At 34.9% G+C, this 60948-nt stretch overlaps 1 protein-coding gene and 1 long non-coding RNA gene across 4 annotated transcripts in view; both read left to right on the top strand.

Moving 5' to 3' along the window:
- Positions 1-7847: 7847 nt before the first annotated feature.
- On the top strand, positions 7848-51343 carry LOC140145652 (ras-related protein Rab-3-like). 3 transcript variants are annotated; one of them, XM_072167348.1, is made up of 5 exons: positions 7848-8003; positions 25001-25228; positions 37251-37369; positions 41363-41487; positions 50916-51341. In XM_072167348.1, exons 2-5 carry the CDS (start codon positions 25001-25003, stop codon positions 51230-51232), a joined length of 789 nt encoding a protein of 262 aa, XP_072023449.1. In that variant the 5' UTR covers positions 7848-8003; the 3' UTR covers positions 51233-51341. The 3 variants fall into 3 exon arrangements, with proteins under 3 accessions (XP_072023449.1, XP_072023455.1, XP_072023442.1); XM_072167354.1 differs by lacking the exon at positions 7848-8003 and adding an exon at positions 12592-12696 and having other exon boundaries at positions 50916-51342; XM_072167341.1 differs by lacking the exon at positions 7848-8003 and adding an exon at positions 12836-12929 and having other exon boundaries at positions 50916-51343.
- A 5585-nt stretch (positions 51344-56928) lies between these two features.
- LOC140145644 (uncharacterized) overlaps positions 56929-60948 on the top strand; it is a 9199-nt gene continuing 5179 nt past the window's right edge. Inside the window, exons 1-2 of the long non-coding RNA XR_011858110.1 lie at positions 56929-60010; positions 60044-60948. The exon at positions 60044-60948 is cut by the window's right edge and continues 5179 nt beyond it. This is a non-coding gene — a long non-coding RNA (uncharacterized lncRNA). The remainder of the gene's footprint in view (positions 60011-60043) is intronic.

Raw genomic sequence — 60948 nt, 5'->3', positions numbered from 1 at the left:
ATCAATTCCAACAAAATTCACCTAGTTGAAAAAAATTTTAACTGTCAATTATTGTTCAACGTTGCATGACAGTCATTAAATCTGGAAAATACCCTTTTTATTGTATAAAAAAATCAATTTAAACACAGAGACTTTCCTGTTGACATGGCAACCTATTGAACCTTAATTTTGTAAAATGAAATTGACAAATATTTTAGTTCTGACATCACAGGAGAAATATCCGTTTTTCACGGAAGAGACCAATCAATATTTTGCAGTTTAAAAAAATAAGGACTAAGTTATCTAATTGGTTCAAATGGCTTTGTGATGAAAAGTCTTGTCTTTAGTCAGATTCAGAAAGTTCTAGATGGGGGGGGGGGGGCATGTAGAGGCCTATTGATTCGTAGGTTGAAGGGGTGAAATCTGGAATTTAGGAACTTCTCCTTTGGGGAGGCTTACAAGGAGTGATTTGCCAAACCAGAACTGTATCGAAAACAGTATCCAAATCTAGTAGTAGTACAGTTAATAAATTTTTGCATTTTTGGATCAGAAAATGGCAACTGTGAAACTGAGTACTGAAAGCAATCCAATTTTGACAAAATTTGACATAAAATTAATATTTCCGTATTTTTACGCAGCTGATTGCGAAGGTCGGGGGTCTGTGAATTAATACGCAGTCACTATGCACACACATAAGGCACCCCGGGAAAAGATTCACTTTTTCCAAATGTGCCCCCCCCAATTCATGAATTAAAATCCTGTGATACCACATCACATGACCATGTCCATGGAGTATGGACCTGAATCTGAAAATAGTACATGAGTACATATGCACTGCAGACATGACAAAAAACCTCTTTTGCTCTTAAATTTAATGTAGCATTTGCTTCCAATATGCATAAAGTTTATGATAAACAACATTACCATGTAGAAAATATCATAATGGTACTGAAAATATGGTTAAAAATCATTTATTTCGAATTTTTACAATTAAATTTCAGACGGTCCCTGACTGTACAGCATCAGCAACAACAATAGCAGATTGACGCTTCCACTCCAGATCAAAACAACGATGCACTAACCATTTACAAGTCAAAATTTACACGATTCTTGTCCCATAAATTTGCCCAATTGCATATAATCAGATAGAGGATATATTACTTTACCATTATATAAACTGACAGTGACGAAAATGTCTTAAAAGGATAAACTTACCCACATTTTGGAGTCCTTCCACGGACCTCTCGTCCCCTCTTTTACATTCCTTGCGCTGTTGTGATTGATTGAACTGGGTTGCCAGTCTATAATCAAAAACAGTCTGTATCTTAAAACCGATATGAAAATCCCTCAAATCTTGGCGCTGTCACTAGTGTCAGCAGCAAGCTTGCGCTTGGTCAGCTCATCGCAGGATAAAGTTAAACCCTATTCAAATGTTAACTCCGGAAAAATAATTCGCCACCGGTGTTTGGCTCTTGTAGCTTCTTGTGTTTGTTTGTTTGTTTGTAGGGCATGTTCCTATTTTAGTATGATTTTAAAATGACATCGTTATGAAAAAAAACTTTTGCCTATTTCCCCATTAAGGCCTACAATTTGAGCAATTTTGTAAATCTATTTGGCAAGAAAAACCTAGATGGAACTTTGGACTAATTATCTTGGTGTAGATTATTCATCCAGTAGTGGAGGGGTCATTCGGAGCTGCGAAATCCAAAAAAAGGGGGGTGGTCTTTCCAGGCCAGGGAGCATACCCGTGTCATTTGTGTTATAAGTGCCACACCCGGGCCCACCCATCGATATAGGCCTATCGCTGTACTCCCAAACCGTGGCACATCCACAATCCACATGTACCGCAACCAGGGAGAGACCCCCGGGTAATAATGACTCATGTTGAAGAGGTTTTGCCTGTGAACATCATGGAACTCGTATGCTCAGGAATGCGCAGTATTTTCCCCGGGGTATTTTCGCACGAATCATCCACCTTAAACATGTTAAAATCTCAGGATTTCTCTTCCTCAGCTAGTCAAAGCTGGATTCCAGCGCGGCAGCGGCCAGGAGGACTATCTCTTTTTCTCATGTGACATGAAGATGAGTCATGTCTTTAAACATGGATTTTATGACCGCAAGTGTTTTTATTAAAATGTGTGGTTTTTTGGTGTTTTTTTTTAATGCTGCTGTGCTATGATCGGTGTCAGTGTATGATCGGGTCAAACTTCAAAATATTATATGATAATAAAATGAATTTATGAAATGAATGGGAAACTTGCATGCGTTCAATTAGTATGCTGTTTATTTATTGACATTATAGCAGACCTATACATTTGCAGGTAAAATGATGCGATGATGAGTAACCCGATTCCGGCTTCATCGCTCCCATATATTTCACCCGTCAATATTTTGACATCTGAAAACTATGCTAAAGCAGGTATGATACGTTTGTAATTAGGCCCGTAATACTGAATAACTTAATTTCCCTCATGTGAGGGAATTGAATTGAATTGAATTGAATTAAGTCTCTAGTGTTTTTAAGAGTAAAAAGAACCTAGAGGTGAACTAAACAAAGGTTAACAATTTGACAGGTGCTAATTTTGTTTGTTTTATTTCTTCTTTTGTCTGGGTTACTCATTCAGTGGATGTTTTAAGGTATCCTCTGTTCTTCCATGTTAAAGTTATTGCATCAGTTAGCACCTATCAAATTCAGAGATAACCTTGTCACTGATAAATTTGATAACCAGGCAGGCTTAGTTCTCCAGACTGACTCAGTGCTCCATGGCGGAGCTTCCTCTGACGAAATAAACAAGATGTATAAAGAAAGACCGAGAGAAAGAGATTACTCTCATCAGCTCTCCAAGTTCTTCCAGCTGCCATAGTGCAAAGACTTCATCGAGATATACTCATGTTAAATACCTATATCTGAGGAACGGGCTTTTATCAAAAGGGTCCTTTATTTGGCCATGGCCCAGGAGAACTCCGAAGGAACCATAGGGCCTAAACCTTTTTGGCCGGTTCTCTAAAGATTGCGGAACCTGTAATGGTTTCTTGACTTTTCAGTAACATTTTGAAGTTTCAAGTCATTAGTGTGAGGGTTTTCCCAGGATCTAGGATCTAGAGAACACTTCAGACATGTCAGAGCCCTTCTCTTTTTTCTAATAGGGCCTAGTGCATAACTCTATTTGCTTGACTACACTCCCTTTTAAGGGGACTTTTGTTTTGTTTTGGTCGCGAAAAGGATGCTGCGAGGGCGCTAGTCTAAAAAAGATTTAAGATTCAGGCGCAACAAGCATGACAAGGGAGTGTTCATTAATACTTTGGTGGGGGGGGAAACGTTCCTCGGATGTCAAAAAATTTTTATCCCCTAAAAAGGGTGGATTTTTATTGGATCCCTCTTTTATTATGGTCTAAAAATTTTTTTGATCCCCCTTCATCCTAAAAAAGAAACCAAAAATATAAGGGATCTGGAATGAGCGTTTCAACAGTATTTTTTTGTGGGACATGAGAGCACATCAGATATATCGAATTGCATTCTGAATACGAAGAATGTCTTTCTGATATCAAATAATTGTCATTTTTTGAAATTTACGATATAATACAAATTTTGTGACAAATTATTAAAATTTGATATTTTTCACATTTTTGATATAAAAGTCCTTGAAGTAAATTTGATAAATCTAATGATATATTCTTAAAGTGTATGTAGCTGGAAGGAAAAGCCGACGATCAATTGAAAATTTTGACTTTTCATATTGAAGATATGGATTTTTTTTATCAAAAGACCTAATTTTTTTTGGTGTTTTGGGAAAAAAAATTCATATCTTCAATACGAAAGGTGAAAATTTTCAATTGATCGTCGGCTTTTCATTCCACTTACATACACTTTAAGTATAAATCATCAGATTTGTAAAGTTAACTTCGAGTAATATCAATTTTTAATGATTTGCCATAAAATGTGTATTACATTGTGAATTTCAAAAAATCAAAATTATTTGATACAGGCCTACATTCTTCATATTCGGAATGCAATACGATATGTGCTCTAATGTCCCAAAATAAATACTGTCCAAACGTTCATAGATTTCTTTTGACATTTGGGTTGGAGAAAATTTCTTGAAGTCCATTGAATCCAGCACCTTTTGCCGACAAAATAAGTTTATGGTACAAATGTGCGTGAAGCGTGCAAAAAAATTAGCCATATTGAAGCTAAACTGGTGATAGTACGGTACAAAACTGGAATTAATTTTGTCACTTTTTTTTATTTTAAAATGACCAAATATGGGGTTAATTTTTGTTAGAAACCCATATATAGGCATTATCCCCCCGGGATCTACCCTTATGGTCATTAACTCTTAGCTAAAAAGTTGGAGTTATTACTCATTGGAGTCATAGTGTTACACCCAAATTGTAAAGTGCGCACATTTTGTTGATTTGTAGCTTGAGATTACAAAATTGAATACTTAGCATTCACGCCTTCTCGTACATTTTACCCTCAAATTTTTTTGATCCCCCCTTTTTAGGACCCAAAATTTTTTTGATCCCCATATTTTCCAACCCCCACCAAAGTATTTATGAACACTCCATAAGCATAAAACATGCATAAAACTCTCAGATTTGTATTAACTTGTGTGCAACTGATAGGTTTTCACAAAAGCTTTCACACCTGATCTTTTCAGTATTTCGGTGTACTCCCTCTGTTTGTTAGGGGCTGTAATTACGAACGGCCCGCCAAAAATCGCTCCCCCCCTCGGCCCGCCAAAATCTTTGCCCGTCCGTCCCTTTATGGGGTTATGCCAAATGTAGTTGGGATTCCAATTTGCAAACCTTAAAAATGGTCTCATCGAATATTGGCAGTGGCACCTTATTTCACTAAACCGTCAGCTGGCGCTCTTCCACCCACTACCACGGTGACATCTACATCTGAGTGTGCATCTGGGTTGCACCACCACGGCAAATTTTTTCAAAATGGTGTTAACTGGAAAAGTCCACACCCATGCACGCATAAGTCCACACTCCACACCCACGCATAAGGCCGGGCTGCACTCGCGCGCGTCAGATCTTTGGGACTGTCGGGATTCTAGAATTTCAGAATTTCGACAATTTCCGGATTCTGATGCAGCAGGTTCTAGTCTATTCCCAATCAGGAAAGTGTCGTACGGTATGAACTTTCCGGTTTTTAAAGGAGTATTTTGTGATCCTAGCATCCCTCTTTTTATCATAGGACATTTTTCAGCAGATATGCCCCCACTCCACGACCACGAAACAAACTAGCTTATTCCCAAAATTTCAGTTGATTCCGATTTTGCGTTTGCGAGTTATACATGATTATATTATCATGTATTACACTACTCCATAGACATGTTGTAATTTCGTTCAATTCAAATTTTATGATACTTTTGCTAAACGATTTAATCTGCAAGATATTTTTTTGTACAGCTGATGATGGACTTGACTCTTGTACAAATAGAATCAGAATCAGAATTTATTGACATTCACCATTATAACAGGTATGGTCAAAATACAAGACAACACTAAATACTACAACTAATACAATTTTTAAAATTACTATTATAAACTTAGCACAATAATACTGTAACACTGAAAACTAATTAATCAATTTATTGATGATCGTAGCTCAAATGCAGATTTAACATAATTAGCAACTACATGAACTGTATCATGATCGTTAGCACTCATAATTAAATGAAATTTGTTTTTAACAAACATTGAATTGAAATCAAATATATCACTAAATTTATCAAACAAATTACCACGCAAGTTATTAAAAAGCGAACAACGCATAACAAAATGGAATTCATCTTCAACCGCGTGAAGCTCACAAAAGTACAAAGACGATTTTCAGGAGGAATTTTGGTGAGGAATAACGACCCTTTTCAATCATGAGTTGATGAGCGCTGATACGAAGTTTACAAAAAGCAGATCTTGCAGAGCGGTTCAAAAACATAACATAATTCTCTATTGAAAATGTATCTTTGAACTGACAGTGTGTTCGCAATTTAGGCGAGTGATTAGTAATTGAATTTAACCATAAGTTATCATACGTTGCTTTTAAACAAGAAACAATCATCGAATCAAAGTTATACATAAACATATTCCCAGAGGTTTCCAGTGATATGAAAATCTCAACTTTTTTTTAGAAAAGTGGGAGGGGGGGTATTTGACCGTGCATGTGAGTTGATATTTTATCACACTGCTACTTTATTGTTATCGCGTTTGTTTGCGTGTTTGTTTGTTTGTTTTTACTGAAAAACATTAGGCTAATCATTTATCGTGAAACCAAATGAGAACGCTTATGACTTTGACAAAAAGGAAACCAAAACGGCTAGTCTGTATTTTTACTTGTTCCAAGTTGGTGTACCTTGCTTTTTTTCTTTCTAGAAACTAAAACATATTAAAACCTGTAAACCAATCATGAAAAAAACTAGCGAAAAAAAATCAAAAGCATTCTAAATCACGGAGTCGTCATAATAAGCTATAGGCCTATTATTGGACGGTCCCCCATCGCCAAAGGCCCCAAAAGTCCCATTTTGACCCAAAAAGTTCCATTTATGAGCGTAGCGAACGAAAAATAGGGATTTTTATGTCTCTTTGGTCACAAAAGGTCCATATTTTGACAAAAAAGTCCACTTTTTCCAAAATCAGCCCCCAAATAAACCCTGGTTATGGGCCTGCGTCTATAATAAGCCTATGCTGGCCAAAAATGTGATAATTTTGGCCTTTTTTCTGGTACTTTTGGGAACGAAAAATTGCAACAAACCTTGGTTAATCTGACAATTTATGACGACTCCGTGATTTCGATTCAGAATCTTTGATTTTGAATTTTTCACTATTTTTTTCATGATTGGTTATGTAATAATATTTTTTTTAGTTTCCTCTTTGCAAAGTCATCCCAGCAAACACAAAACGTTTTCGACATCATTTGCAAAAGGTTTTAAAAGGTTGTTAGAAAACGTTTAAATGTCGGGTTATATAAAGGGTATATTAAGGGTATAAAACGTTTTCATAACATTAAAAAACATTTCTTGATAATCAACTGCTCAGCAAACACAAAATGTTTTATAGAAAACGTTTAAATGCCGGGTTATATAAAGGGTATAAAAACGTTTTTACAATGTTCCAAAAACATTTTTGAAAACTTGATACAAAACATTCTAAACAGAATGTTATTTTGGGGTTGACAAAATATTTTGCGAAAAATGTTTGCCCAAAATATTTGGAATAACGTTTTAAAAACGTTTTCATGACCTTTATATAACCCGACATGTTATTAAAACGTTTATACATTTTAAGAACATTTGGAAAAAATATTTGCAAAAATAGTTTACAATAACATTTTGAAAACATTTTAAAAATATTGTGGAAGTGTGTTTTCATACCAAACGTTTTAAAACGTTTTCATGACCTTTATATAACCCGACATTTTAATGTTATTAAAACGTTTTTACCGAAACCAAAAGCCAAAAGATAACTTATAAACGTTTTTGTGTTTGCTGGGATATGCGTTGTATTACTTAGAGTTAACGGTTTAAGTCAAATGGACCTCTTTTAATTTCAGACAGAATCTTAGCACATTAAAAGTATAATGATGGCAATATTTCTGAAGTCATATAGCTGATCATTTGTGTTAATAATATCCACATAAACTCACCTTATGCTTAGCTCTAGAAACACCACATCTTTCTCCAACAGTGGTGTAAAATCCATTATAATAACATGATAACCTGCATGTGAATCTCACAGGTCGACAGACTGCCATTTATACCGGATATTATTTAAAGAGATATTTGCATATTAATTTATGCTAATTAGCCGCCTTCGCTTGATTGGGGGTTCATTCAATAATTCATCAGCCATCTGCTGTTCGTCACAAACCGGAGAGAGAGAGAGTTATACTGTGTGAAGAGACATAGACGAAAGAGACATAAATTTTCAAGAGAGGAAAATTAATCGGAATAAAATATCATATTATACCGAGGAAACACTCGATATTTAGAAGGATTTAGGACGATAAATAAAAGGTAAGATGTGTTCTTTTTAAAAGTACATTCATTTTTAAAAATCATTTTTATATGAATTGTATTGACGATATTTTCAATAAGGTGGATTTCGGTGGAGATATATCACAAAACTCGATTGGCGTCATTTAATGTAAATGACCTATGCACATGATGTAGTTAAACGCCATTACGTAAGAAGATGCCGTATAGAGTCAAATAATATGTTATACTGTTGTGTTTTGTACACTATTATGAATTCAGTGAGTGGCCATTGTTTTAATGTGTATGATATAAAAACGTGTAATGGCGCATGGTGTCAAACATCATTTGTCACAATGTGTGCTAAAGACCTGTAATTATACTGTAATTATCTGTACCGATAGTCATGGTAGTGTTAATTTTCCATTATAATAAATAGATGGGATAAAAGACAATCATTAAACAAATAATCATGTACTTCATACGAAATTATAAACGTAACATCATTATGGAGAAATAATATCACCATTCTATTATTTATAATCCTACTATCTTCAGAAGATAGCAAAGTAGATCTGCTTATATATAATGGTACTATGAATGAAAACATTACTACCTAGTCATGTCAAATATTTTATCTACCGGTATCTACTGAAGACAACACAATTATAAAATGCGTAGAAGTTGACGGTACCTGCTGAATAATTAGGCCTATGTATATACAATAAAGTATGGACAGCCGCATAAGCCGTGTTTTAAAGACAGTACAGTGACTGCATGTAATTATACTATCTAGGCCTACTGAAGATAGCACATTGTTTGGACGTAATTCTACTATCTACTGAAGACAACACATTGTTTGCATTTAATTCTACTATCTACTGAAGACAGCATAGTGATAGTGATGGCATTTAATTCTACTATCTACTGAAGACAGCACAGGGATTGCATGTAATTCTACTATCTACTGAAGACAGCACAGTGATTGGACGTAATTCTACTATCTACTGAAGACAGCACAGTGATTGGACGTAATTCTACTATCTACTGAAGACAGCACAGTGATTGGACGTAATTCTACTATCTACTGAAGACAACACAGTGTTTGGACGTAATTCTACCATCTGCTGAAGACAACACCGTGTTTGGACGTAATTCTACTATCTACTGAAGACAACACAGTGTTTGGACGTAATTCTACTATCTACTGAAGACAACACAGTGTTTGGACGTAATTCTACTATCTACTGAAGACAACACAGTGTTTGGACATAATTCTACTACTAGCATCTAATGAAGACAGCACAGTGATAGTGATTGCATTTAATTCTACTATCTACTGAAGACAGCACACTGTTTGGACGTAATTCTACTATCAACTGAAGACAACACAGTGTTTGGACTATCTACTGAAGACAGCACAGTGATAGTGATTGCATTTGATTACTGAAGACAGCACAGTGATTGCATGTAATTCAACTATCTAAGACAGCACATTGTTTGTACGTAATTCTACTATATCTACTGAAGATAACACAGTGTTTGGACGCAATTCCGTAAATCTACTGAAGACAGCAGCGATTGTACGTAATTCTACGATCTATTGAGGACAGCACAGTGATTGCGTGTAATTCTACTACCTACTGAAGACAACGCAGTGATTGTAGATAAATCTACTATCTGAAGACAACGCAGTGATTGCACATAATTCTCATAGTACTATACTGAAGACAGCACAGAGATTATACATTATTCTACTATCTACTGAAGACAGCACAGTGATTAGGCGTAATTCTACTATCTACTGAAGACAGCAGAGTGATTAGGCGTAATTCTACTATCTACTGAAGACAGCAGAGTGATTGTGATTGTGATTGCATGTAATTCCTACTGAAGACAGCACAGTGATTGGACGTAATTCTGCTATCTACTGAAGACAGCACAGTGTTAGTGATGGCATGTAATTCCACTATCCACTGAAGACAACACAGTGATTGCATGTAATTCTACTATCTACTGAAGACAGCACAGTGATTGCATGTAATTCTACTATCTACTGAAGACATCACAGTGATTGCGTGTAATTCTACTATCTACTGAAGACAGCACAGTGATTGGACATAATTCTACTATCTACTGAAGACAGCACTGTGATTGGACGTAATTCTACTATCTACTGAAGACAGCACTGTGTGATTGGACGTAATTCCACTATCTACTGAAGACAGCATAGTGATAGTGATTGCATTTAATTCTACTATCTACTGAAGAAAACACAATGATTGCGTATAATTCTACTATCTACTGAAGAGGACAGCACAGTGATTGCGTGTAATTCTACTATCTACTGAAGACAAATCAGGGATTGTACATAATTCTACTATCTCAGTAGGCCTACTGAAGATAACACCTGAAGATAACTGTAGTAAAGCTTAAGAAGTGATTGCACGTATCTATACTCTCTACTGAAGACAGCACGGTGATTATACACAATTCTACTATATACGGTACTGAAGACAGCACAGTGATTGGACGTAATTCTACTATCTACTGAAGACAGCACAGTGATTGGACGTAATTCTACTATATACTGAAGACAGCACAGTGATTGGACGTAATTCTACTAAATACTGAAGACAGCACAGTGATTGGACGTAATTCTACTATCTACTGAAGATAACACAGTGATTACATGTAATTCTACTATCTACTGAAGACAGCACAGTGATTGCACATAATTCTACTATCTACTGAAGATAACGCAGTGATTGCATGTTGGCCTAATCTACTATCTATTGAAGACAGCACAGTGATTACATGTAATTATACTATCTACTGAAGACAACACAGTCATTACACATAATTCTACTATGAAGACAGCACAGTGATTGCACATAATTCTACTATCTACTGAAGATAACACAGTGATTGCATGTCGGCCTAATTCTACTATCTACTGAAGACAGCGTTTTCAGACAATCATAAAAATCATGAAAATAATCAAAATTTCAGTTATTTGTACCTTGATAGAAGCGTAGATGCTAACATAGCCTGCTGGTGGTTAAGCCGAAATTTTTTTCGTGATATAATACAAAATTTTATGACAAATTGTTAAAAATCTATATTTTGACATTTAACAGTCCTCGAAGTAAACTTTATAAGGCCAAGTAAAATAACTAACATGTATATTATATCGTCCCCGCCCTCGCCGATTTTTGGAGATTTTCAAATATTTTTGTTATTATTCCTATTTGCTTCCTTACTTTGTTTCTAAAATTTTTGTGATGAAAAGACATGTACACTTTCTTCAAGCTTGGGGTATGGCCCCGATTTTATGATGTGTTGATAAACACTTTGCAATTGCAATTTTACACATAAATGAATGGTAAAAAACAACATAATAACAAATAATAAGGATCTCTCTCACCAGACCCTGTCTCTCACCGATTTTTGAAAAAGTCTGGACGATATACATGTTTGAGAAAGGTTTTTAACACAAGTCAACACATACATAAATGACATGACAGCCAGTGAAAAATTTCACTGACCATCCAGGATTTGAACCTGGGACCTTCGGATCACCGGACCGATGCTCTACCAACTGAGCTATAATGAGTCAGATGGAGAAGAACAGTGATGTTATTATCTATAGGCCTTCAGTTCAATACCCATGTTATTTTTTTACTTGGCCTAAATCTAATGATATGTAGGGGCCTACTTAAAGTGCATGTAGCTGGGATGAATAGCCGTCCATCATATTTCGCATTGAAGATACTACCTTGAAGGTGTTTTGGGGATGTACATGTTTAATACAAAAGGTCAAAATTTTAATATGATGGATGGCTTTTCCTCCTGGCTGCATAGTGTTAGATTTTTACCCACCCCCTCATCGGGATAAATATTTTCAGGGCCCCTTTTTTGTATCACCCCCCTTACAAATTGTGAACGATACCTTTACGACACGGTTTTTGGCAGTTATTAGGCTATAAAAATATCTTTTCTTGATATCACAAAATATGTAAAATAATAATGGTTTAAGGGACCGTTCACAAACACTTGTTAGGGGGTCTGATGCAAAACAAATTCATCGCAATTTTTTTTTCAGGGCCCCTCCCCTCTTTTGAGATCTCAAAAATTTCAGGGCTCCCCTTTTTGACATGAACATTATGGGTTAACCCCATAGAAAAGCATATAAACTCAATTTTCCCAGGAAACTTTGTGGTCATTTTTTCAAGCCCCCCTTAGGAGGGTAAAAAGTTTTAAGGACCCCCTTTTTGCATCAGCCCCCAACAAGTGTTTGTGAAGGGTTCCTAATAATTAGACCGTATTAAAATGCCTATTCTTTTATAGTATGTGTTTAATATCGGAACATGGACTCTGAAAAATATTCGTTTCAAAATAAGCTACTGTGACTAAATGAAGTAATGCTTGCTTGCACAAAACAATTTCACATACCTTTTTTATTGAAGAAGTGAAGCGTGTCGTGTTAACATTTACCGGAAAATATTTTTCACGAATAACGAAATATCAGGTCAAATAAATAATTTCAGCCACACTAGAGCTAGACGCGAATTTAAAGATTCGCGAAAATTGAATTGCTAAACCACCATTGATACCACGATACCACTTGACGAATTCTGCGGCCTTCGCTTTAGCACCCAGTTACGAAAACTACCACAGAGTCCAATTTCTTCATTTAGAGCGTAAAGGAAAATACAGATTTTAATTGACCTAGGTGAGTAATAGATAAATAAATTCCGCCATCCTCCATGCCTCCGATATCATCATCATCTCATTTTAATATTTTATAGATGTAGTGACTCAAGTAGATGCATTGGGTCGATTCCTCCTGCATGCATTATCGAGGTAAGCCCAGCAAGGACATTTGCATTGCCGTCGCTATATTGCACTGTAATAAAATTACATAGTATTTTTCCCCGGAATATGCGAGGAGAAGCTGGCTTACAGGTATAGTTTTGTTATAAATTGTACTATCTATAGATAAATATAAGGTCTTGTTATTGTATGATAAAGTAGGCAAGATGTAGGAGCTGTTTTTGAATGAATTTGGTTATAAATTTGATCGGCGATTTGTGTATGTTGCGGCAGGTGTACGTGTGGTTGGCTACCTGTACGACTTGAGGTTGGTAAATATGGCTGTGTGTTCATTGATCAAGCATAGCATTGACAGGTCGTATTTTGACATGCTGACTAGCAATGACTGGCACCAATGTGTAATTGCATTAGCCATGATAGCGTATGCATATAAATTGCTATGTTTTTATTGATTATTATTTGGACATCATTATAATAATATAATTAAGGTCTGTGTTGGTAAAAATTAAGCAAAATATCATAGCTGATTGCATAGGCCTCTACATGCCCATGTAAACATCCCTTTGGTGGTTTAAAGGCCAAGTAAAATAAATAACATGTAGGCCTATATCGTCTGGACTTTTGGTGAGGGAGGCCTTTATTATTTGTTAATTTGATACTAATTTTATACTATTCATTTCTTCATTTCTGTGTAAAATAGCAATTGCAACGGTCAACCCATAGATCATAACCCCATATATTTTGTTATTTCCCCAAAACCTAATACCCCTTGCTTGAAGAAAGTGTTTGCAATGTGTTTATCAAATGATAAGCAATAACGTCTTTAAATCTTTTCATCACAACAATTTTAGAAACAAAGTAAAAAGGGATCAAATAGGAACAACAGTGGCATAGCTAGGGCTTGTGGCACCTAGGGCTAATGGATACATAATGACGCCCCTGATCAGTGTGTCCAGGGGGGTGCTTTGGAGGCTGAAGCCCATCGCACTTTGTAAAAAATCATGTAAAATCAGCCGGTTTTTGGCGATTTTAGTCATTAAGCCCCAGCATAACTCTGAACGCCCCTCTGAGCCCCCCGCAGGAACAGATCCTGGACACGCTTGGACCCGGAACGCACAAAAATTTGCCAGAAGTTGTGGGAGCCAACATTTGTTGAAAACTCACCCAATTTTGTTACCATTGATTCCTATGGGACAGGAAATTGTCATGGGGATAATCTTCAAAACATGGGATTTAAGATTTTTGCACATGTGGCCCGACATGTGGCTTTTACTTTTAAAGTAAAAAGAGAGGATATTGAGTCAGCAGCTTAAAGGTGGATCTTGATACATCCCAATAGATAATAACAATACCTATTAACTACAACATGTCCATGTATTGTGATAGAAAGGTCACAAAGCTCTAGCACAAATTCATTACAGTTTTCACTTTAAAATTCTATGATATTTTACAAGTCCAGTCCAATTTCATGTATCATGCTTTTGTGCGATGCATGATTCTTCTTTGTATATTAATCCCGGGGGCCACTCACATAGGCCTACATGTAAATGGTCTGTACGCATGCGACATGCGTGACCACCAAAACAAGTATAGGGGTGCTTTTTTAGGGAAGGCAAGTTACGCGTGTGCTGCATTTAGGGTCTAAAAAACACTGATTTTCAAGAATAAGGGTATAGTTTTCTGAAACTGAACAACTTGTTTAGTACCTTTTCAAATTTTTGGTAAATTAGGGAGTCCAAAAAGGGTACATTTTTATAATTTTTACAAGCCAAAAACTCATTTAGGGGTAAATTCTGAAAGCCTATGAAAATATGACAGCCTATGCAGAAAAGCATACCAATTAGAATTTAAGATTGAAGGGAATGACAGGATTTAAGGGGGTTCAAGACCATCATCCTATAATCATGGCCTCAAGACCACTAATTAAAATCTATATACATGTATTCATAGCTTTAGTAGATGAAGGCAGATGCAAGATGATTTTCCCAGACTTGAAGATCGACATTGTAAACAAACAAACAAAACAAAGAAGAAAACACTCAAAACAGAATAAGACCCGGAAAGTAAAGTCGATTTGAATTTCTCTGCGTATGTTTGAAAGAAAAAATCAACGCCAAGTGGTACGCACTACACAGCTGCTTGTGTCAAACATTTGACAAACATTTAGCCCTCTGGGTATAGTGATATCAAAAATTTGTCAAGTATTTTAATTAGCTTGCAGCTTGCACAAATATTTGACAAATCTTCGTCTTCGTAAAATGTTTGTCAAAACGAGTTGTTTATAAAAATTGCACTTTTTCCTCAGAGAATGTTCAAATATACGAACACCACTCAAAATGGTGTTAAATCATGTAGTTAATCTGTTAGGTTTGGTTCACATGCCTTTGTTCCTGAAACAATGGTTAATTTCACTCATTTAAAGTTGCTTGCGGACTGGGGAGTTCCCCCCTCAAAATACCGGGCCAAAATTTAACAATTTGTGAATGCTTATCTCCCTTTTGAACTTTGTAGTATAGATCACAATTATTCTCATTTTGGCCTGATTTAGCATTAATCCTAACCGGAAGGGAGGGGGGGGGGGAGCCGTGGCATAGCATGGGTCTTCATATTGGGGGGAGGGCACCAGGTCTGATGGGGGGATTACATAAGCCATTTTTGATAATTTTCCTATGGCATTTTCTAAATTTTCAGATTGATGGGGGGGGCACAAATACTTAGATCAATTGTCGGGATGCTACTACAATGCACACTCATCCCCTATGAAAGACATGACCATAACTTCCACACAGGGAGTGTGAATTTCAAATGGGGTTACCAGAATGGGTGCTCTCTATTTGCAATATGTACACCCCTGATGTTGGAGATATAGGTCATGTCTTCCATAGGGGGTGCATGGGTTTCAAATGGAATACTGCAATTTACAAGAGGGGTGATACTGATAACCGCACTGGGATTTAAATTGGTAGCAAACACACTGACTGTACATACCTTTATGTGCTGGAACTGGGTCTATAATATCCCAAAACTGCCCTTGGTACATGTATAGAATCGATAGAGATCTTATTTTGTGCAAGCAACTTAATAGCCTGTGTACAGGAAAACATCAATAATAGGTGTATATTAGGGTTGCACAATCAATGATGTTATTATTGAAGTGGAATGCCCAGCTGATCATTGATAAACCGACCAGATTGTACACTGATACACTATGCATTTAAAACTGATGCAATTATATGTGAGTTTGGTGCTCTTTATAATAACCCTAACTGTACCAAACAACACAAAACCACAGTTCACAAAACATAGGGATGGGCAGGTATCCCACGTGATGCGGTTGCGTCATCAGTCATATGGTCGCAGAAAGCTTGGCTGGGCAAGCTACACCCCCGTTGCAAGGTAGGCCCGTCATGTGTACGTGTCTGGCACCTGAGGGGTTTGCTCTTCTTCTTTCTTTCTTCTTTCCTACTTCTTTCCTTCCCCCTCGCCAAAAAGCAGTGAGGGTGTAAGGTTAATGCACTTGTCAATTGGAACCCCTGCCCCTGGGACTTTACTTGACAGGTGCATAAAGAGAAACAACACTTTGTGATCAACATGACTCTATAATATTCATACACTCTTAGAACACATAACTAATCAGAAAATCTGTTAGAAAAATACATGTACATGTACATGCATAAATATTGCAATTGTGTGGCTTTGCAGTTTCACATACATTTTTAGTGTTTTGTTTGTTATAAAAATAGCAGAAATTCATTGTGGAGCTCACACATTCAATACTTAAAACATCTCAGTTTGTGTGCATGGCATCCAATTTCTCTTTCAATAAATGATATGCATTTTAAAACCTATATCTGTTCTGAGCAATATGGTAGAGGTCCGAATTGCAATAGTTTCTTGCTGACTGTTTTTCTTTGCTTGTTTCTTTGTCTCTCTCTCTCTCTCTCTCTCTCTCTCTCTCTCTCTTCTTTCTTTCTTTCTTTCTTTCTTTCTTTCTTTCTTTCTTTCTTTCTTTCTTTCTTTCTTTCTTTCTTTCTTTCTTTTAGTTTCTTTCTTTCTTTCTTTCTTCTAGTTTCTTTCTTTCTTTCTTTCTTTCTTTCTGTCTGTCTGTCTGTCTGTCTGTCTTTCTTTTGTTGCTAATGCTAATTTACTTTGTTTACTATCTTTCTCTCTTGCTGGTCATTTGCTTGCTTGCTTCTTTGTTTGCTTTCTTTCAGCAAACTATATAGACCTAATGCTCAGATGCTAGCATACTGGTATTTATATTGATCACTTGCTGGCTTAATAAAACATATTACATGTAGTGTGGGGTTAACAAGCCCTCAATTGATAGCTAACATCTGTGCAAAAACACAGGTTATTCCACATGATAAGTGTCCAAATGAATAATAACCACGATAACCTTCTTCCAAAATTGAGCAGAGCAGAAGCACCACATTGCCAAAATAAATGCGGGATATTTTCTAACTCCTTATTACAAAAAGTACAAAGATTTGAATCAACATAACCATATTTAAACAGATTTGCAGCATTTTGAATTGATAGGGAGGAAGGCGAGGTAATCCTGTAAATATCGTTCCAATTTAAATTCATATCATCAAAAAAGATAGCCCATTATAATAATGCATAGGAGCTTTTTGTTCAAATTTTTCTTTCTTTATTAAAGATTTTAGACATATAGTTTGTCACATTCCAATTCAATTTATTTCATCCAAAACGGTCCTGTGATACACCTTCCCCAATCAAACACATTTCTCTTGCATTTGATCATCTTCTACTCTTCCCTAGAAAAAATCATTATAATACCAAATCTAAACACCATGCCATGGAATTCACCATATCACGTCCAAGCTCACATTGGGCGCCCCATTCCATTTTTAAAGGAATTTTTTTATCTTCACTGTAGTTGTGTTGAGCGTGAAAAGTGTAAAATTTCTGGAAAAATTTACACATTTAAAGTAGGCATATGCATCAAAAATGGCCCCAAATCAATTGAAATATATCTAAAGTTTCATGAACTTGCATTATTGTTACTTTGTCAACTCTTTTGTCAATAAATTCAATAGGATTGGTTCTCAACAACACTATACAAGCAAAGTAGTAATATGATTAATGAACTGCAGAAGCATGGGTAGTCCATGACCTCCTAATACTGTCATGCATTCCATAGGCAGTGGATTTAATGTGATATGCATCCACACATTCATGGAATAATAGACTAAGCTCAAAGGGTATCTTGAAAGGTTAAGAATTATCACGAAAATCCATGTTATTTTTTTTCACATTTTTTGACAAAATCCCTCTTTTCCTTTGTAGAATTGTTTGTGTTTTTCCCATACTAGTATATGAAATACTACATGTAAGTAGGGGGGGGGGCACTTGTTTTTCAAGGTGGCAGGTATCGCTTCTGTAATAGACACTCGTTTGTTTTAGGCAATAACTCAATAATTAGACCTCAGTAATAGTAAATAACAGTGGCGTGTCCAGGGGGGCTTTGGGTGCTGAAGCCCCCCGCACTTTGTTAAAAATCATGTAAAATCAGCCCATTTTGGCGATTTTAGCCATTAAGCCCCTCGCATAAATCTGAAAGCCCCTCTGAGCAACCCCGCAGGAAAAGATCCTGGACACGCCGGTGAATAATGTAACTTTTTCTAACTTAAATTGTACACAATAATCATGTCAAAATCACTCGCCAAATGGCTTCAATTGGGTCTTAATTTTGCAAAATTTATAAAGCAATAATTTATGCAATAACAGTGAAAACTTGACCATGAATTGGGCTGTCAGTTCACAAATTTGTGACTTTTTCAAACTAAAATTTTACATAATAATAGTGCCAAAATGGGCCACCAAATGGCTTCAATTGGGTTTTCATAATTTATTGTAAAAGTTTCTCACTTCTGAGGGGGGGGCACATCCCCTGCATCGTCATAATCGTTCTGGGATGTCCGCTTGGCCATATTGTATTTGACAAAGATCTAATTTACGCCCCGCTCTACTAATTCCTGGATACGTGCCTGATGATGTTGGTTGCATACATAATAGCTTCCAGCATCAAAATTGAACTTTATCAATTTGACAACTTAAATCTGATTTTGACACTTTCCAGGAAATTTCCAAGTAAACCAAGATTTTTTTTAAATCTTTTCCAAAGTAAACCGAGATTTATTGTTATATATATATGTAGATTTGTTTATTGTTTTTAAAGGTGAGTAACCTGATTGGTATATTCTCATCCTCCACTTCACTATCAAATTTGATATTTCAACATCTGACATTAATTGTACTCATCTGCACATGGCAGCTACTGTACTTACAAACTTCTGGCACAGGGCAGTCGATATTTGCTAACAATCTGAGTGATTAGGATATTACCGTAGGCCCTACTGACGCGAGTATAGTCCCACCTTCAAGTACAGGGTGGGCCAAAAACAACTTTACCCAATTAAAAAGTTTATATCTCAAAATTGAACAGTCTGCTTCAAATTGTTTTCACATATTCGTAAAGAACATCTTCTTAAGAGTATTTGGTGAAAAAACTATCCAAAAATGTATTAAATTAAAAACGTGGCGCTAGTTTTAATTCAAAGGGTCAAAATTAACTTTGTCCACGCGAAGGCCTACTAGCTGTCACGTCGCATCACTTGCAATACCAAGTTTGATAGAGAATGAGAACCATTCAGTATACGCACAAATTTGTTCAGCAATTTTATATAACACAACCAAATAAATCAAACATAAACAATTTAAATTTCAAGCTACGATATTTCGTCATGATATGCAGCTTTCATGCTGCAAAGATTCTCTTCAAATAATGCGCAAAAGCAATTGTAACCTCAGACCTCATTTTTTGTCATTTTTTGTCAAATGTTATCTACAAGAAAGTTTGCACTTTTTGCGTTAGTGGTATGTTCGGTCGGCAAATTGTTGCGTCGACAACTGACTCTGGGGTTAGCTGCAAGTTCCCTTTGAACCGCTGCAATATTTGCAGCTGAACGGTCGGTTCTTGGACGTTGCATCTATTCATCACACTTCCGAGGTTGTGAAAGTTGTTCATGTGTAGAGTTATGGTAGGTTTTGGCGGGACTCTTATCCGTTTGGGAAACAAATCCAAAATTGACGCTGCACTTCCTTTCTGTTCTTAACTATACCTCTGCCATAAAAGTCCTCTCTTGTGTTGTGAATTGCTTTATCTTGACACCTTGCAAACCTATTTAGAAATAAGCCATGCAGTCTCAAAATGCAGGAAGACCTATTTAAAATTCAAAACTTGGGCCAGATGAAACCTTTGTAATTGTGTAATTTTTATGCTAATTGTTGGTCAATGACAGGAGTGAAGTTCGAGTACATGACAAGTAAATGGGGATTAAAATTGATTGATTTCTTTCATGCATATAAAACAATCATCACTTTTCAAAGACAAGCCAAACGTGTTTACTAATTACATGTATGCCTAACGCATATGTATGCCTTACTCTTAGCAATCGGACAAATCCCATTGAATTACGTGTGGACAAAGTGATTGTTGACCCTCAGACGTAAAACTAGCACCATTTTGTTAATTTTGCTTCTTTTGCTTTCATTTCTTCATCACATATTCTTAGAAAGATATACATTTAGAATATGTAACATCATCATGAATAGCTATTCTACAATTCGAGCAACCACCCTCTGAAATTGGGTAAAGTTGTTTTTGGCCCACACTGTAAAGTCCCATCCCCAAAGTTTTGACAAATTTCAGAAATTAAAAAAAAAAAAAAAATCTTTTTTAAGTTTTTTATTTTTTCGGCTTTGGAATGTCCCTGGACTTAGACCTAAATGCTTACAATATTTTTTTTTTTAAATCAACCATGAATGATCCTAGCATTTAGGTCTAGGTCCAGGACACTCCAAAGCCAAAAAAAAATTTTTTTTTGTATTCGAGTATAGTCCCACCCCCCATTTGTGAAAAATGTTCACCCCAAAACGGGGTGTGACTATACTCGCGTCAGTACGGTACCTCTAAGATGGTACACATGCATAACCAGCTTGGTCATTTCAAGGTGGCAAGTTCTAAGAAAAAAATATTTATGGTGAAGAACTTGTTTTGAACACCTCTGTGTAAACATAACAATTAAAAAATGGCATATTTGGCTCTCAAATGCAGATCTTTGAAATGAGTTTGGCCTTCCTTCCGTACCTGTGAGCAAATATAATTGAGAACCTCTGGTATAGTGAGTCCCAGCAAACACAAATATGTTTTTAAAATGTTATAAACATGTTTTAAGCATGTTGTGGTTTATGTAAAACCATTTAATAGACAAAAATATGAATCAAATACTGGACTCACCAACGATTTTTTCAGTAATGTTGCGACCCGTTCACGGGTCTTCATCAGACTGCTTGAGACTTGACTGATGGTTTGGTCACGTGATGGTAATCGGCGAGGAAGTAGTTTCACGGTGGGGTCCCAGGCGTGTGATAGCCGATTACCATCACGTGACCAAACCATCAGTCAAGTCTCTGCGCAGTCTGATGAAGACCCGGTGAACGGGTCGCAATGTTACTGAAAAAAATCGTTGGTGAGTCCAGTATTTGATTCATATTTTTGTCTATTTTATACTACTGGATGACTCAAAACATTCATAATCTTAAAACCATTTAAGTTACCTAAAGGTTGTGAAAACATTTTAAAATGTTTGATATGAAAAAACATTTTGTAAAATATTTTGTCAATAAGTATATAACATTATGTTAGAATGTTTTGAAGCATGTTCTCAAATTGTTTTTGAATACTATAGATTTAATGTTTATATATCCTTTTGTATACACTTTATAACCTGACATATACATGTATAAACATTTCCGTAAAAGATTACTTGTTTTGCTAGGGTCTGCAATCATCATTTAAATAAATCTTTGTTCTCCGGGAGAAATTCATAGTGGTAGTTATGAATGGTTGTAGAATTGATCCACATCAATTTCAATACCATTCCAGTTGGTTTATTGATAGGGTATACTATATTATATTTTGTAATATTTAGTCAGTACTCCATATCTTGGTTAAATTAACTGAAACTAATCAAATAAATCACAGGTCACTTTTGATAGTGTTAGCTTCAGTTGGTAACAAATTGTATCTGATAGAAATGCAAAACCGAATAGTATTATGTTTTGGTCGATTCCATCATGTAATTATTTCATGTAAGTCAATCCTAACCCTAAGCCTAAGCCTATGCCTAATCCTAACCCTAATATTAAGCCTGACCCTAATTTTGTGTAATATGACATGTATTAGTAACATACGTTTTGGCATTTTAGTTGGTGCTCTTTATTTCAGTCAAATGAACATATTATGAATCACATGAAATGCAAAACCAAATGGTACATGTATTATGTTTTGGTAAATTCCTTCATGTAATTATTTTGTGTAAGCTAATCCTAACCCTAATCCTAACCTAATCCTAACCTAATCCTAATCCTAACCCTAATCTTAATCCTAATTTTGTGTAAAATGACATGGAGTAACGGTCAGTAACCTATTTTTTGTCATTTTAGTCGGTGCTTGTTATTTTAGTAAAATGAACATTTCATATGAGTCACATGAATGATAGGTCACTTTTAATAATGTTATCTTCAGTAGATAACAAATTGTATCTGACAGAAAAAATATAGTATTACATGTTTGTTGTGTCATGTTAGTCAGTGCTCATTATTTTAGTTGAGTTCAACTTTAATGAATCAATGAATCACATAAATAATTACAGCCTGTCAATTTTGATTATGTTATCTTATTTAGATAGCAAGTTGTATCTGATAATGCAAAAAACAAAACAAAAAAACAAACAAAAAACACCTGGTATCAAGTTTAGTCATATTAGTCAGTGCTCATCATTTTAGTTGAATTCACCTTTAATGACTCACATAAATACAGGTAACATTTTGATAATGTTATCTTCAGAACCATAGATAACAAATTGTATCTGATAAAAAATACAAAAAAAAAGCAAGAAAAAAACAAAACAAAACCCAATGGTATTGTGTTTTTGCCAGTGGTGCTTGTTATTTTAGTAGATTTTATTTCCAATGAATCTTATAAATTTCATGTAATTTAAAAATATTATCTTCAGTAGGCAGCAAATTGTATCAGATAAAAATACAACAAAAAACAATGATAATTGTGTTTTTGCCATTTTAGTTGGTGCTTTTTATTAAATCAAATGAACATTTCATACGAATCACATACATTTCAGGTGATTTTGATAGTGTTATCTTCAGTAGATAGCACACTGCTTCTGCAAGCTATTACAATGTAGCTGTATTTTGCCAGTGCTTCTTACTTTAGTCAAATTAACTCAATTGCTGAATTAATATAAGTGTTATCTTCAGTAGATGGTAATTTCATTGATGCTTTGTATTCTGTAAATTGTTAGGACCATATGTGAAACGATCTGGTCCAGGCCAAAGGAGGCATTTTTGAAAATTGAGTTACTGTAATTATTACATTATTCATAAAATAGGCTATCATTTACTGTAAACACCAAAGGTCTGGCATACTTGGTTCTAAAGTTATGAAGTATTTTGATGTCTATTTTCTTATGTATTTTCTTGTTTTTTACTCCATATTTTTACCTTTATCTCAGTTTCAAATTTGCCACCTTTGGCCCCTCATGGACCAGATTGTGTCGAATATATTGTGTTTTACTTTATTTGTTGGTTCTCGTTATAATCATATAAACTCATTATGATATACCTTGATCACATTGTACAGTCATTTAAAGACCTCACAAAAAGTATCATAGCCATTGCAAATATGTCTATAGCTTCAGAACTATTCATCCAGTCTCATTCAATATTAACAACACAGCAGTATGTTGAAGAAGAAAAAAACCCACAGAATTTAAAAGTTGCACTTACAGCAATCAATGGTTATTACACGCAAGCATTGTGGCATGTAAAACATGCCATTACTTCACATTGATTCAAATCAATATAATGTACTGTAACTTTCAAAATTGGATTGCTTTTTGTGAAGTCTTAAGTGTAATCTTCAGTACATTTTGTAGATAGCATATATGAGTTGTTTCTGAAAACAAAAGCCCCTTGACAAAAAGGCAAACATTTGTTCTGTCATTTCAGTTGATATGTACATTGTAGAGTTAATTAAACATTTCATATACAGACAGAGAATGGCCTTTCTGATGTGTCCTATAGATATCAGTCAGTGTGAGACATAATATCAAATGTGAAAGATCACAAATGATACATGCCTGAAAAATATGTAATAAATTAAGAAGTGAAGCTTCTGGCACTATAATAAAGGAGAGGAAAAGTCTGAACCGTTTAGACCCAAACCACCATAAATGCACACCCCATGTTGTAAACATCCTTATTTCAAGTTATTTGAAACAAATTAAGTAAATTAGAAGTCATTTATAATACTGTTATCTTCAGTAGATAGCACAATATTTCTGAAACCTATTAAATGTTATTGTGTTTTACCAGTGCTCATTATTTTTATAGTAAAATTAACTTTTGTTGAATTATATAAGTGTTATCTTCAGCAGTTTCAGTGCTGCTTTTTTATACTGTAGACCTATGATATTACTGCTGCATTAAAATTTTGCATTTGAGAGATTCCATGTTTCTGCAACATGAAATTTTCGTGAATTTGTACATTCCTTCAAGGTCTATAGGAAAAAAATTGAATTTTGAAGTCTGACTATAATCTACAGATGTTACAAATTAAATTCAGACTCTTTTTTTCCTGGTACCTCATGCACCAAATATGTGACATGATCAATGGGAATGAGTCACATGTCGGCAATTAGAAGTTTTTTATATCATTTTCTGGCAGTTTACAAATGTTACATTTTGATGTAAACCCCATCAAAATGGGATATCTGGTTAACGAGTTATGAGGAATTTATCAATGGCTGAAAACAATATAAAACAAAAGAATTTAGACACTGTTTTTGCCAATATCTCAAAAACAATATTAGCGACATCCGACTCATTCCCCTTGATCATGTCACATATGAGTACCCTAACCGTTAGGCAATGCTCTCTCCGAAATACAAAAAGCAACGCTCTCCCCGAAATACAAAAAGCAACATTCTCCCCGAAATACAAAAAGCAACATTCTCCTCGAAATACAAAAAGCAACATTCTCCTCGAAATACAAAAAGCATACTAAAAATTTGATTATATATTTTTTGATATTTCAGATGGCATCAGCATCAGTAGACAACAAATGGCAGAAAGATGCCGCAGACCAGAACTTTGATTATATGTTCAAACTTCTCATCATTGGTAACAGCTCAGTAGGCAAAACATCATTTCTCTTCCGCTACGCAGACGACTCCTTCACATCAGCATTTGTCAGTACAGTCGGTATCGATTTCAAAGTCAAAACGGTATTCAGGCAAGACAAGAGAGTAAAACTTCAAATATGGGTAAGTATGGGAAATTTCTCATATGTAAAATACCCCCACAGGGTTGTAGCTAGCACAAGTTGAGTGCTGGCTAATTTTACTATCCAATTCATGAATTGGAGCACTGGCTCAGGACACAATCTGTAATATAGTGAATGCGAGGGATCGAGAAATGGGCTACTAATGTTGTATTTTTTGCTCTTTTTATGATGAAAATGTGTTCGTAAACAAATATTGGGTCTTTGGGTGACAGCGACGCTGAAAAAGGGGGTCTTAACAGACATACATATGTGTCACCTCCAAAGTGGGAGTGCCCCCCGGGATGTAATCTGCATGCGCAAGAGAAGTCCACATTGATGCACATCTCAGAGTTGCGCATTGATGCTGATTGCTGACCTCACCTCGTGTGTGGAATCACCCATTCCCTTGAGACTAGTTTGTGATTTTTGCAAATGGCAAAACCAAACCTGAAGAAAAAAATCATATTTGTTTAGTAAATGTTATAAAAGGTTAGAGTGCATTTGTGGCAATTACTTAAATCATGAAGTGCTCTTGAAAAGCAAATTGACTTGTCAAGGGTTTAGGACCAGAAAGTCCTATCTGCAATGGCTGCCCCATAGACATTTGAATAAGTTATGCATTCTATACTCGTACACAACTAGAAATATGACATCTGGCAGCTATTGCATATAGGATCTTCTTGCCCTACACCCTGATATATTAATGGAGGATGGGTTGAAGTCATGCGATGATTCTAGCTAGGGGATTCTTCATTTGGAGGCGGAACTATCTAGATCTGTATAGTTCTGGTTTCAACCAGTTGAAATGCTAGAATCAGTTGGCGAAATATTGTGTACGTCTGCAATTGAAACTTAAAGAGGCGTATTGTATTTCTCCAGCAGTTTTGATTTGAGAAAAACATGTATAACTACAAGTATACCACATAGGATAGTACACACACTTTCGATGTGGTTACCACAATTCACCACATTTTTGTTCATGCCATTATGGATGGTATGTGTGTGTGTGGGGGTAGCTAAAACCAACCCCAAGAAGAAAATTTCACCCTCCGTCCATGCCAGTGTAAAATTGATAATTTGCCTGGTAAATACAACATTTCACCTTTACTTTGGGCAAAAATAGTGTATAAGTTTAAATTGGCCTGATAAAGGTAAAACATGGGCTAAAATAGTTACGTATAATTGAGAAAAAAAGCACAGTCAGGCACGGCCAAAATGATGCCCAATGCACCGGTAATTTTTTTGTCTTTGCCACCTCAGGCAACTGAGGCTGATGTAATGCTACTGAACATGTAAAACACTTGGACCCCTAAAAGGACTTTCTAAAGACCACGCTGGACACATGACCAGTGGAAATGCTTATTTTTACTATAGACGAAATGTTCTGCTAAATGTATACGGTGTTGGTTTGGGTACATAGGGATTGTGCCTTCAAGTGTCTGGAAGTGCAACTCATATTTATATCTATATTATATTCTCACAAAAAGAGGCATCTTAGTAGAAGGGTGACAATTTCACTATGCACTCAGAACATGCATGACATAATTTTTGCATCTTTCTTCAAAATGTATTCTGTCTAAATACTTATTCAATCTATATTTCCATTCATACATCAAGTCTCTTTGAGAGACCTGTACTAGTATCAAACAAGCTCATCTGTCAGGAGACAGTTCACATCAGTTCTTTAACCCCAATATGTTTGTACACTCATACAATGACTTTTGGATGTGCTGGGTACTAAAACTCATACTCCACAACTTGAGGTCAAATTTTGAGCTACATATGCAGTGTTCGAATTAAGGAAAAATAAATGGTTGTCCCACGGACAACCAGATTACAATTTCTGGTTGTCCGTCTAAGTTTTTGGTTGTCCGTAGGCCTACAAAGGTGAGTTTTGGCTACAGATTTATGGTTGTCCGGCAGACAACCGAATCAGTATTTTTGGTTGTCCGGCAACTTTTTTAGTTGTCCTGGGCGAACGGACAACCAAAATTTCGAACGCTGTACATATGTATGGTTGTTTTATGAGGTCATTGGGCTGATGATTGTAAGCTCATGCATGTACAATGTAAAGTGCAATCAATATTTACAAGGCCTAATTAGAGATGGGAATTGAAGTTTTCAATTAATAACATCAATATTTATTATAAGGCCACATAAAAAGAAATTTGTTTCACATATGCCTTCCTCCTCACTTCCGGGGATCAGTTTTTTTTTAAATCAATTTTCATATTAAATTTAAGTTTCTAATACTGCAAAATAAAATGTTAAACAAGTTTATTAGTCAGCATGAATCACTTTCAAGTTTTTTTTGTGGCACTCTAAGGGTTTAACCCCAAATAATCTTGAAATTAAAAAAGGCCTAATTTTTTCACAAAGATGTCAGTAACTGCTAGCAATGTCAAGTTCTGTGAAAACTTCAACTTTGCAAAACACACACACACACATACAAGTCCTCCCTCCTAGAACTTTTTCAAAAATGTGGGGCCATGAAACAAATTTTTAATATAATATGGCCGAAAAAGGTTCAAGATGAATATCTTGTTTATTATAATTCTGCATCTGATTTATTAATTTTCTGTCATGCATGTACATGTATTATACATGTCAAGAAGCTGTGATGGATTTTAATAATCAATGATCATGCCTCTTAATTGCTCAGTGACTACAGCATATTAATTTTGTCAGGAAATGAAGGGGCAAGGTGGATTTTAAGTGGAGGGAAAAGGGAAGAAATCTGACAATTTTCTTTAATTGGAAATTTTCACCACAAAAAGTGACATTTTCACCACCTACATGTAGTCGATCGCAATCGGTTATTTGCATGCATGGGCTTTTACATCTCAACCAAATTGACAGACTAAGTGAGTGGCCCATACAGGTAGCGAGTACACTATCTTTGTACAATAGAATAGTGTGAAAACATACATTGAAATCTGCCTTCCATGCAGCCTCATGCATTGCGCTATTCCAGTTGAAATCCATACTCCCCATATGTGGAAAATGTGACATAAATCTCCTACACAGGGAGTGTGAGTTTCAAATGGGGTTGTCTGAATGGGTGACTCCTTTTGAAATCTACATCCCCTGTGTGGGAGACTGGAAGATTAAGGTCAAGTCTTCCATGCATAGGGGGTGTATGGATTTCAACTGGAATAGCCCATAGTCTCATACTTGTATTGGTTTAAATTCAATAAAAATCAAACCTGAGACTTCTTTTATTACTATACACGCTGTTCATTTTCGCGGTGATTTTATTTTCGTGAATTTTGCGGATTAATATGTGCCCGCAAAAATAATGACCCGCGTATATGTTAAAATGAAGAAATTTCTTATGTATTTTATTATATAAGTTGCCAACAACCACAAATTTAACACTCTTCAAAATTGTCTGTGATACTTGAAACCATGAAAATATCTGTTCGTGAAAATATTGGCGTATATAGTACTTGGTTTTGTATCTTCAGAATTCTCATATGAATGAAAACAGTTTGAATTTGCTCTGACAAATAAATGGAACAATTGGGCATGCAAACAGTTGTTGTGATGTCATATTTGCGTCATACACTGTAAGGAATTGATGACATGCACACAATCATGATCAAATGAAAGATTTAATGTCTTCGGGTGTGCTGCAGAATGCAGATTTTGATATGTGTTAAAATCTGTGTTTTCCTCTTCCCTTGCATACGAGGGGGTATCAAAAAGTTTTAGAAATCGCCCAGAAGTGAAAGAGCTATATCAATGAAATTTTGTCAGTGCAATCACTGATCCTTATGTACACTATGATGCAAAAATGGTCTCATAAGAATGTTTACTTTTTTTACAGGAGCTAGATGTCAGTACCTGCCTATGTAACCGCATAACCAGCAAAATGGAGAAAATTGAGGCATGTAGCATGATTAAGTTCCATTTTAAGGGTTACAGTGCCCAAAAAATCTGTGATGAAATAAAAAAATTCATTTTCCAAAAAGCAACAGTGACAATATCACAATCACCACGAAGATAACTTTCATTTCATCATCGATTTTCTAGGCACTGCAACCCTTCAAATGCAGGATCTTAATAACGCTGCTTGCCTCAATTTTCTCAATCTTGCAGTTTATGCGCAGTAACTGGGGCAGCAGGTTATTAGCATCTAGCGTCGCCTGTAAAAAAGTAAACATACTTATGAGACCATTTTTGCATCATAGTGTACATAAGGACCAGTGATTGCACTGACAAAATTTCACTGATATAGCTCTTTCACTTCTGGGCGATTTCTAAAACTTTTTGATACCCCCTCGTATGTGATGTGATATCTAAACGAGTTGTTTTTTGCTTATTTGATTTTGAGGTTATTTATTGAGCTTCTTTTATAATTTATTGTTCTGAGCAACACTAAAATGGCCATATCTCTGCCAAAAAAATTCTCTGGGAACATTAAGTCCAATTGTGGTGTAGTTTTCAGCAAAATAAAGCTCTGAAATGGCATAATGAACTTGAAAACTGATTTTGCTCACGAATGACTTATTTTACTTTTCCCTTGCACATTACATGTGATGCAATCAAGCAAAATCAGTCGGAACTCGGAAATATATACCTTATATATACGTCTTGCATGAATAATTATAAAGTTAAGGCACTTTAACTACATGCATGTCTGAGGGGATAGCATTTAAGGCTAGTATTAGGGATATGGGTTAGACTAGGGGTTGGGTCAGAGTTCAAATTGCAGTTATTTTTATGTTAAGGGTTAGGATAAATTCTTAGGTGAAGGTTAACACCAGCATGTCCATGATCTTTTCCTGCGGGGGGCTCAGGGGGGCTTTCAGAGTTATGCGGCGGTTTAATGGCTAAAATCGCCAAAAGACAGCTGATTTTACATGATTTTTAACAAAGTGGGGGGGGGGGGCTTCAGCACCCAAAGTCCCCCAACGTGCCACTGGTTAGGGTTATAGGGTAAGGTTTCAGATTTATGACAAAGTTATTGGGTTTTCATACAAAAAGAGTGAAAAAGACCCTATTGATCTGTGACTAGCTCCCACAAAATGAGTGTAAAGTTGCAAGTTGAGAGTTTCGAGACGTCCCAACTGTTGAGTTGATGTTCTTTTCATGAAGACACCTGTATTGGCAGTGGGTGGTATGTCCTTTGTGTACATGGGGACAGAATTGAATACATATAGTACAGCATATTATGTCCCCATTCACAGAGGACATAACACTGACTATACAGGTGTCTTCAAACAAAGAACAGCAACTCAACAATTGGAACGTCTCAAAACCACCAACTTGTGGCTCATTTCGTGGGAGCAAGTCACAATTACGTTCAGGTTAAATCCTGTCATTTAATAGCAGAAATCTATTTACTGTGATACTGAAGAAATTTGGGTAATGTTTCATGTAATGTAGGCCTATGTCTCGGATACAATGATGACGACAAAGATTACAATCTGTGTACCAACTCTCATTACGCTATAAATCTTGTTGATTCAGATCCACTTCAAGTTTGGATAAGATGTGAGTTGATTAGCAACAAGATAATTATACAGGACTTTGGTTACTATAGTGTCCTCATTTGGACCTAAATTATATCGTATTGTCTCAGAGGATTGTAAAGTGCACTGTCAGCAATAAAATAAAATATTTTGGTTCTTGCCCAGATGATATTGTAAAAATGATGAGAGAAGATGTTCCCAATGCTAAATTGGCATTTAGCTGTTAGATGTTAGAATCCTTTTTTGACACATTTTTGAAAAAATATGACGTACTTTTTATAGCAAGGGTCTGAGGGGTTACAATACTAAATAAAAATCAATGGAAGTGATTCATATTGCTTGATTCACTACTTTACTGTTATGAATTTCTGGAGCTTTAAAATAAAAATTTGTTTTTGAAAATTGACAAGATTTTTGTTCTTTTTGGTTTTGACTGGGGATAATGGGGGGGTCATCATCTATGTTTTCCAGCTATGTTGCTATTGTGCACAACTCCACACTTTTCTATCTTTGCTCTGCGTCGGAGGGGAGGGTTTGTTCTTTTTTTAAGGGAGGGGGGAGGGGGGCAGTTTGGTCCATATTGTGGGACACTTTCAAAGAATTTGCTAAATTTTCCATCGCCCCAGAAATATATAATACATGTATATTCCTGGTGCTGCCATTGATGGACCATCTACTGTAGTTAGTGATTATTGAGTCAAATTCAAACAGGGAAATTTAAGTATTTAGAGAAACATTTATATCATGTTGGATGGAGGACACTCTTAACCAGTGGCATACAGGCTGGATTGAGATATAACAAAAGGACACTTACTCAAAAAAACTTGAGATATTTATTTAATCGTAGGACTACATTGTGTTTGCCACATAAACCTTTATTTGGATTTGGGTGTTTGACAAAGATATTGTCCAATTTGTATTTTGTGTCTGTCCTGTCAATTCAGACAGAAATTGCATGGCCTATGGGACACTGAATGTAATTACATGTAACTTACTAATTTAATTGCTGAATCAAGTGATTTTTGGAAAGTATTTTTCATGGATATCTATGCAGCATACCTTATTTAAGAAGATGCTAAAATAATAACGTTCTAAGGCTCTAAGCCAAAAACAACATTTATATTTTGGGCCATTAAATTTGCAAATTTTCATGTACTTCGCATGCATTTATCCCTAGAAGTCATTATGTGTGCGACGGTGGGACAACTGTAATTTTGTCACCAAAATTTACACCATATTTGTGACCTGTCTTACCTGTTGCATGATAAAACATAGGAATTGTCTTCAACATTTTTGAAGAAAAGATAACAAACCAAAGAAAAAAAAATGCTAAAAGAACTAACACATTGACGTCAGATGTAGAATATTGATTTCATGGGACAAATAGATTATGTGACGTACAGACCAGAAGTGCTTAGTTTTTCACTCCAGTAGTCCACCTCTGGACGGGACCTAAAAATTTACCAGCAGGTAGCAAATATGTATTGAAACCCAAATCCACCCAAATATGTATGCATGGTTTGCACATTAATGAGTAATTATGATCAGAACAGTAGAGCAAGTTCCTTGTGTATATATTCTTATATGTTTTCATACATATTTCCTTTATAATCTTTAGATTTGTGTTTTGGATAACTGCTGTGTTTTGGTGTGATGCAGCCTAACATTGGAGCTTTTGTTATCCAAGAGCTTACAGTTAAAAACCACTGTTCAGGATTATCAGTTTAAACAACACTGTGTATTGGGTGCATTTTGCTTAAAACAGGTTGTTTATAGGGTTTATGAATTTCACCCATTAAACAGGTTTGTCAAAAACTTTTAAACAGCATTTTAACAGTGCAACATTTTAAGCGTTTACAATATTGACCAATATCATTGAAAACAATTACAAACTGCACAATGTTTCAAGGGTTTTGCCATTTAAAATGGCTAAATTATGCCGTCCCAAGCAAGCAATTACGACTCCCGCATGTGTACACTAGAGTATCTTACAAGCCTCAACATGGCCTGGCAGACATCGGGCTATTCCAGTTGAAATCCAGTCACCCTATGGAAGACATGATCTTAATCTTCCACACAGGGGGCTACCTGAATGGATAATTCCATTTGAAATCTACACCTGTGTGTGGGAGATTAAGGTCATGTCTTCCATAGGGGGTGTATGGATTTCATCTGGAATAGCCCAACGCGCCTACTTGGTTTTTATACTGATCGTCGTGGTAGCTCACTGTAGCATCTATAGACAAAATGTCATGGGATTATTGGCATCGACAGTCTGCTGTTTTCTTACATTTCATGTAATGTTATTAACTTTGAAGTGTTGCTGGCCTGTTTATCTAAATCAGGGAGCTTAAAGGAGCATAATGGTTAATATCTAAAAAGAATAATAAAAGTCTTGAGATAATAAAACTAGTTTGCATCTGACGTCACATGTCGCATGGATAGAATGATAAGACAAAAACAAAATATGTTTCAAAGCTGCTGTGTGCATTTGTTTTGTAGTGTGCATTTGTCTGGGAGAAATTGTTTAGGCCTACTTTAAATTTAAAAATTTGAAATAAACACTTCTATACCCAATCAAAATACAGATTTTGGTATTTGATAGAAGCTCATATTTTTCTCATAATCAGTAAAATTGTAGGTCTGGAATATGTTTTGTTTTGGCAGTATGAACAAACACATGTTAATTTGGTGGTTCCACCCCAGAAGACTTGTACTGTTGTTTAGAATAGAATCCAAATCACGCGAGCAATTTAACTCAAAAATTTAGAATAAGAATGTTTGGGGAATGGATCTCATTGTGAGGTAGAAAACACCATATAATAATAATATCAACAACAACAACAACAACAACAACAACAACAACAATAATAATAATATTTAAATTTGAATTACTCTCAAAATATAAAAGTAACAAAATAACAGTACATTTACACACACATTTCTTAATCTTATACATGACAAAGGCAAGTAATTCAGGATGAGTGAATGGGCTAAAAGTCCAAATACAGACGTGCCCACTCATCCTGCACATGAATAAATTGTTTTAACTTGAAAGTACAAAGCGAAAAGTAAATAAAACCATTTTGAAATCTTGAAACAATATAGGCCTGTACATAAAATACAGGCATTTGAAAATATAAGCCAAAACATGTAATACCACAAGATAATTTAAGTATATTCAAGTATACAGAGCTACAATCGGACCAAACACCTTAACTCATAATTTTTGCTTTATACAGCTTGGGTGACGGTAGACCAGATTTGGCCCATTGGACCATATGTTGTGCACCCCCTGGTGTAGCGTTTTACTATGAGAATTTCATATCAACTAAATTGATCAGTCTATGCCATTTCATATGTAGCTATCATCATTACTATCTGTGCCAGATGTACGTTTAGCAAACATTGTAATCACTCATATCTCTCTTTGTTTTGCCGGCAGCGAGTTACTCATCATTTACAATGTTATGATGCTATCTGATCTAACTAGGCCAATGATGGCAATTGTAAAATTGAGAAAAATAAACAATAAACACATTTCAAAATTGGCATTGTAAAAGCTAAATAACTTTGCAACAATTACTCTAGGGATGCCAGCGTTTCACCAATTTGGCATGCTTGCATAGGCATTGATCCTTACATTTATATTCAGCCTTTAATTTTTTTGTCTCATTGCTCTCTTTTCATATCTCCGAATCTGTTTTCCTCCTCCAAACCATTTAATATCAAGTTTTAAACGACTTGGCAGTTGGACAATTGAAGAAGCTGGACTGTGTTTTACGCTGTCATATTCAAAAGTGAATTCCAATAATCATGATAATAAAATGCATTCACAATCATGGCGTCACAGTGAGGCACACTAACCTGGGTGCTTATGCACACCACTCCGCGTATACAAGTTTGAGCGCATATTTCAATTATTGGCGCATTGCTATATGACTTTTATTTATTTATAACATATTTGGCTGAAGCCAGGCTAATCCCAATAGTGCTCAGAGGCTACTAAATTCAAGGGATGCCATCCGGATATGATGGGACAGGGATATGGAAAGAAGTCCGATTTTAGATGCAGGAGGAAAACCGGAGCACCCGGAGAAAAACCTGCGAGAACGAGCATGGATCGGCAACCAAACTCACATGTGGCACCGCGGGGAATTGAACCCCGGCCACAGCGGTGAGAAGCAAGTGAGAAGACCACTACACTAACCCCACCGGCCCTTCGAGAGGAATTTTACCCGCCCTCCCCGCCTATATGACAATAATGGTAACTCTATTTTCAACACTGCCACCTTTAGATCAGATCTTGTCATTATCAGTGAACTTTATACTGTCCCTGTGATGATTATCACTCAAAATAAAAATTATTAATGAGTATTACACACATCTCTGCACAAAATCTTTATTCTGAAGATGATCACATTTACAAATTCTATAAATATTTAATCTATATGGACATCAAGAGTAATGTTGAAAATTTTGAAATTTGATTAATTATCGCCATTAGATAATTCTGAAATTCTATTTTCAAAACAGAAAATCTAGTGATGAATTTATTTCGAGTGCTGTGGAAATATATTATTGATTTTACGTCATCAAACATTCATTAGAAGTCAAACTTTGACTGAAAGAAAAAAAACGGATTAAAAACAGACGGTTACATTGAATATATTCTACGTCAAATAAAAGGTATATGCGGTATTATTGCTAAAATTTCAAGACAGTAGTATTTTTTGTCCAATGAATTAAACAGACAAATTTCACGGAATCAGAGGTAGAAAAAGTTAAACAAGAATTCACATAATTGGAAAAATAGAATGAAATAATTGAAAAGTGTGAATAAAATAAGAATAATAACACGGACAAAATATGGTAAAATTGACAAAACACACAGCCACAAGCAAACAGATAAAAAACATGGAAAGTGACATATCAAAAGTAGCACACAGAAAACTCATGGCTCTTCCTATTGAACCTTTCACTTTCTTAAGTTCAGAATTTTGCCATCCCACATAAAAATAAAACCTGAAATATTAGTAATATGGGTCTAACTGTTACAGTGATCTAGTTGTGCATAGATCGTATTTTGTTTACTTTCTTCATACTAGGTGATTTGATACGGTAGATAAATTAACAACAAGCTAGAATTCCAATCTGCAAGTTTGACCTAGATTAGTCGAACAGGAAATAACAACAAACATACGATGGAGAGCACGGCCTATAGAGGTTCCAGGTTCAATTCTTAGCGATGGAGACTTGCTGGGGGGTATTGACTTGAAAAAAGTATGAATTGAAATTCCGTTGACTGTTCTCTCCATAATGCATTTACTTACTTACTTTTATCTTGCTTATTTTGTGTTTTCGTGAATTAGAGAATAAACAATAGTAATTTTGTTTTTATTATACATGTACTCTACACAGTCTACAGTGTGATCTAGATGACAGGCAGGTCCAATATTTTGAGTAGTGGATGCCAATAAACGGACAAAACACTACGATAAAATATTTGACCTGTGTGTCGTTTATCACACGACAGAGGATATTAAAAACAAAAATTCCTATCGTTTATTCTCATTCTTGGTCAGTTATTATTTTCATAACTAGGGAGAGGGAGAGTTACAGAAAGAATATTTCTGTATAAGTTCTGGAAAGGATAGTAGTCATTTGGGAAGCACGTTGGCCCAATAGTTAGGGCGCGAGCTTCATGATCGGAATGTTGCGGGTTCGAGCCCCACCACGGCCAGTGTGTTGCGTCTTTGAGCAAGATAGCTTAATTCCCAATTGCTTCACTCCACCCAGGTGTAAAATGGGGAGCTGCTGGGGGTAATCACAATCTAAGTCCCTGATAGTAGTACCTGCGCATCAGTTGCGGACTTGGTGAAGCGGAAATGATTCTGATATATCCTAATGGCAGCGGAATAATTATTGAAGTGTGCTGATAATTAGGCCATGCCTAGTTGAAGCGCACGTTAAATCAAACAACATTTATTTTATTTTATTTATTTATTTATTTTCACAAGTTTTAGGAACTGTTTTAGATCATGTTGGTCACCCCTTGCACAAGCATGAGAATCCTCAATCCATCCAAATTGCAAGAAAATCCCCAGCTCTATTTTGTTTGTCATAAGAAGTGAATAACCTCTCAATCGTGGAGATTCCTAGCCTGGATGCAAGTGGCATTTAAGAAGGGTATTTGACTAGAAGAAAGTCAATGTTTTCTTGGCTATTTCTTGTAAACCTAGCCATACTGTGCCCTTATTACAATATATTGAGCAGTTAACACAGGGGAATACATGTATGATATACCCATTAACACTTACAGAATGGTGTATTTCCATGAGTCCGATGATCACTTTGTTGGAGCAATTAGTATTTTGTACAGAATTCCCTTTGAAATCAAACTTGTATGCATTTGCAGTACATCATTAAAACACCTGTTCCGTACATGGGAATTTGTCTATAATGGTCAGTATCATAAGTTTATAACATTTGTCTGAAATTGAAAGTTTGCATCTAAATTTTTCTATTATTTTGTTTTCCCAACAGGACACAGCAGGTCAGGAAAGATATCGCACAATCACAACAGCATACTACAGAGGAGCTATGGGATTTATTCTTATGTATGATGTCACAAATGAAGAATCATTCAATAGTGTTCAAGATTGGTAAGTGTCGCACAGCCCCCCCCCACCCCAGCCCCCCAGCACACCTCATCCCACACAGTATAATATTTAATTTTCAATTTCAAATGGATTCACAACATAATTCTAAAAATTTCTAAACCTATTTCTGGATAAGAATATTGAAATAAAACAAATACAAATTGGTATTGCCCAAGAAATTTCAACGACCCATTTTGGCCCATCACATAATGAATTCCACCAAACATACACGTTTATAGCGGGAAAGTGGTTTTTTATTTTCACTTTTTTATCAGTACATATCAGAACTGCAAATTTAAAAGCATACAAAAATATTTTGGGCTCATATGCTTTAATGTATAACTGTTTTTAACTATGAATAAAAGAGCCAGCAAAAATGTTACGGACATAATAGCGAGAAATTTATACCGCTAACATATCGCGCTATATACAGTAGTAATAATTACTGTGGGCGCTTGCAGGCATTGTACATGACTCATAGGAATCTAGCCGGATAGCAATAGAGAGACATACAATCTTACCCGTGGGGAAATATGCATGTAAACGGATTGCGCTACAAGAGATATATAGACATATATATAGATGGAATAAGTCACAAGGAGCCCACTAAGGGCACTGTTCACCGACCTTAATATATGTGTACAACAACGGAAAGACCTCATGTATATTGTGTATCGTAACTCATCCCTCTTAAACAGGTCACATGGGGAGATTGCACAGGTATTGAGGCAGGTTATTGAACGGTGTAAGCTGAGATGAGACTGCCTTCGTTGGCTCATTGTTATGGGTGTACATGCGATAGTATGAGGTACTGCGTAGGGTTGCAATGCCTGCTTTCAAATGTTGATAACAGAATGCGACAGTCAAATATTCTGATACAGTAAAGCAGTGCATTTTTACAATTTATTGGCATGCTCTTTGTTTCATCACAAATCCAATGCTATTCTTTTCAAATATAAAGATTTCAGTACCGACTTTGGGCATCTGTGTAGTACAGACTATTGATCCATTTCCTTAAAAGGGGGACAACAAAATGTTAAGCATTGCCAGAGAAAGACAACAAGGGAGACAACGTTTTCAGGATTTTCTTCTTCCCTTGTATGTACATATACGTAGTCTTGCATGGGCTTAATTTGATGATATTTGATTTCGCTAGCGACATGTGCAAAGTCTGATATGTGCGATAATATTCTCATCAGAGAGTAGTCAGAGTATGCTTGTTTCAAAATACAAGAAGCAGCAGTAAATTATTAAGCCGGTACGCAAGCAGTTTGAAGTGACTTTAAACTGTTCATTCAGCTGGAAGAGGTCTGTGTTCAAGTAACAATAAAATATTAAGCCATTGATCTGTTAAGTTCGGTAGTAAGACTGTTATGCACATGGCCCTACGGAAGGCTCGGAAGCGGGGGGCAGGGGGGTACTTGCCCCCACTTTTTAGCAAAGAGAAGAAGGAGAAGAGAAAGGAAGGGAAGACATTCTATCTTGTTTCTTGGCTATAGTCTAATGTACATGTATTCCCAAATTCAACAAAAGTGTGCACCAAATTGCACAAATCCTGTTTGAAAAATCAAAATTTTTATCTTATGCGAGCACGTCGGCGCTTACACACCATTTTACTGTTGTTCTTGTCATATCCTGTCTCTTTTTCTTGGCTGTAGTCTAATGTACATGTATTCCCAATTTTGGTTTATCCTTAGTGTAAGAGAGCACGAAATAGTAATGGGATTTGAGTTAGGGTTAGGGTAAGGGTAGGGTTAGGGTTAGGGTTAGGATTAGAGTTGTGATTTGTTTGCTATTCTCTTACACGAAGAATACACCCCCAATTTCATCAAAAGTGTGCACCAAATTACACGAATCCCATTTGAAAAATCAAAATTTTTCCAGCATCGCCACCCCTTTCAAAAACCTTCTGCAGACCCTGATGCATTCAAAAGAAGATGCTACTCCTGATATAAATAACAAAAGATGCAATACTAGAATAAGTGAAAGGAACACTCCTACAACAGCAGTATAATTAAGCCATCACACAACTAATTTGGAAGTGACCTGGATCTTTCTAGTCTGATAGTAGAAATTCTATGCATTAAAAAAAGATTTAAATCCAGATAAAATTATGAGCTTATGCATTGCAAAGACTTTTAATATGAAATTTTGTGTGATTTTACAGTCATTGGAGAGCATAATGCTATATACTTTCAAAATAATGAAAACACACACATACACAAAAATCAAAATTTATGTGTGCATTAAAAGTGACTGTAGAGTCCTATGCATTCAGAAAGATTTCATTCCAGATAAGCTATGTTGTACATAGAGTCTATGTATGTGTGATAGAACATGGGGCAAAACAGAGGGTACAGCACTTTGAAATGAAAAGCAATTACAGTAGCATATTAATGGCCCATTCAGTGATGTAAAATTTAAATTGTTTATAAATTGCCTAAAAAAATTTAAATTGTCTATAAATTGCCCAAAAGTGAAGGTTAAGTCATTCAAATGGTTATTAGATATTTTGAAATGAAAATGTTGGCCAACATGAAGAAAACATCAGTATTGACAATGTTGAAATCCTATTCAAATACATGTAGCTAATTTCTCTGCTCATGTTGCAGCAGAAATTGAGATGTCAGTGATATTTTAAATGCAATAGCTGGCACATTCTATGAGTTACAGGTGCAAGTTCCTTGTGTACAATGTACCTCTAATGCCTAAGGGGTCAGCTTCATTATGACTTGATTCATTATGCAGTATTTCTTATGAATGATGGTAATGTCATGCTTTTCAAAATTCAAGTAATCTTTTTTAAATGCTATCATTTTTGCTTTTACAGGTGTGCACAGATCAAGACATATTCATGGGATAAGGCTTGCTCAGAGACCGACCCAAAAAATTGGAAATCTTGGGTCGTTTTTTTTTCAATTCCATTTTTAGCTAAAATTTAGACAGTATCAAGGACTTTTATATTTGTTATTCACTCACTATATTTGCATATTTGATTAAAAACAAGAATTATTTCCATTTAAATTCAGTGCAAAAACGCACAGTTTTTACCGTACAGTGATCAAGCATTTGTCAAGACTAGCCTGTTCAAATTGTAGAAAAAATGGAGGAACGGCCCATGCAAAAAAAAGGATCAACCTACCGACCCTCCAATTGTTTTGTCTTGGAATGGCAACCAAACAATTTATTTTTTTGGCCTAATGTACACCACTCCTGCTGCAATTATATTTATTCCTTTTACTATGCTAAGGTTACAATAATTGTTTTCAAGAGTAAATGTTATCCAACGGTATCCCATTGGCACGGTTGTTTGATGTATATAGAATTGGCTTCATTATTAAGAAAATGCAAACTATAGATGGCGCTATTTATCATAAGTCATATTTCTTAATTTGCAAGGGGTATGTAATCAATACTGCCTTTTAAACAGGTGGAATAGGTGAAACAAGCAACAAAGAAATTTTATAAACATATTTCATCAAAAAATAAAAGGAATTATTTTATTAAAAGCCTGAAAGAGTAATTTCTAGTATCTAAATAGCGCCACCTATCTTGTCATAAATAGATACATTTTATATCCAAAAAGTTTAAAAAATACTATTAAAAGTGAATAATTTTGTAAAAGAGGGGAAATTAAAGTTGAGAATGACTCAAAAGCATCTGTATACATTAGCACGATATCACTTTTAGCTGTTTAAGCCTAAAATTTGGTTATACATGATGTTTTGTTTGAAAAATTAATAAACGATCCCATCAAACAACCGTGTTGGGCAACCCATTCCTTTTTTCAAGGAATGTTATTTAAATTACTGTAAAAGTGGTAGTTTTCGTGTGTATAATTTTTTGCGTTTGAGTTTTCTTACATAGACCTATACAAAAACAAACATATTCACATGTTTTTATTTTCGCTGTAGGTGTGCTGCGCATGAAGAGCGCAAAAATTAATGTACCGCGAAAATTTCCACGTTTACATTATTATCTTTGTTGTTTTTACAGGTGTACACAGATCAAGACATATTCATGGGATAACGCACAAGTGATTTTGGTAGGAAATAAATGTGATATGGAAGATGAAAGAGTTATCTCAACAGAAAGAGGCAAACAACTTGCAGACCAACTAGGTATGTATCCCCACCCTGGGGATGGGGTGTGTCATATATTACTTGTAGGGAAGGGAAAGGGGACACCAAAAAGTGGTTTTGGAGGCAAACAACTTGCAGACCAACTAGGTATGTATGTGGTATCCCCACCCTGGGGATGGGGTGTGTCATATATTACTGTGGGGAAGGGAAAAGGGGACATCAAAAAGTGATTTTGGAGGCAAACAACTTGCAGACCAACTAGGTATGTATGTGGTATCCCCACCCTGGGGATGGGGGGTGTCATATATTACTTGTGGGCATGGGTGTCAATCCCGTCCCCCCACCTTTCGTCAAATTAACCCACTTTTTTGTTCTTTTCAGCCACTTTTTGACAATTCGGGCTGATTGTCCCCCTCACATTTCAAGCCAGATTGGCGCTAATCCTTGTGGGGAAGGGGAAAGGGGACATTGTACAAACAACATCATTAAAAACATATGCCAATTTAAAAAAAAATATCAAAAATCACCGTACGCCACTATGGAATGAAGCTGATTACATGAAGGCTATGTCCTGCCTATCTCGATGAGTGCCCCATTTATATCATATTGATGATTTGGTTGGCTTATGTAAACATAACACATATCCCTCAATCCCAAAGGAAGGAGGATTTATAGGTGGAATAGACTTTATGATGTATAGCGGCCTTAGCATGATTGCAGTAGTGTGGTATCAAAAGACAAGGTGTAAGGGAAACACTGCCTCTGGGCCTATTACATGCATGCAGTCTCTTGATTGAGCTATATTGTACTAATGGGCCCCAGCAATAACATTTACTTGATTATATTGAAATCCGATAATAATATATAAATAATACTGTTTATCAGTGTGTGGTAGTATACTGTATAATGGAAGACATGAATTATAAATAATACAAGATGCAGTACATTAATATTCAAAACTTTCAACTGGCAATCTTTTGTTATCTCATGGGTCAAAATGAACAATGTAGTCGGCAAACAATAATTCCATCCCGGTACGCCACTTTTCAACAGTGTCTCACGCCAATCCCAAGTTGACAGCGCTGCAGTAGACATGAAATTAACTCATGTTGCTATCTTCAGTAGGCATGAAATTAACTCATGTTGCTATCTTCAGTAGACATGAAATTAACTCATGTTGCTATCTTCAGTAGGCATGAAATTAACTCATGTTGCTATCTTCAGTAGACATAAAATTAACTCAAGTTGCTATCTTCAGTAGACATGAAATTAACTCATGTTGCTATCTTCAGTAGACATGAAATTAACTCATGTTGCTATCTTCAGTAGACATAAAATTAACTCAAGTTGCTATCTTCAGTAGACATGAAATTAACTCATGTTGCTATCTCCAGTAGACATGAAATTAAATCATGTTGCTATCTTTAGCAGACATGAAATTAAATCATGTTGATATCTTTAGCAGACATGAAGTTAACTCACATTGCTATCTTCAGTAGACATGAAATGAACTCATATTGCTATCTTCAGTAGACATGAAATTAATTTAAGCTGCTATCTTCAGTAGACATGAAATTAATTCAAGTTGCTATCTTCAGTAGACATGAAATTAATTCAAGTTGCTATCTTCAGTAGACATGAAATAAATTCAAGTTGCTATCTTCAGTAGATATGAAATTAACTCAAGTTGCTATCTTCAGTAGACATGAAATTAACTCATGTTGCTATCTTCAGTAGGCATGAAATTAATTCAAGTTGCTATCTTCAGTAGACATGAAATTAATTCAAGTTGCTATCTTTAGTAGACATGAAATTAACTCATGTTGCTATCTTTAGTAGACATGAAATTAGCTCATGTTGCCATCTTCAGTAGACATGAAATTAATTCAAGTTGCTATCTTCAGTAGACATGAAATTAACTCATGTTGCTATCTTTAGTAGACATGAAATTAGCTCATGTTGCCATCTTCAGTAGACATGAAATTAACTCAATTTGCTATCTTCAGTAGACATGAAATTAACTCATGTTGCTATCTTCAGTAGACATGAAATTAACTCATGTTGCTATCTTCAGTAGACATGAAATTAACTCATGTTGCTATCTTCAGTAGACATGAATTAACTCATGTTGCTATCTTCAGTATAGACATGAATTAACTCATGTTGCTATCTTCAGTAGACATGAATTAACTTACCTAATGATTTCTTCAGGAATTATTGTTGTAAAAAAGACCCAGTAAATGCCTGCCTCCCCCTATCGAAAAATGTTACACCCCAGAGCTGGAGGCGTTATTAGAGACAATATGGTACTATATTCAATTAAAAAGAAATATTCAATATCAACATGGTAATTTAATGTACATGTCTCTGCTTTCTATTGGTCATGAAATTCCAAAACATTTACTGTACAAAACATTAAAATATTTTAAATCAATGGTGAAAAGAACAACAAGGCAGCTTTTATGATGAGATATTGGTGCATGGGATTTGAGAAAAAATGTAGAACGATGACAGTAGCAAATCTAATTTCATGTATTCCATGGATTGTCATGAGGTAAATCTGCTAGCGTTATTTGTCACGCACAAGTGTGAGGTCCTGTTTTAGGTTTTAGTCTAATTAGGTAGTTGGCTAGACTCAAGTATCCATCACCACCAAGCAATTAGGGTTTGAGTTAGGGTTTAGGTTAGGATCTTACATGTAGGATTGGGAAAGTTTCATATATTCTAGGGAGTGTGGTGAGATAAATCTGCCTAGCTATGTCCAGTTTATGTGATGTGGTATATCGGAAGGAGACAATTTTGGGCACGATCGTAAATGGGAGATAGAGCAAAAAATCTGACCGAGGGTGATTTTTTTCACAATTTGCAAATTTGTGATTTTAATCATGTTTAAAATATTGTCTGATAGTTTCAGACCGGAATATAACTGGCATCTTGTAATTTTTTAGACATTTTTCAATGTACATATAGGCATGTACATAATTCTCAATAATACTTTTAAAGACTGATATCTCAATTTCCAATTATATAATACCATAACTTATGAACTCAATATCTTCGCTGAGGAATATCCGATTTCATTGGGGAAAACGGCGTTGTGGAGCAAAAGATATGTAAAACACATAAAATTGATAACCTGCCCAAAAGTGTCTCTTTCTGATATACCATGTCACATATGTGTCCCTTTCAACAATCTTGAAGAGTTGGATAAAAGCTCCACAGAGCAAATAATGTAAATATCAAAAATCAGTTGTTTTATAATTAGCATAGTGGATTGCACCTTTAATTGTCATCTCTTTTCAATAACATGATGTCTGTGTGTGTTTGCGCATCTATACAGGCTGTATGGGTTAGTATTGGGTGAAGCACTTTATCGTGTTGTGTGGGATGTGTATGGGTGTTGGATTAGAAAGCTGCAGCTGCTTGCTGGGTGTAATTACTATGCACAATTATTGCTATTTATTATTGTAAAATATTTACATCAACATACCTGGCTGTGTTATTCATATAAGGTCATCTTTTAAAATGAAATCGGTTATATTTTTTCAACCCTAATGTCAGGCATATGTGCAATATGGAATCGGGTAAAATTGGTGTTTATAGGACAACAGAACAATTTTGAATTAATGTTGTAAATGACCAAAATAGCAAGTGAGCTTTCTTTCATTTTGCCTCATTATTATATTTTGGCTTAAAATGGACAGAAAACATTCACCTGACAATATTATTTCATCAGAATAATAAAGTAAAATTACAATTTGTCTAAAATTATAAACTATGGATATAATTTAATGTTTTTTTAATTTCTTTTGACTTGGTTGATGACAATAACATGAAGAAGCAGATAGGCCTAGCTCATTTTCATTTGTGAATAGATGGATTTGTAATTATTCATAATCAATGGCAATAATTTTCATGTGCAGAATAATTATGCGCATTATTGATGAGCAAATATTGGTATTTAAAAATGGGCAGCATTAACAAGCTTCATCATTAATAATGTGGATTGTAATGTTCACAATGGTTATTAGTCAATTATGCAATGGGCTATTCCAGTTGAAATCCATACACCCCCTATGGAAGACATGGCTTCAATCTTCCACACAGGGATGTTAATTTTCAATTGGGGTTATCTGAATGGGTGACTTCATTTGAAATCTATGTACCCTCTTTGTTGGAGATCAAGGTCATGTCTTCCATAGGGGGTGTATGCATTTCAACTGAAATAGACCAATAACCTGGTGAAGAAGATAGCCCATTTTCTCAATTAATAAATGGATTAATATAATGATTATTCATAATCAATGGCAATACTTTTCATTTGAAGAATAATTATGCGCATTATTAATGAGTAAATATTGGTATTTAAACATGGTCAGTATTAACAGGCTTCATTATTAATAATATGGATAATGTTCACAATGGTTAGTCAATTATGCAATGGGCTATTCTACACAAAGAGATCCACTCAAAATGGTCAGTGTAAGCTATATGATAAATCTGCCATATTGGGTTGTCGCTCATGGATGGCAAATAGTGTACGTCCGGCTAAAGCCTGACATAGAATGATAATTTGCATATTTAAACTTGAACAATACAAAGGTTTGGCACAATGCATTGGGATATTCCAGTTGAAATCCATGACACACCTACAGAGACACATCCATGGCCTTATTCTTCCACACAGGGAATCAAAATTTGCCGTAAATAACCAAGAGATAGGCCTACACTATTTCACTCTCTAAGAGCGGCATGACGCATGACAGAGTCGGTACTCTTTGGTTCTACCTCATTGGATCTACTTGTAGAAAATTAATTATTATTAAATGTCTACAACATGACTGAAAGACAATTTCTTTTCACAAAAGTATACATTTGACTAGTAATTATTTGCAGTAATTACTGTCATTAGCTTAATTACCCAATTATTGCACTAAATAAGGAGACAAATTATACATTTCACAGCTGCAGGCATTCAAGCATTAAGATGCAAGACAGTATTTTTCAAAATTATATTTTTTGAATAATTCATCACCACAGTCATATTTGCCAAAATTGCAATTAAGTAATGTAGGTTTTGAAATTGAAGAGAATTACAGTATGCCAATGTTAAAGACTTGTTTATTAGCCATAAGGTGACGAGAAAAAGCGGGTTGGTGTTTTTTTTTCTGGACCCTAAAATGTCACCAAAATCTGAAAAAGTCTGAAATGTTTTCGGAAACATATTTGTTTTTAAATGTTCAGCCAAAATTAATAAAATAAATTTTGGCCCCAAAACTGCTGATTTTTCATGATTTTAGCCAAATTAAAATTAAAATTAATTTCAATCAAGAAAAAGATTTTTCTCTAATTGTTTGTAATTTTGAATCACTCAAGAGAATTCATTTGAAAATTTAATTATTCCTATAGAGAAATAAGAACAAGTGATGATAAACTTGGGCCTCATGTCGGCATTCAGAAAAGAAGGCATATTTATTAATTTCAATGCTTCGAGAGGATTAGGAATCGGCCATCTATTGGATAATTCGGAAATATGCATGTCTTTAATCATTGGGTGTATTTTATGTAATTTTGCCTTGCTCTTTGAATAGTAATACTAAATAGCACAAAATATGTTTCAGGTCTTTTGGGAACAAGACAGAAACATGATGTTTTGACCTTTCTTACTCTCCTCTATACTACATAGGTTTCTCATAATTGTTATTTGCATTAGGTAAAACAAGAGAGATTTATCTTGTGTGTTTTTAAAATGTACCTTTTAGTGTGTGTCTCTTTTTTAGGTATGGAGGGTGGTTGTTCTGGTTTTTTAGTCATCAGAAAAAAAAAGGTCTTAGTACTAAAGACCCCAGCCCCCAAATTTGTTAATTAAGTGACAGCGAACTGTGTCTATTTAAGAGGCCTTGTTGCGATCTTTGCCCCATGAAAAAATAGATTCAGTGCACAGTATCTGTATATTTTAATACATGTACATAAAATTGGTCAAATTCAGGAATTTTTGAGCCAAACTTGGTCCAATTTCGGGAAAATACTTCATTTGGCACACCAAATTGCCAGAAAGAGTAAATACCATGGATGACATTGTTTCATTCCAGTGCACTATTTGTTCATCTTTCAAAAGATCAATTTTTCAACCACCAAAATAACTGTTTACACAATTGGCAAGCAAGGTCTTGGTGGCCATTCCAGTTGAAATCCATACATCCCTTATGGAAGACATGACTTTATAACATCCCACACAGGGAGTGTGAATTTCAAGTAGGATACCTGAATGGACAACTCCATTTGAAATCTATGTAGGAGATTAAGGTCATGTCTTCTATAGGGGGTGTATGGATTTCAACTGGAATAGCCCATTTCTATGAATTATTTGTGGGTTGTATCTAGTACAGGTCAATTCAGATACCAAAATGTGATACAACCAAAGGCTGCTTTGTGTATATAGTTTGACATTTGTGGCACCAATAGGGTCTCTTGAGATTTTTTAAAAAAAAGAGGCTGAATGACTTTAAAAAATCACAGAAAGCTTGAAAAATGTGAACAAAATCTGGAAATATGTTTGCAAAAATCTTTTTTTTTCCAAAAAGATTCAGTCAAAAGCAATCCACTTCAGGCAAAACAAATGGCTGTTTTAGGCCTAAAAAAAAAATTGTTGTGTTGCCCTCAACCGCCCGGTCCTAAATCCTGAAAAATCAGGGTCTGCATTTTTTTTTTTTGAATCATGATTTTTACAGATTTGTTCAAAAAATCTATGTTTTTCACTTAAAATTAATATTTTATTGAAAGACTAGTCTTTAATTGATGTCTAACAGGTATCCAGAAGTCAGAATTGACAAATATCCCCGAGTTGAAGAAGCATTATTTAATATTTGAGGAGATTTTTAAGAACTGAAGGTTTGAAAAAAAAAAAAAAAAAAAAAAGAAATCCGACCGTCCACCCCAACTTTCCCATTTTCTCACTTGAGGGCAACACAACAATATTTTTTTTTTGGCCTTATTTGCATACAACGAAAAAAACCACCAAAAAGCAAATGGAAAATCTGGGCCAGTCTGGCCAGGATTGGGTTTTTTGTCACCTAAAATATAAGATAAAACTGAATAACAATATGTTAAAATATTATAAGGCAGCTAGCACACAATGCATTTTACACCCAAACTCCTCAACTGATTTTTGTTCACTTAACCTTTGCATGTAATATTTATTTATGTGTTAAGTGCTACGCTGGGCAGAATGTGTATGAAAATGGCCATCACTAATGTACATGTATGATTTTATATGTATTGTAAATTAAATATTGAAATTTTCACGGAACTTTAATTTTTTGTGCTCTTTGCTTTCAATACAGCTACCAGATAAATAAAAATAACCAAAAATGCTTTGTTATTTAAAGGTTGATGTAAAGTCCAAAAATATTTCTTAAAATCCAATGCAGAATGGGCTATTCCATTTAAAATCCACACTCCCCCTGTGGAAGATTTCGTTAAAGTCTTCCAGAGTGGGAGTATGTGTTTTGAATAAAAGAGAAAACTGGGTAACTTCAATTTGAAATACTCACTCCAGTTGTGGAAGATATAGGTAAAGCCATAATACAGGGGGAGTGTGGGTTTTAAAATGATTATTTCTGACCAATTACATTTGAAATTTATACTCCCCCTGTGGAAGATATTTCCTAAATCTTCCACAGGGGTAGTGTGGATTTCAAATGGAATAGCCCAATGCCCTTTTTTCCTCCTTTCTGCCCCTGACTTAAACTCAGTCAAAATAAGCTTGAGATGCTCAAAACTTACCATCCTCGACAGGCACTGAAACATTTTCATTAATTTAAAGTGTTAATCACATAATTCTACCAACAAATGCTTTTTCATATTTTTATTGCTATTTTAGGGTATTTTTGTATTAAAAAAACAACAATAGAGGGATACAAAAATTAAATTTGAAAAATTTCTGAGACAAATGTGCACTCCTAAACAAACAGCAACTTTGAGACATACTATGAGGTCTAAGAAAAACCAAAATTTAAAAGACAAGTGAATTTGTTGAAAATCAGCAAAGCGCAAATAAATTATGCTTGTCAAAATGTCTACTTGCAGTTGTGAAAATGTCTACTACATGATGAATGGATGAATGAAGGTGGTTTTAAAAATAAATTGCACTATTAGTTGAACAGTATTCAAATAAAAGTGTGTATTTTTAGTTATATAGCATACCATTGTGTGTTATTTACATTAAGGGGGTGTTCGTGATATAGCAACCTCTTTTTTGGTATAGTTCAATAGATAGCCATACGCACAAAATTAAAGCTTATTTGTAAAATAGTGGCTGAACATTGAATAAGTTATACGCAATATTGCATTAGGCCATGTGTCTGAAGTAGGGACCCTCTGGTGACATGCTATTTCTATAGGTGAAAACATCAATTTTGAGACAAATGGTTATAACTTTTTATGTACCAATTACAGACCTGTATGTAAAAGTATACATTGATAGAAAGTATAAAGAACACAGATTACAATGACCTAAACTTGAAATCAATATTCCACACTTCCAACCAAGGACCTAATCAGCTGAATGAATTGATCATAGAAGAAATTAGCAGCAGCTTATTTAATATAAACCTTAATTTGGCATCAAGTTAGAAATGAAGAACCAGGATTTCCATTAAGACCAAAATAAATTGTACACCTATCTTAAGGGGTACTACACTCTGTGGTAAATTTGTGACTATTTTTGCAATATTAACAAAAAATAATAACACACTGGTAACAAAAGTTATGTATATCATTGGGGCAAGGAATCCAATTACTACACTGAAATTTCAGTGACTCAAGACAAGCGGTTCACTATAAATGATAGGAAATTAGGTACATCCTAATGGTACCTTAATTCTTATCATAAATAACGAACCACATGTCTGGGGTCACTGAAATTCCAGTGTAGTAATTGGATTCCTTGCCCCTATAATATACATAACTTTTGTTACCACTGTGTTATTAGTTTTTGAGAAAAATGCATAAATAGACACAAATTTATCGAGGGGTGTAGTACCCCCTTAAACAAAACAGATCATTTAATTTTCTCAAGTAAAATGTTATAATTTCATGTACCATGGCACCATGTACAATAGCGCCGTCAGCTATAGGGAAAAATTGTGAGTATTCGGGTCCTTGCAGACGGTGCATGGAAACGAACAAGAACATTTACATGTCTCATCTGAAGCGTTTAGGTATCACATACAGGTCACATCAAGTGCGCCTCTCAAATGCGTCTAGTATGTTGTGTCGCGCTCACATGATAACGATTGTCTTGAGTGCATTCAAAGCAAAACCGAATGCCTCAATTTTTACTCCATGCGTGTATCAAGATGGTGGTCGAGTACGGGTTGTCTGGTTTTAATTCTGTGGTCAGGATACATTTTTATCATTTTTATTATTACATATTTTTTCTCTTGTTTGTTTTCTTTCCATTTTAGGACTGGAATTCTTCGAAACAAGCGCCAAGGAGAACATTAACGTAAAACAAACATTTGAACGGCTCGTGGACATTATCTGCGACAAGATGTCAGAAACGATTGACACCGACCAGAGCCTGCGACCATCAGCGACGATAACACCCACAGACCCCGCTCAACAACCCGCTAATCAGTCGTATGCGCATGCTGATCTCCTGTATACGGTAAACAAATTTGCCGTGTGTCACATTTACTCGTATGTAGTATTAAAAGTACAAATATTCTATCAAATGTTGGATCACCCTATACCTGTTTACAAACAAACATGTGAATGGTGATTGTATTTCTAACTGTTTATAAACAGGTTGAAAAATAATGTAGGGATATAGACTACTTAACGCACACCATTATGGTAATGTGCATACCATACAAATGTACCATCATATATGGTGATGTGAGGCATTATTGGGGATATTGAATTCCCTGTAAATGTAAATTGCATAACAATTTCTATGTTATGTTTTTCAGATACATAACTCATGACACTTCTGGTATTTATATCGCTAGCAAATTATAGCAACTGAATTTTAAGTGTTAATTTACAGTCATATTGAATGGAAGTATGTTGGTAGTATACAACACTAGTGATCAGTACGTTCTGAAAACAATTATCTACCAGAGTCATATGTTGAGACCAAATTTTATTTCAGATATGTGACATTCCAATCTTTAGGTGCTATATAGTTAACTCCTTCATAATCTAAATTAAGTCAAGCAACCAACTTTATTATAGCCCTTATGAAGAACTGACTTAAAGATAAAGTCCTGAAATATGCAGTCAAAGGACTGACATTTAATGACAGAAGCTGTTCTTTTATAGGGTTTGAAATATGAAATCTTGAAAAACAACCACCCACAATAATGACAATTTTCTCAAATAGTCTTTCCGCGCAAGGCTCACATTAACCAAAAGAGATCAAATCCACAGCTGTCATCTAAATACAACGTCAATGTCAGCCCAGTGAAATTTGAGATGTTGTTGAGGATATTTCAAAGATGTCAAAATACATTCCAATTGCCAGACTTGCCTCACAAACACCTGAAATGTGCATACCATATACGGTGATGTAAATACCATATATGGTGATGAGCCTACCATGGTAATGATGACTTATTTCATTCCGATGTACATGTATATGACTTGCTTCCATTGACTATGATGTTCCTTTGGCTAACTAATTATTATTCAAATATGCTAATTTGCATTTTGAAGTTGCTGCTGCTGATTCAGTATGACTACCAGAATGTACACATCCATTCCAACTCATCATATGCATATTCATGAGGGATGTATTGAAACATAAGAAATGAGGGAAGGGAAAATAATATTTCAGTGCAATTGTTTAAAAGAGTGAACAAAATTTGTGAAATTAATGTATAGTTTACACACCATTCCACATCAGACCTTCAAATAAGTATGAAATATAGTCACAGTGTTGCAGTTTTTTTAAACATAAAATGGTTTAAATGCAATTTTTGTTCCCAAATTCCTAATTACTGAACATGGTAGCTAGTTTTCATTTTCTTTTGCTCACTTTATCTGAATTACCAGACATAATATGAAGTTAACTAATTAAAAGAGGCCAACTTATATATTGGTCTATTCCAGTTGAAATCCATACCCCCTATGGAAGTATGACCTTAATCTCCCACATAGGGGTGTAGATTTCAAATGGAGTCACCCATTCAGGTGACTTCATTTGAAATTCCCTGTGTGGTAAATTCAGATCATGTCATATGGGGGGGGGGGGTGAGTTTTAACTGTAATAGCCCATGAAGTTAGCATGCTGGTATAGGATAACTAATGCATTCAGTACATATTATGCTGTCTTATGATGGAAATATAATACTCTTAAAACCTGGGATTAAATCTGATTTGATCAGTAGAGTGTATCTGATTATAGATGATATATAATGCCTCATCATCCGGAATTATCAAATTTAATCAGAGACTTTTTCAAGTGTAGTGACTAAAAAGAAAAGCATTTATAGTAATAAGTAAATCAGGTTAGCTTCTGTGCTCATTAATCAACTCTATTTAAAATTCACCCTCCCTCTGTGGAAGATTCAAGTTGAATCTTTCTCAGAGGGTGTATGAAATTCATATAGCAGTGCCTAATGTGTTCATTCCATTTAAAATTCATATGCCCCTGTGGAAGATATTTTCAAAATTTCCACAGTGGGAGTGTGGACTTTGAATGGAATGTACCAATTTGTATAAGCCTAGCAAGATAGATGAAATGGAAAAATCATCATCTATCATCAGGGATCACATCTATTTCCCGGGAAATCAATTTGCATGGATTAAGCTTAGTTGACTTTTATTACCGGTAGATGCAATGAACATGATGAAATAAATGTATCCAAATTACGATTATCCTCACAAAATGGCTAAAAATTGAAAACTATACAAATTATTTTGAAGTACACATAAATTTAACATCTATGGATAACAAAACAACAAAAATTTCCTTCCATCCAAAAATTGTTTCATTATTTTCTGAAAGCTTAACTCACAAAAAACAATATTATAACAAACTCGGAAGCTAGCTAGTTGATGAACTTTTTTTAAGAATAATCTACAGAATCATCACACAAATATCCACACAAGGGAAATGTGAAGTGAGAGTATTGTATTAAGTGGCATTGAGTAGGCGGCTGACATTTCTCGTTATATTGATTAGTAGGCTTTTTACCACACTCACACTGCTCTAATCTATTCTCCAAGGATACATGTATTAACCATTTTCGCAAGTCAATTTTAAAAAAAATCAACAAATTACAGAATCTCAAATTTTTAAAAATTTGACAACATGGCATTAGTTGTCAGTATGGTTCTGAATATTATATGCGGTATTTTATCGATTCACACAAGCAAGTTAACAATCCGTAATTTCTGCTTCAATACGTAGATCATGTAATATATAGACACTATGTGTTAAATTTTGATGAACATTTTCAGGTCTTTTTAAATTTTCACCGCAAATTGAAAATTGCTGCAAAAATACCATGAAGACCCCAATATTCACATGTAGGCATGATAAGCAATGTGTTGTGCGTCATGTTAAAATACACTCAGTTTACTTGTTTATGTCTAAAAATACGATATAACTTTGGATGTAGGTATCAGATGCAAACAGTAGCTCATTTGTAATCGAGTGACGTCAAAAGGGAAAAAAATCATTGGTAAATATTGCCAGGAATAGTAATAAATGAGGTTGTTGGCATTGATAGGTAATCCCTCATGATCACACATTTATCTTGTAAGATGTCAATATTGAATTTGTTTCTTTGAAATCAAACCAAAACTACGTTTGTCTTATTAGGATTGGGTTACCTGAACGGGGTCTTCATTTGAAATTTACACCCCCTGTGCGCCTATGCGGGAGAGTAAGATCATGTCTTCCATTGGGGTGTATTGATTTTAACTGAAATAGCAGTATTTTTTAATGAGCTTAAGACCAAATATACGAAAGAGAGAGGGGGGGGGGGGGAGAAAACAAAAAGACCAATAGCTGTCTTTCTTGGAAGGATAAGATTTTACATTTAAATCCACAAAATTGGTTGTTTGTATGTGTGCTTGTTTCAACAAATATATTGTGGGGAAACACACTAGAGTTTTGCTTGGACATTCTCACAAATTTCATGAGCAAATCTTAAGGTTTACTTTTGAGCAGGCATATAAATGGAATTTTGTTCAGTCATATTAACAGTAGAGAGAGAAAGAGTTTTTTAAATCTTAAACTAGAAACTGGGCAAATTTGCCGAAAATCGGTGCAAAACAGGTGTTTTCAGTGCAGTTGAACAGCAATTGTGATTTAAATATCATGTTCCATTGATACTACACTTTAAAAAAAATACTGAGTTTAATTGTCAAGAAAATTTTGCCTACATTGTGATTTAACAACAAATGTAGCAAAGAAGACAAGTGAAGCTTACTACTTTTATTTTTACCATCTCTCTCTCTCGCTTGCATTCTCTCTCTCGTTTTATAATCGGCATTATCAATTCTAATGAAGTAGTGTGCTTGATACACAGTACTATCACCTGCTTCTTAAATTGGGCTGTTCCAGTTAAAATCCATATACACACTGTGGAAGATATGACCTTAATCTTCCACACAGGGAGTGCGCATTTCAAATGGAGCTACCGGAATGGGTGACCCCATTTGAAATCTACATCCCTCTGTGGGAGATTAATGATATATTATGTCTTTCATAGGGGTGTATGGAGTTTAGATAGAATAGCCGAACAATACATCTTGATGCAATCATTGTACTTGTGTAGATTTGTGGGGGCGGACAACGGTTTGTTTGATTGTATTTGCCTTTGTTTTATGTAACATCAATTAATTACACCTGTGACATTATCACGTACAGATGAGCTTCCAATCAGTGGCTTACTAACTGGGGGTGTACCCCCTTTGGAATTAAACCAACCAAGGGTGTGTCAAGTTGCCCCTCTTGGAATTAAAATATCATTTTGTGGCCTATTTTGTTAAATTGTTTTTTTAAATATCATGCAACTACCTGTTTCAAAATTGTAACCACCATTTTACAATTTAATAAATGGTATTGTGTTGAAATAATGTTTTTAGAGTGTGTCAGACCGGTCAGTTCTGTGATGAAACATGTGCTCACACAACATCACTAGCATGGTATAATAATATTAGCAGATTCACTGTCACAGTCTTAATCTGTACTTATGATAATTAACTGTCCATTTTATTATTCTCAATACAAATAATAGTACACTTTGGACCCTGCTTAGACATAAGAGCTATTATCATTGATCTAAAATAAATAAACAAAAACCATAAGAAGACAGGACTCAACAAATAATTTAAAATGTATGTGTAATTGATTTTATGAAATTAAATCATGGCAAATTTGTTTAAATAGTGTAATATTTAGATATACATTTGTAACAAACATGTTTAAAATCACACAAGTTTATTCTTTATTAATATTGCAGTGAAAATGATGGTATCTTGTTTGAGGCTAGAAAATTGAACCCTTCAAAATATGCTATCATGTCAGTACTTTTCATCCTTTTAGTAATGGAATTATCTGGAGTAAAAGTTGATCAGTGTAGACTATACCATGTTTAGGCAAGGAAGTTGAGCACTATAACAAAATAAATCATAAACCATATATACTAGCGCTTCTTGTCCCTTTGGGAACAAAAACAGAAAAGAAAAATTACTTACAGTAAAAATTGAACCAGACCATGTTTTAGGCAAGAAAATTGTATACTACGTACACTCTATACAACAAAATAAACCATAAAGTATCATCACTTTGGTAAAAGAAAACCCATTTCTTGCAGTAAAAATGGATCAATGTTTACCATGTTTAAGGCAAGATAACTTAACACTATAGTATACAAAATTATATACTTCATCCATTTGGAAGCAGGAAATTTATACCTACAGTGAAGATGGAACTATAAGGTAAGAAAATTGAACATTATCAAAATAAAGTACATTTAGCCCGTTGGTAATAGAACAGTAAAAATAGACCAATGTATGCTATATTTAGGCAAGAAAACTCTACAACATAAATGATAAATGATACGACATCCGCTTGGTAACGGAAAAAGGAAATTTCTCCATGTAAATTGGACTGAGATAGAAAATAAAATGGCCGCTCATGTGGAAGATAGTGAACCTTTTACTAGCCTCAAGGTATATATTGAGGATAGTGCGGTTCTTATTTAATCAACTGTATGGCAGTACTGTGCTATATAGGTGGGATTTATTTAATATCATGTACTGCTATATAGCGGCGGATATCTATAAATATTCACGGAAATTCTGTGGAAGTTCAATCTTTGGGTTTGTCATTTTCATCCATGAAGGTTTCTTCTGCTTTGGTTTTAATGGTTCCCGGGAATTATGGTTCATTCTAATTTTAGATGTCTAGTTTTAGGTTTCCTGTTTCAGTATTTTTAATAGAAAGGATTTATACTTAAAAATTAAATTCAACATAAAGAAAGCAGAAAAAATATGTTCATGATTTAGAAATTTATTATAAAAAAAAGTAATTTACATGAGCATTTTAAAATGATTTCAACTTTGTTCTCGATAAAGAATGCCCTGCTACTGGAGATTTTTTTCAATGAGGACTTTTACAAACTGGTGCAAACAAACACCTGTGAATGTTAAAAGGGTAACAGTATTCCAAAGATAGCTGAGATTTCTGTGAATTGATTTAAAATTTACAATCTGTGTCATGCATGATGCAGATCGAGCCAGTGGTATGGCATTTCTATCAAGACGTTCAATACATCGATGGCATTTTATCATGACGTACACTACACACCACCCATCCCATACTATACCGGATTAGCACCGCTTTAGGTCACTCAGCGACGTATGATTAGTGTTATCTTGACCTCGCCACATAGTCGATACTTACAACGCTAGTCACATGACCCGATATGTCGATTGCTAAAGTGTGTAGTACAAGACTATCCCTGATGCGGTGAGTTTCCTTGCTACACCAAGCATGCATGCATGGATGGGAAATTGCAGTGTTAGGTTTTGGGTTGTGCTGTATTAGCCATCTAGTACAGTTACGTATGCTATTATGGATCAGGCAATCAATATAACAGCATGCTTTTACAGGTTATGGAATACACATAGTGTGACTTTAGGGTGGCGCAAAAAGAATCTATGCTGATTTCCTACATAAGATATATTATGAAAATAATGCTGTTTCTGTTAAGCGCTAAACAAAATAAACTCAGTAAAAGAGTAGAAATTAAATTTCAGATAAAAATGCCCAACGAAATTACATCTTGTTCACAATAGCATTGTGGGATACCATAAATGAACACACACTTTAATTTGTTGGTCTGATTTACTGTTAAGAACAATGGATTTAATTAATGGTATTGGTATCTATCATGAGACAGTAACTCTATACAAGCCATGCAAGCCATTATTGTATTAGACTCCTACACTGAGCAACAACATTATTTTTGTGACTTTTATATTTTCACAAATAAAATTTCACAAATTTACTATAACAATTAAAAACAAGTTGAAGTACAACAAATTTATGAATCTATCTATAACGACCAGCTGTTTAAAACTACTTCCTGTGAAAGAATTTGTGCGTAAAATGCATAAAAGTGATATGGTGAAGAAAGGTTCCGCAAATATTTTGAAAGTGTTTCTTGTACAATGTAATTATTAAAAACAAAGGGCTAGTATATCTACGTATTACTCAAGTTACTTAAGTCGATCTATCAATTAGTATTATCAAGCTAAATTTAGCACGTGGGCGTGTAGAGAGCACAATTTAAACTGTACTCCTCATACCAAGCCGACTGGGATATACATATAACCTATGCTTAGTTTCTTACTCGTACATACGTAGACTAGGAGAATAAAAAAAAGAAGCATGAGTGAGAACTCTAGCACTGCTGTTACCGTGGTAACAGCCACGTCAGCGCCTTCATGTCAGCCGTGAGGCCCGTTGGTGGATGTGCCGTAATTACAAGTCAAGTTTATGCAGAGATATTTACAAAACTAGAGGTGATAGATAGATGTTAGTGTGGATTAAATTTCTAGGAAGAGAAATCAAATGAAAATGTTTTGATAAAGGAAAACAACGACGGAAAGAACAACAGTTCTTGCTTACTCCTGAAATACATTCTATTTATGGCATTCTGTTTGAAAAATATAAATATGCCCATAATCTAGTCGCAATTTTCTGTTTCTTTTCTGCTCTCTGTGAAGCAAAAGTTTGAACTTTTTTTTTTCTGAATAAAAATTTCCATAAAAGCTGCAGAAATAAAATAATTAACTCTTTAATATTAAAACAGTTTAACAGTATGGTATAAAAAACAAATACGTTCCACAAATTTTAATACCAATTAATATCATTTTAAGCAAGAATTAGCATAAAAATTATTTGGTGTAATAAATACCATTCAATTGTTAATTAATTAGCTGTCTATGATTTGAATATAACAAATACCCGAATTGGTAATAATAGAATACAATAAAACAAGTGATCAGCAGTTAATTTCTGTTCTTTTTTGTTTTTTATTCCTTCTCCTTTTTTTTCAATAAAAGTGTTTTCAATTATCATTAAAAACTTAATATATTCCCCTTTATATGTTTATATTCTTCTCTTCAAATTGGTTTATTCCTCCAAGGTATTTAAAGAATACAAGTTACTAAATATATATCCAGCTTTCCACATATAGTTACACGAAAACACTTGTAAGTGTCAAATGAAATGTATTGACATTTACTGCAGCCTTCCCACTCATCAACCATTGTTTGTTCAAGCTTGCTCGGTCACTCAGTAGGTCATTGCGGAAATGTTATGATCATTTGCGTGAAATTCATCCAATCATGTTACAGACGGATCACAATGGCAACAGTATTTGAACTGATATACGAGCTTGATAAAATCGATGGACAATATTATGATCATCATATTACCATGGAATTACAACTGACAATTTTGGATATGGGCTATTCCACTTAAAATACACACTACCTCTGTGGAAGATTTTGGAAATAACTGCCACATGGGGAAAATGAATTTCAAATGGAATGAGCACATTATGCAGCTCCGTTTGAATTTTATACACCCTCTGAGAAAGATTTAACATGAATCTTCCCTGAGGGAGAGTGAGTTTCAAATGGAGCTGCTAATGTGTGTTAATTCCATTTGAAATTCATACACCCCCTGTGGAAGATATTTTCAAAATCTTCCATGGGGAGTGTGGATTTTAAATGGAATAGCCCAATGGAAGCATGATCATTATGGAATGTATCCAATCATATTATTGTTGAATCATAAGAGGAGTAATATTTGATATGAAAAATTAATTGCTCAGATCAAACATTTGCTCATTGTATCTAGATGATATTTTGATTATTTTTTCTTTTGATATGAAAAGGCAAGGAACAGAAAAGATAATTGGATTTCAAAGAAAATGTATTTTTGGTGATGAATCTGATGAAAAACTGTCCAGTCATTTACCCACAATTAATTGGCGAGTGTAAGAGGCAATGACCTATACATGTACAGGTTGTCAAAACCCGAACAAATCAAAATTTAAAGGTTGATAGCCTAGCTGTAATTTGTGAAGGAATATTGGTGAATTCTTAATGATTACTCAATAAATTAAATATCCAATTTAGCTGCAACAAATATTGATATAAATTAAGGTACACTGAATAAAGGGCAACTTTTACTTTATGCATACAGTCATGTAGTTACTGGTCTCAGACACCACCTGCAAGTCTCATAAAAATGTTTGCAATCAATGGATGTGAATTGACTGCATATTATAGTTCAACATCATGATGAATTCTAATTTGTGAGCTATGACAAAAACATCTTGAAAAAAATTTGTTCACTCTTTTGCATTTGCAAGTGGTGATGTTATATTAACATACAATGGTATAATGGGGTCAAAAGCTATAAATCTAGATAACCTATGTATCTATTAATTTAAGAAGCATTGGGCTAATCCAGTTGAAATCCATACACCCTCTATTGAAGATATGACCTTAATCTCCCACACGGGAGGTGTAGATTTAAAATGGAATTACCCATTCAGGTAACCCCATTTGAAATTCACATTCCCTGTGTGGACTCAATTTTGGTCATGTCTTCCACAGGGTGTATGGATTTCAACTAGAATAGCCCATTTAACTTGCCAGAGTATTGAAAAACTTGGCCACAAATGTCAAATATATTCCTATTTATTGTGGACAAAAATATTATAGTATTTATATCGATGGAATCGTCCAAAAGGAGGTGGAATCCCATCATTTGAAAAACAAAGGCAATACTGGTGTTGTGTGCATGTTATACCACCCTTGTATAGAAATGGAATAGTCCAGTAGGATATAAAAATAGAGTAGCTGCATTTAAATATGGCTCTTTGCTAAATCAGAATTAATTTAGCTCAAGAAACAAGCACTTGTGGTTCACATGATAGTTTTATCCGGATGATACCA

The sequence above is a fragment of the Amphiura filiformis genome, chromosome 2 (genome assembly GCF_039555335.1).
Source record: "Amphiura filiformis chromosome 2, Afil_fr2py, whole genome shotgun sequence".
Classification (NCBI taxonomy): domain Eukaryota; kingdom Metazoa; phylum Echinodermata; class Ophiuroidea; order Amphilepidida; family Amphiuridae; genus Amphiura; species Amphiura filiformis.
Note: the sequence above shows the minus strand (reverse complement) of the source record. Positions and strands in the feature narration are given on the sequence as shown.

What these genes read in the sequence shown, in the direction of transcription:
- LOC140145652 (XM_072167341.1), top strand. Translation starts at nt 12,906, where the DNA reads ATGCGAGGAGAAGCTGGCTTACAG. An exon ending in GAGGAGAAGCTGGCTTACAG is followed by an intron (nt 12,930 to 25,000) that starts GTATAGTTTTGT and finishes TTGATATTTCAG; the next exon opens with ATGGCATCAGCATCAGTAGA. An exon ending in TTCAATAGTGTTCAAGATTG is followed by an intron (nt 37,370 to 41,362) that starts GTAAGTGTCGCA and finishes TTGTTTTTACAG; the next exon opens with GTGTACACAGATCAAGACAT.